This window comes from Uloborus diversus, chromosome 4, assembly GCF_026930045.1.
Source record: "Uloborus diversus isolate 005 chromosome 4, Udiv.v.3.1, whole genome shotgun sequence".
Classification (NCBI taxonomy): Eukaryota; Metazoa; Arthropoda; class Arachnida; order Araneae; family Uloboridae; genus Uloborus; species Uloborus diversus.
This window is the reverse complement of record NC_072734.1, coordinates 178,550,388-178,622,476: the sequence shown is the minus strand read 5'-3', so window position 1 is coordinate 178,622,476 and position 72,089 is coordinate 178,550,388. Positions and strand designations below refer to the sequence as shown.

The window sequence follows — 72,089 nt, the reverse complement described above, 5'->3', positions numbered from 1 at the left end:
TGTAAACGATTTAGTAGATAAACAATGCGTTAAAAATACAGATGACAACATTTTTAACTGATGCATGCTTCATAGTGGTGCTCATTGTGTACAAGCCATTACTTTCACATTAACCCACTTAGCTGCTTATTTGAAACAAGTTTTAACATAATTCAGATATTGGCAAAATTCAGAATTCCTGATTAATTCATAGAAAAGCGCAATCACATTCGTTACCCCCCCCCCCCCCACTTCAACAAGTGAAGCAGCGAAAATGGACTCGCGATACAAATGCTTATCCAGCGATATCAAGGAAATTGTTACACGCGGAATAATTCCTCTTTCCATTCAACAATCGCTGGTGGAGTTAATGAGAATTCCAAGACGACGCTTTTCCGGCGATGGGGGGGGGGGGAGAGCTTTTTGGTGGTTTGCGCGGGCTCTCTCGAGTGCTCGGAAACCCCTTCTGATTCTGAACTGCTCTTGAAGGACGGTTTCGTTCTATGTGATTAATGAGCTAAACTGAGGAACTGAACGATAAACGTATGTATCATATTTGTGGTGAGGAAGTTTTGAGTGCACAAAACATTCTGCTTTTTTGATGAGATAAATGCTGCTTGGGAAGCAGCTACATGATCGTAAATCATCTTTGGTTTTAGTTTTCAAACCTCACGAAAGGAAAGAAATTGATTTGAATTTATTTTTTCTTGTCTTTTAGGGAAAGAGCGTCTTGATGCTTTCATGGAAATTGTTTTTTTTAGATAATGCATCCCTTCTTGTAGTGATATGAGGGCTTCAAATGTTTTCTTAAAATTTATTTTTAAAAATATTTGAGAAAAGTAAAACAATTTGCTTTCAATCACAAATGATGAAAAGAGGCAAAAACCAATTCCCATTGTTGTATTTTAACATTTATACATACTTTTATAATTTTTTGAACAAATGTTCTTCTTTTTTTATTTGGAATGGATACTTGCAAAAACCCAAAAGTGTTCAGTCAAGTTGAAAAAATACCTTTGTGCATAATAATAAACAACAATGTCAAATAGCACAAATTGCAGATTGCAGCAAACAAGTGTTGTGGCGTTACAAAGCGTTTACACTTTTCAATGCGAAACAAATGCGCTAATGGATGAAAAGTCGTCCGACAAAAGCCAAAAGCCTTTTGTTAAACCTCTTTTCATCCTCAAGCTCATTTTTTTCCATTGAAAAACGCATACCATGCAACACCGAAACACGAGTCTTCAGCAATCTGCAATTTGTGCTGTTTAGTGACGTTATTATTTTTCATTAGCCTACTTTCAAAGTAAAAGTCAGAAAAAGAAGAAAAAAGCATGAAAGAAGGCTTAATGCATCTTAAAAATATCGCGAAAAACAAAAAAAAGTCAAAAATAAATAAAATAATTAAATAAATATCGAAAAATTAAAAATTGGAAAGTAGGGTATTGAGATGGGGAAAAATGTCCGTCGGTCCGTCGGTCTGTCTGTCTGTCTGTCCCCCCCCCCTAATAACTTTTGAATGAATAGTCCGATTCGAAAAAACTTTTTTTTGTTCGAAAGAGTCTGACTCCGCAGCTATGGTTTTGACTGAAATAATTATTGTTGATCTGACTTGTTTTTATTTTCACGTTAAAGTTTTAATTTAGGTATTCAGTTTTCGGCGAATAAACTCGATGTCATTTATGTTTCTACATAAAGATGCGCAGACGATTTTTTTTTCTTTTTTTTTTCTTTTTTTTTTTTTTTGACAATGAAAAGTATTTCTTTAAGTTGACATTTAATTGTTTTTATTTATTAAGGTAAGTGCATTAATTCATTTAAAAAATTGTTTTTGGCAACAGGGGAAAAAGAAACGTTTTTTTTTTGATATGATGTATTTATTTTAATGAGCTTATTAATTTTAATTATTTTATTTTCGTTTTGAAAGCTGTTAAAGTTTTTTTTAATGGAAAAAAGTGTATTAGCTGCTTTGTTTAAAAGTTGCTGCTATTTTATTTGTTCGATTTTTTCTTTTTTTACGCATCTAATTTTTTTTTAGATGAGTGAGGAATATTTTACTCCTAGAAATCAGCTTAAAGTATTTTAAAAATATGTTTGAAAACAATTGCGATTTTAGCTATTTTTGAGAATATTGATCAGGTACTAGAAAGTAGTATGGGAATACGGGAAAGTAGGCTCGTCTAGTTCTAGACAGAACTTCTTGTTTTATCTTCAGTCAGTTAAAAGCACGTGGGAGACAACACGAATTCATGTTTTTCTGACTGCTTGTTGTAAAATCTTTTACAAAATTTTTCCAACGATGCATCTACCATTGAACGAGAAGTGCATATAAGCAGCATTTGGGTTTATTATTCAATTCCAATTAGATGGTATCAGTAAATCATTATCCGAGAAAGTTAATCATGAACTCAATTAGCTCATGACAGCTTAAAAAAGGGCTAGGTTAATAACTGGAAAATATCTGTTCGGAAGTTTCTTTTGAGGTTTTACGTTAGCAACCTCTGGAAATTTTGTTTTAAAAATGAAAGGAAAGGAGAGAAACCGAAAGAAGCAGCGCCACTACTGATCTATCGTACAAAAATTAGATCAATTTTTCTCTTAATGAGATCAATAGCTGAGAAAAAAGGATTAGCAAACACTTCATGTCATGAGAGTTTAAGGAATCTCCAAAGACTTGATTTGTAACAGGTGATTTCTAAGAAGTAAAATGAGATTGAATTGAGTGTAAAAGTATCAATTACCTCTTAATACTTCAGTTTTACCTATTTTTGTGAAATGTTATTATAAGAATCAAATAAAATGAGAGAAACACAAACAAACACCGCCATCATTGGTTTATTGGACAAAACAGAACAAAAGTCTCTAAATGAGATAAATAGCTGAAACAAAAATTAGCGATAATTAATAGAAATATAATTAATCCCCTTTCATATGAGACAGTGAGAAGTGGCAAAATTAAAATTTTGGAGATAACCAGTACACATGGTAGGTGAACCTCTCCTCTGTCTTGGGGCAAAAGATGGTTCTAGTAGCCCTGGTAATTGCTGCTATACATCATTATTTAGAAGAAAAAAATCAATGAAAGCATACCTAGGAGCTAATCTTTAAACGCGTTTTACTCAAAACTTGAAAATGTCCATATACATCCCTTTGCTGCTCACGCCTCATATGTTGTAATTGGTAAAATTATAACAAATTGAGAGAAATTGTTACAGAAAAGGGATTATTACAATGCCTTTTAACTTAGTATAAAACCAAGTATTACTTCTTTCTTTTAGTATTTTTATAGTATCTTATACCTTCTAAAAGTGCTAATTTTTCTTTATAATTTTTATTCACCATAAATCCTACATAAAGCGGTTAAAATGATTAAAAAACGTGCCAAAATCCTAATGATAATATTTTTAAACGAAAAGGGATTAACATCGTAGTTAACCCCTTTTCATCCATTTCAACCAAACGCTATAACGTACATAAACAAAAATATACTAACTTACAAAACATTTCCTAAACCTCAATTCCAGAGAGTACGCACCTAAATCCATTACATCAAAAAAGTTAAGAAAATAGTGACCGCCTGAAATTTTTGCTTCTCAAAAAAATACACTAATAGAAAGATGTTTTCTCCTCCGTTTAATGGGCCCGGGATTAAAGGTTACTAATGCCTTCTTGGCCCCAGACATTCGTTTGCCAGATGTGCCCCTAAGGCAACAACTTTTGGCAAGAGTTTCTGAGATAGAGCACAAATACAGCAAAAGGAGTAAACATTGGAAATGGATAAATAAGGGATGTATTTTTACTGGAAAGTTGCAAACGTTTATTGGATGAAACGGTTAAGGAATTTATTGCATAGATTATTTAGTATAACTACACCATAATTATGAGAATTACAAAATAAATATGCATTCTATGATATTTATTTTCTTATTACAATTCTCCATGCACCAATAATGACACCCCCCCCCCCACCAAAAAAACAATCACATCTTGCAAAAGAGCTTATTCTCTATACGCGAAGTCAAATCACGATCCGTAATTAAAAAATATAGTTTTCCTTAATATCATATGCAGAACAATATAAAATGAAACATGACAAGAAGTTTCATCTAAAACTAAGCACACCAGCTTTTCCTTACATCACCATCGACTTCCTCACATTAGATAAAATATCTCTCTATTCGCTAAAGGTGGAAAATACTTCAAATAAATCTTTTTAAGCATTTAGGTATAATGGGTTTCTGATATATTTTGCTTGGAACCATGGCATTTTTTTCTTGCAAAATGCTATTTCAGCATGGAAAATATACGTTTTCTCATTTAATATTTTCGCAAAATGCTCAAATTTGAATGATTTTGCATTGTAAACATGCGAAAACTTTTTATATCTCTCATATTTTCATGTACTAAAAATTCAGATGCTTTTTAACATCTATGAGTAAATCTGAGTTACTTAGATAGATAGAGTCGGATAATTTTTCACTTATAAAAAAAAGTGATAGAATTAGGATTCGCTCGAACGCTCAGCAATTGGCTGTCCAAGCTAAAAGTTTGAATTGAGACACGTTTTTTACCAGAAGTGATTCATACCTGTCTACGTCACTATTTGACGATTTACTTTTGTTCATCGAAATAAAATTATTTACAGTTGCAGATTTACTGTTATTGACAATTAATCTAATACCTTAATTAATTAAATAATACACTTAATTTAATATCTTTAATAATATCAAATGACTTCAAAATCGCCCGTCAAGGTTTGATGGGTGAAAATTGCTTTTACATTTGAGCGAAGCTGTTGCCTGTTTGGTGATAGTTGAAATTTTAACCCTAACTCTAGTGGATCAACCGTTAACTCCAGTAGATAGCGTAATATAGTTGACCATTTTTTCATTTCTTCACTCTCCTAAAATTACAGTCCTACGAGTAAAACAGTTGAGTTACCGGATCCAGTTCAGCTTTGTCAAAATAAAGCATGATGTCGTGAGCGTTACTCGATCAATGAATTGGCTTGAGGATGTGTGTAGTTTTTTTTTTAATTGTGAGAATTTTTATGGTTCTGCATCAATGCTTTTTGGGTGATTGAAATTAACAAAAAAAAAGAGCTCCAACTAGTAAATAAACACCCAAACTAGTGGACAATCACAGCATTGTCGAGTCGTTTTATTTCTGGAGATCATTACACGTGGAGCCGCTATACAAATTTGTGATGTCATTCGCAGAAGCGTTAAACGATGAAAGAGCACCGATTTAAGTTTTTTTTTTAAAATATTAAACTTAAAGGAATTATTTAAAAAAATGGTCAGGTTCTGTGTTTTTAAGCATGCACTTTCCGAAAAAACTTTAAAATTTTGGAAACGACCCCATTATTTTGATTATATTGTAAGCAGTTAAAGATTAACAAGCACGATCGTCTTTTATTCCCAGATACCAACTCAAATAGCACATGGTGTGGCACCCACATCAAGGTCTTTGTTTATTATTTATACTGCATTATAACACTTATGGGGATTTTTCGACAATTGGGAATCTGGCGCGGTCGTCTCATTTTTGGCGGAAATAATTTAATTTCGGTAACCCTGCTGATTTAAAGTAACCCTATGTTAATAGCTGTTTCCGGTCTCTTTGTTTAGATTTGTGAAGAAAAATACCTCACGCGTAGGCGCTGGAGCCAAAAAGTGACGCCAATGAAGAAAGATCCCCAGATTCCCAATTATCGAAACATCCCAACACTTATTTACCGTTCGTTATATTGTTCATATTTAACTTCTAATCCGAGTTGAGTTCTATTTGAATCACTCAGAAACTACAAACGGCCTTTTGTTTTGCTCTAACAATGCTTCTATTTTAAAATTCATGGAGCGGAAAAAGACCCTGCAACGGCATTTGCTTTCTATCATCGCTGTAGAATTGAATGTCATTATTATCATTCATTCAAGTGAAAAGCATGATTTGAATTTTAATGATTGAAATAAGGGAGTACTGTTTTAATATATCGTAACGCAAATTTAGCTCTTAAACTGTAACTTAATTTTTTTTTTTTAATGCTTACTTCGTATATTGTTCGTCATGTATAATTAATTCAGTATTTTTTATGACACAAAAATGTTAAGCTTCATCCTTAGCCTTTTGAAATTTGTCTATATCTTCGGTTGTGCCAGATTATCGATCAGGAAGTAAAAATACAGAAATCTGAAGTAATCCGGGAAAGATCATTAATGGCATCCCCTGCATGTCAAGCACTGCCAAAAAATGTTATGATATTATAAATAAGTTACTGGATTTTAAGTGATGTAACAATGAATTAATGCAGTCTCGCACGCTATCGCACGATTTTCATTGTTGGTGACGTCAGAGCTTTACTCGATCCGTGTAGAGCCGCTATATAGATAGCCGCACATCAGCTTAAGTTTAGCCAATTTGGATCGGATTATTCATTGTTGCGCTGCTAGAGTTACCGCAGCAAATTTTCGGATTTCGCCAAATTTGCCGAAAATAATACTTTATTTAACAAATAATTCACGTGCCTCTAATAATTGCTCGCAGTGAGGAATCACCAAACGCGATAACTTGCCAGAAAAGACAACCACTCAAACAAGCGCTCCGATCCAAAATGGCTGAACTTAAGATAATGCGTCGGCTCGTATATATAGGGGGCCTTAGATCAGTGTAAAGCCCCTATATATAAGAGTCGGCGCATCAGCTTAAGATCAGCCATTTTGAATCGGAGCGCGTGTTTGAGTGGTTGTCTTTTCTGGTGAGTTAACGCGTTTGGTGATTGTTCACTGCCAGCGATTATTAGCTGCACGTTAATTGTTCATTAAATAAAATATTATTTACGGCAAAATTGGCGAAAAACGAAACTTTGCTGTGGTAACCCTAGCTCCGCAACAACGAAAAATTCGATCCGAAATTGCTAAACTTAAGCTGATGAGTCGGCCTATCTATATAACGGCTCTAGATCAGTGATATTCGCTATTATATATATTAGTATTATAAAGTACTTACCACAGTAAAATTTTACTTTCTGTGTATGTGGAGCTTTTAAAATATTGCGCAGCATTAGAGATTTAAAACAAAGAGCAAATAATTAATTCTGAAAATTACTTTTCGAAACTATCATGATCTCACACACTAGTATGAAAAATTGTTCCCACATTGTGATATAGTACTTAGACGAAGAAGATTAACTCATACTAGTATTCAAAATTAACATTTATTTACATTCCTTGGTTAATGAATCATTAATATTCTCATAAATGTTTCACCTGTTTCAACTCTTTTCGCTTCTCGTTCAAAACTAAGGTTAAAGAATTCATTAATGCAAGCTCACAAACTTCAAGCTATCCATTCATAACATTGAGGTAGGACAGGGTTTATCACAAAAGCCCATCTTTCGCCAAATCTTCCATTACTGAATAATTTATCGCTTCATTAGTTGGCGAAATATTTGCCTCCGCGCAGCCAATACATCATGCCAACTCTGGGTATGTATACAAGGCGCCTGCAAAGCAGGTTTCGATGTCTATCCTTATAAATAAGTTTGAGAGGTGTTTATTTTATGGCAGGAAGCATAACGATTTTTCAAGATTAAAGAAAAGAAGCGACGAGATAGATTGACGAGCTCTTTTCACTCTTAAGTATAAGATACGACGTCTGGAATGATTACAGTGAAAAATTGCTCATGAATTTGGAAGTTGTATGGGAGCTGCGTATTCCTTACCATTATTTATTTAAAACTTTTTTAAGAATGCAGAAATCTATTGAAAAGATAATTTGCATCGTTCTGCAGATAAATTTTTAACTTTTTCGTCACCATGCTTTTACTACTGCAGAGCATAAAATATTACTTTCTTACGAATGCTGTGAAATTAGAAATAGATATCTGATAAAAAAAATTAATTGCGAAGTTAGTTCATCTGAATTTTTTAAACATTTTAAATTAAATTTAAGTAAGAATTAAATAAATACCTTTGTGTAGAATTGTAACTGGTAATGAACAACGTTTTGACGCACAACATTAGCAGGTTACTGCGTACAGGTGTTTCGAGGTTTCAGGGAACAACGCAAATAGTGAGCTTTTGGATAAAAAGACGGTATAACTTTGATATACACCCCCAAAAATTAAGCGCCAAATCTGGCATTCCCTACGAACTTTTTAGGGTTGCTGTTCCTTATTTTGGTGTTGCCAATTTAGGTTTTTTCAGCTTTTAGGTTTTTGCTGTTGCCAAATTTAGTATTTTCATGTATTTTGTACTATTTTTTGAGTTTTTTTTAAAGTTTTGTGGCAACAATTTTTGTGGCAACAAAGTTTTGTGTCAACAAAAACAAAAAAAGTCGCCAAATTTCCGATTTGGGGGGGTATATCAAAGTAGTTCCAAAAAGACATCCGATAAAAGCAACAAGACTGCACAGTTCTTGTTGTTGTTGTCTTGTCTAATGACGTGCAGAGTGCGAAAGGTTTAGATGTCTCCAAAAGTCTTGATAACAATATCTGCTAATTCTGGAGCCCGATGGCTGTACATGATTTCAATTGGTGGTGCTCCAAGTTGAAGGAGGGAGTGAAGAATGGCCTGACAATTAAAAACATGATCCGGGGTGAGTTGTAAATGGGGACAGTGCTTGCAGATGAAATAGGATTTATTATTAGTTGGTAATATCTTCATGTCCTTGAAATGTCCAGTGCGTAGCCTAGCTATTGTAAAAGAAAGGTGTCTTTTGCAGTGAAGGTCGGGGATTGTTGCCTTGCTGAAAAGTTGATCGTAGATCCTTCGTCTGACAACAGCATTCACGTCTGTGAAGGTGGCTTTTAGAGGTTGATCTTGGTCAGGTGCTTCCTTTGCTAGGGCATCTGCACACTCATTTCCCTCGATTGGACTGGAGATCACAAGTTATGTTGAGTGAGTGGAGAAGAAAATTAATTTCTTGCGTCAGTCTTGTCACACCGTTACGTATGGCTTCGAGTGCTGATTTTGAGTCGGAAAAGATCACAATTTCTTCCATTTGGTCTTTAGGAGTAGGGTTTCCTTTCTCAGTACGGGTGCCTGTAACCCACACTGAGCGCGTCTTCAGGTGGGAGATAGGGGAGTACCTCCACAGGATCACCTTGTGGGTGGTAGGAGGGAAATAAAATACCTCCCGCGGTCCAAACAGGCAGAAGTCCAACCTCTTCGGAGGCAATGGCACCCCCTTTCTGATGAATAGTGCAAAACATAGTGCAATCGACTGAACAGTAGACACTTTAAATAGCAAAAATAGGAAATTAACAAAGTAAACAAAAAGAAAAAACTGGTTTCCCAGTTTCATTTCGTTTGTTTTGCTAATTTCCTATTTTTGTTATTTATTATTGTTGCTTTCACCGGACGCCTTTTCATTCAAAAGCTCACTATTAGCATTGAAAAAAAGGTTCCCTGATACTTTGATACACGTGTATGCAGTAATCTGCTGATTTTGCGCGGTAAAATGTTGTTCATTATCAGCTAAATTTAAGTTGTTTACAACCCAAGACGTTTGTAGTCTGTATTTTTGTAGATTACACGATACAGCAAGAAAATAAAAACTATAATAAATAACAATTAGAAGCGGAGGGAAGGTTAAAATGTTATTTTCTATTTTCGAAAAAAAAAAATGTACTTTTCAACGTGATTTTAAGAAATGAAAAGCGAGAATCATTTAGCGATTCAGTATCAAAAATCATATCGCTGATTGAGAATGAACACTACCTTTATAACAAATAATGCAACATACTGCATCTAAACACAGTGCTCTTTCTTACGGCAGATTCCACCTATAAAAGGCACTTAAAAGTGCCCGTTTTAAACTGAACTGGGTTGGCAGTAGGTGAAATTATATAATTTAGGAAGTTTTTTTTTTTTTTTTTTTTTTTTTGCCATTTTTCTTTTGCATGCTTCAAAAGCATGCAGTCTATTGAAATTTAGAATTTACAGTGGTGGTAAAAAAAAAAAAAAATTGCATCACCCGTGTCGCAAAGGAGAGGAATATCATCCCGGCTGCATTCAACACACACTCAAGCATCCCGTATCCCAGATGATTTGGGGATATATTTCTGATCAAGGAGTTGGTGGGCTTCACTTTGTGCAAGGAACAGTAAACGCTCAGGTATATATTGGCGTTTTGGAGGAGAAATCGCTTCCTATACCGGGATCACTTTATTTCAGTTCCAAACGTCATTTTCCATGATGATTCTGTTCCGTGCCATAGGGAAAAACTGGTGAGTAACAATTAAAAAGCCTTTATCCTGCCACTGGACTTAGATTGACACATGAGGTTAAGTAATTTTTTTAAATAAACTCACACGCAGGTTCAGAAATGGAAAAATGAGCATGGGGTCAGTAGTTTGCCTTGGCCCGGAAACAGCTCCGATCTCCGTAAACAATTATCGGTTTCCCGCTGTTAAATGTTTATTGCATAAGTTTTGCAGAATTTCACATACGTTCATCGTTAATCGGTTGAAAAAAAAATCTCACACAATCCCATTGTTGTGAAAATGCGAGGGTGATGCAATTATTTTTACCAGCACTGTACATAGAAATGCAATCTATGGTTGTGAGAAATAAACCTAAATGACAGTTTAACGTTTTGCCAATGACTATTTTTGGACAGCAATTTGAACATTTTTATCGTTCTGGACATACGGAAATCACTGTTCTACGTTTCGTTTTGAGTTTGGACGCGTACCCACTCTATTCTATAACGTTTACTGATTTCTACTACCAAAAAAATCTGTTTTTTAGTAATTGTTTCCATCTTTATCTATTTTATTATCGTTTATGTACACTGTTAAAAAAATCCTGAAATTTTACGGTAAAAGATACTGGCATCCATGTTGCCAGTATCTTTTACCATATATCCTTATTTTACAGCAAAATTTTACGGTAGAATAAACGGTAGTTTAAAAACAGAAAATGCAAGCAACAGGTTCGATCTCTGGCAGGCGTGGCTTCGCTGACCCTATACTGCCGTGCTAATTACAGATGTGGTATCTGCAGTAGAGCTCAAAATGAGAAAACGACAATTTAAGTGTTACTACTCGTTTCTTTGATTTGTGACTTAATTAAATGCTCAACTTGCGGTAGTTGTTTCGTAAATATATTATCTAAAAACCGTTAGAGAGTATTTTTGTAAAAATCTCAATTTAAAATAAATAAAAGTAGTTACGACAAATTTTCTTTTCAAAACCTCATCATATACTAAGCTATTTTCACCGTAAGTGACAATTACTATGCATTTTTAGGGGTATCTGAACAGATACGACAAAAATAGCTTAATAAAACGTGTTCAATGTATCATTAAATAATACTGAAAACATCTGCTTTCTTTGGACTTAGCTCTTTCGCTTTTTATTTTGTTAATACAAATCTAACAGAATATACCTTCCGAAAGATACCATTTTCAAAACTCCGGACAGTTAAAACTGTAATCCATAACAATTTTCTGTTTTTTTATATTCGAAGAATGTGTTTTTTATAATGTTTTATTTTCTAGATTCATTTTTGGAAGATAATTTAGACAGCAGACGATACTTAAATAAAAATATATAAAAATATTACTGGCCGTAGATTTAAACCTGTTTTTTTTTTTTTTTTTTTTTTTTTTTTTTGCATGAAAAAATTAGATATGAATATTTTACATGCATTTCATTTTTAGAATTTGCATTTTTAATAAATATTTAAATAGAAAAGCTGAATATTTAATTTAACAATTATGCAAAGTTGTATTGGTTTTAATTATCAACCTGTATCAACTATTCAACGGTAAACTAATTTTAATATTCTGTGTTACAATAAACTGCTGCATTATTAAATATGCTGCTTTACTAAGGTATAAAAGTCTATCTACAAATTACTAAGGAAAAAAGTGGTAACTGCGCAGATACCACTTTAAAGGCTTAGTATTTGTCACTTACGTTCAAATTGCCTTAGCAAACTCCGCAAACTGTGCAGTTACGACTTTTTTCTTAAAGCTGTTTCTAATATTTCACGTTCACAAATCGCCTAAAAAATTGATATTTAGGTAAAATAAATTACTAACGACCACCTAGTGACAATAACTCAATTTTGATAAAATGTGCAGATACCACATCTGTGCTTAGCACGGCAGTATACCAGTTGGTCACATCGAGCGAGGGGAAATACGGTGGTATGTACTTCGCACTGTAAGTCACGTGGTGTATCGATTGGCGCTGCAATCGTATATTTTTCTCGGTAAAGTTTACAAAATTTTTCTCTACTGTAAACACTCCATTTTACTGTAATATTTACCATAAACGTTTTCTGAATTTTAAAAATATGCGTTTCAAAAATTCCTGTTTCAAAATCTATACTTGAATATGTAATCAAGTTCTGATAATCAGCATAGATCTGGACCGCTACCATATCGAATTACAGGGAACGCGACATAAAATCGAAGTAAAAAATTCAAGTATATATGCAACTGAAGACAGAGATTAAGTGGTGATCTAACCGTGTACATCCGTACAATAGATTGTGTACATAACCTACCATATACTTCCAAGCTTTGTTCGTTGACATGATCATTACTCCGTCACATTAGAGAACCATGATCAATAAAAACGTTGTTTCTTGTAAAACTGGATGAAAACAATGTTTTCCCAATCATTATCCTGTGCAAAAACTGCTTAAGGTTTTCATGACCGGCGTCAGTATGAAGAAACAACATTTCCGGGCTTATTGGCCGTGGTCTGAAGGTCCTTAAGACCACGGCCAATAAGCCCGGAAATTTTATTTATTCATAATATTCTGTGTAGTTTTGCAAGTTGCACCTCAGCATACATTTTGCAGCTTTGATCAATGCTTAGTTCATGTCTACAAATAAACTTCTAGCGTTGATGTTTGCTTTGATGCAAATTGTTTTGATATCTCCGGTGTCCATCGTTTCGTGAAGATTTGTTCAATTTAGAAGCAACAATCTGTATTTTTAGAGCGAGTTCAAATCTACCGAATGCATTGTTTAGTTAGAATGAGAACTTTAAATGAAACTTAGACGAACTTAGTATGTGAAGTGCCCTTAGAGCAAGAACTCGGAAGTGGAAACCATCACTATATAGTATGTGTCTTCGGTAGTTTTTATTTCCTTTTACAAAAAAGGATGTATTGTATTCGCGAAAAAATTTTCACTCAAAAATCGGCCTTAATTTCCATTTTACTCACCCCCGAATGAATGTTGAGATTTTTTTCGACTCGACCACACGTGGATAAGTGCCTAAGAACGTATAGACATGCGAAATATCCATTTTGACGATTCCCGAGTCAATTACAGCGAGTTTTCCCGTGACGTCTGTATGTACGGGATGTGGGTATCTGCGTATGTGCGAATGTATGTCGCATAACTCAAGAACGGTATGTCCTAGAAAGTTGAAATTTGGTTCGTAGACTCCTAGTGGGGTTGGAGTTGAGCACCTCCCCTTTTGGTTGCATTCGCGTGTTTCTAAAGGGGTCTTTTGCCCCTTTTTTGGGGTAGGGAATCATTGTTAATTTCGTTGTTAACTCAAGTGGTGTTATAGTTTGGTGGACACTTGGCGATATATCGCCAGTATTTTGGTTGCCAAGCTTTGTCGCCGATTCGGAGACAAATTTGGCGATTTTTTTTAATTTAATTTTTTTTTTAAATCTGGCTTCAATTTGGCCGCTGTTGGTGCTATTTAGAGAGTAAACTATTGAATCACATTAAAAATGCCAATAATGGTTAAATGACACTAAATTGGAGCAAAAAGGAAGTCATGTGAACATCAGCTCGTTAAAATACATTTTGGAAAACTAGCGACTATTTACAATTAATGAACACACACTGAAATTCAATGCCCTAAATATCTATCTACGCAAAGTTAAGTTTTTTCTCAGAATTAATGGAATTTGATGCGCTAGAAGCTACGATGATCTTTGCCGAAACATGTGATTAGATCGCTTACAAAATAAGAAAGAATGTTGGAAGTTTCCAAGATGAAACCGTATTTGATTTGATTGTTCATCTAGAAGTCGGTTGAATCTGTACTTACCTCCACTCTGACTGTAGTTTGCTTTTTTCCAATCTTTCATTCACATTACTTCCAGAGTTGGTTTTTTCCAATAATTCTTTCGGGGTTTTTGCCTTTCACTTTGAAAAGTACATTTCCAATGGTTCTGTTTTTGAAACATTTTGGATTTGTTATTGAATTTCGGCGAAACAATTGATGAGACGTATAGGTGTGAGATTAAAACATATTTCTTTTTATTTCATTTCGTCCTGTATTTTTTCCATTATTTTTTTCCTTCTACTGTTGTATAACTATTTTTGACAAGTGACTTGAGGGTCCTGAGAGCGATGTCAGTCGATCGATGATCACCCGTGTTCGCTAGTGGGAACTGATGCATGTCTTGGCCTCAAAGTCTAGCAAGTGTCGAGTTCAAACAATTGGAGTAAAAGGAAGTCATAAGATGCACACATCAGCTCGTTTATTAACAGGACGCTACTCACTGACAACTCAATAGCCCAACTGCAAATAATAGCTGCAAAGTTATTTTAGAGTGAAAATGGATAATGGTATAAATGGTGCTAAAAACTGATTGTGTGACTTGACTCAGAATATGAACTACGTTCTGATACTATTTTCAGACAACAGCTAAACACAAAGTGAAAAAACTGTTAAGCCAGAAGCCAATCTGAACAGTCCACATAGTGATTCCAAAAAAAGACCTGTTTCTCAAACTCTTATTTCGAGATTGACAGACAAAGACCCCTTGGTCCTCTTTTTTTTTCAGTTTATACTTCGGGGAGCTTGAAGTTTTGAGAATTTGACGGTTGCAAAGTTGTTTTTTCTCACTTTTCTCATTCCGAGATCATGGGGGGGGGGGGGGTCTTGAGGCTTTAAACATGAGACAGGCCTTAAAACCTAAAAATCCACTACTGTTTGGGTATTTGCGTTTTGCTCTAGGGATAGAATGGACAATATGCTTACCGATCTGTGCTTAACTTTGAGAAGTGAGTATATATGCTTTTTGATATTCAAATCTCATGCGAAGCACCTTCAGAGAGTTTTTTGATTTTTCCTTTTTAAAAGTCATGAGTTGCGCAAATTGGAGAGTCGATGCATGTCGTTTTCCTAATCGAACTAAAGCGAAACAAATTAGTTTGGCTCTTTTTGAGCACAATAGGTACTGTGAAATGAATTCTTTTGTTTTTGAAAACTGACGTTGATTTTTAAAGTACAGTAAAACCTGTGAAGTTGACCACCCTTGTAAGTTGACCACCTGTCTAAGCTGACCGCTGTTTTCAGGCACAGAATTAGCCCTTAATCATATAAATCAACCTTTGTAAGTTGACCACCTGCTTAAGTTAACCACCTGCTTAAGTTGACCACTAAAGTAGTGCACCGCAGGTGGTCAACTTACACAGGTTTCACTGTATAACTAATTAAACACTATCATGTATCAGAAAATTGCAAAAATAAATGTGTCCTCGAAGAATATATAAAAATTGTTAAAACACAACTGTTTGTATTTAATTATCCAATCATTTTATTTAAAATAAAAAAAAATATATTTCAGAAGTGGAACGATGTGTGTATTTAATTTTTATCAGAATTTACTCCAGTCGCAAAGTGAAGTTTTTTTTTTTTTTTTGCATACATATAAAGCCTTAACCAACAACTGTATGATGAAGTTCAAAGCATGTTTTTTTTTTCCGCTCCTTGGCCATAAAAACGCTGTCTAAAAAGAGGAATAGTTACTAGTTGGATAAACTAGGGGCATCCGGTTGCATTTTTATTGCCCTAGACATCGGTTTATTTCGCTTCCGTGGTGATGGAGAATTTAGGGTAATTACTTTTAATGGCGAATTAACAAGCTAGTGATGATAGGAATGAGTCATGTTAAAACATGGGGAGAAAGTTAGTAGCTTTTAAGGGAACGTGGAGAAATTCTCTTTTCCATTCATTGATGCATATTCCTTTATGTTTCGGCAGTTATGTTTATTTTTCAAAGGAAATGTTATTATTTGCCATTTGATTGATTATTCTAAAATATCTTGCAATGAAACTTTCTGAAGAGTTATAAAGTTGAGAAGTATAGAATCATAAAACATTCGCTTATAAAAGAACGTTAACGCATCAATTCGGAAGGATTAAAACTTCTCTATGTATTAAAAAAACCGTAGAGCCAAAAAAAAAAAAATGTTTGCTTCGGGCTTGCGTGACCCTATATAGTACCTAAAAACTTGAAATATTGTGCAAAAATTACTACGAGCCCAGAAGGGATTGCACCTGTTTTTTTTTTCTTTTTGTAAAATGTTTTAGCTAAATAGCTCCAATTTGCCAATTAAAAAGGAGGCCAATTAAAAGGGTGGAAAATTTCCCGTCTCCCTTAACATACTAAAATTGGCTCTCTGTTTAACGACGCTCTATTTAACGACTTTCTCTATTTAACGACTTTCTCTATTTAACGACGGCTTTTCACGGTCCCAGATGGTTCACTATAGTGTTAAAAGCATTCTACTTAAGGACGCTTTCTACTTAAGTACGATTTTTTGTGGTCCCTTGAAAGTCGTTAAACAGAGAGCCAACTGTATGTCATTCGAAATAGCTGTTTTTCTGCGTCAGATTAAAATTCAATTTTCTTAACTAATTTGAACAGCAAATATAAGAGGGGTTTCAAATTTTGCGAAAGTCCTAGGCTCAAACCTATTCATGTCCGGAGTAAAATATTACTAGAGGCCACGATTTTGAAAGCCACATTTGCAACGTGCAAAATGGCCGTTTTTCTATGTTAAGGAGGCCATTAAGCTGTGGAATTTGGTAGAGTTAGTTTGGATCTTGAAGGAGGGAAGAGTTAAAAAAATTACTATGCATATTTTTTTCAAGTTCTTCTTGTCTTAGGATTGGAGTGGGTTTTTATTTATTTTTAAAATAATTTTATGCTCTTTACTAATGTTCTATTTTCTATGGAAAGGAGAACGCGGTTTTAATTTTGTTAAAATTGTAACCTGTATTTTAGTTTGATTCTTCTTAAAAGGCGTTTTAAATCGTCGCGAAGCAATCTTCGGGGGTTGTTGAACGGCATCGAGCAGGAGACGAAGGCACCTAGAGATGAAAATAAAAATCCCGCATAGATGCAGACATTTTGTATTTTTTTAACAAAAAGCGTCATCTGTTTCTCAACAAAATCATGTCACCATGTTCCTTTACACACTTTCCATAGTTTTTTGGCATTTTACAAGTTCTCTCCTCATGAGCAGAGTTCTCAGATCTTATGAAGGATTTTAACTAGTTCCTGGAGTAATATCTAAGTAAAATGCACATAGAAATGCACAATGTAATATGATTTTAGGATTGTGTAATCATTCTTAGCAGGGTTCTCAGCTCTCATGAATGATTTTATCTGGTTCAAGGCGTTTTTAATAAACAGCTTGCTAAATGCACAAATAATTAGGATTATGTAATATCATTTTAGGATTGTGTAATATCATTCAGAGCAGTGTTCTGAAATCTTATGAACATTTTAAACTAGTTCAAGGAGTTTAAGAAATAGCTAGTAAAATACACACGTAATTAAATTGTATAACATCATTCTGAGCAACGTTCTCAGACCTCATGAATGCTTTTAACTGGTTCGAGGAGTTTAGTAAAATACACATTTCTTTAGGATTGTGTAACATCATTTAGGAATGTGTAATATCATTCTGATCATAGTTTTCAGATCTTATGAATTCAAGATCTTATGAATCAATTTAAATTTTTTAACTAGTTCAAGGAGTTCAATGTATAGCTAGAAAAATACATATATAATTAGGATTGTGCGATATGATTATAGGATTGCGTAATATCATTCTGAATAACATTCTCAGATCTCATGTATGACTTTCACTTTTTCAAGGAGTTTGATACATAGCTAGTAAACGACCCACATAATTAGGATTGTGTTATATCATTTTTTAGGTAAGAGTTTCCTATATACCCAGTCAAATATATTTTGTATTTTCTTTCAGTTACGGCTTCCGAAGACGAAGAACGCTTAGTTCGAGACCTCTTCCGTGATTACAACAAACTGATCAGACCTGTTGAAGTTATGAATAAGACAGTTGAAGTTCAGTTCGGTCTTTCTTTTATCCAACTTATCAACGTGGTAAGTTTTCTCTTTTCCTTTATTTTTTAATTAACTTTGTAAGAGAAATATTTTACCAGTTAGGGATGGGTGAATTTACACGTATTTTGCGTGTCAGCTGCCTTGATTTGCCGAAATTGCATAGTACATATAAAGGATCACGGGGAAGAATAATCAAAGTCGATTTTGAAGTCAATTAAGTATTTCAAAAATAGGTATAAATTATCTTCTTAATACTTTTCATGCTGTGATATATCATTTATTTCACATTGAAAATAATAAAGAACATTTAACAAAAATGAAACATAAAAAAATATTTTAAAAACAAAATGGTGTCAGGACTTTGAACGTTTTTGCCAGTTATTCTGTTTTATCAATTGATGAGTCTTCTGCAAACTCTATACCATCTTCTTGTTCAAGCAACTCAAGTGCAGGAACCAGAGATTTGTTAAACATTTGAGAGTCGGAATTGGTTAGGAACTGTTTTAAACGTAGTAAGTCCTTCGTTTTTGCAGCTATAGATCTATAGATCCAAAAATGAAGGATTTATTACATTCTTCGCTGATGGATTACGGATGAATGAATCAGCTGATGTGAATGGCACGAATTGGACATTGATCTTTCTTTCCCACTGTCGGGTGGACTATTAAAATGTTCTCGAAACAATAATAAAACATAATACAAGTGTTTGAAATGATTAATAAAAGATTAAATATATTTTTTTAAAGAGAAAAAAAAACTCGCCTTAGCGACGAAAATCCATGGTTGGGAAAACTCTACCAATCTCAATTTCCCAATCCCTATATGTTTGTGTTGTCAATCCCAAAACTAAAAATCCTTTCACAGATAATATTAAGCAAAATGTAAAGAGTCAACTACAAAAAAAAAAAAAAAAAAAAAAAAATCAAGTAATTTAATCAATTAAATGATTCACAGCTGTTTAAAGTTTACGTCCGGGATACCAGTCACCAGGTATGGGGGGGGGGAGCTGCCCTGTTAATCTTTGCAGAAATCTGGCTATGCTCGTTACATCGTATCTCGTTTTTTTTTTTTTTTTTTTTTTTTTTTTTTCTCTTGATTTTTTTTTTTTTTTTTTCTATTAGCATTTTCTGGTATGTTTTAAAATAAAGTTTATTTGAGGGTTCGAAAAATATGCAATTATTTGTTATGTAACGTGGCGGAAGAGATTAAAATTTAAATGAAAAGAACGCTTAGAAAAGGAAATGGCGATTGTTGTTACATTTATAAATTTCGTGTTTCTTTCCTTAGCTTTTTTTTTTTTTTTTTGAATTACACTGTGTTTCAATTAAAGAAAAGGTTCTTTTTAACATTTTTCATTTAAAAATAAATAGAGCTTGTATCACGTCAAAAGCAGTCGAAATAATTAAAAAAAAAATAATACGAATTTTCAATTGAATTCTGATTCAACTTCTTGAGTAACTTAATGGTTTTGAAAGTACATCTGATTTAAATATTCTGGAAAATGTTATGAATATTTCATGATGTTCTAATGAGTTATGAGCATTTAAATGAGGTATTAGCAACAAAAAACGATTTTTTAAAAATCTTCAGAAAAGTTCTTCATGTTCTGTAACTGTTTGAGAAATATTCATATTTTTCTGGAACTTTTTAATGTTTTTTCTTTAGTTTTCTGTTAACTGCTTAGTGCTTCATGCTTATTGTTAAAAATCAAAGTAATATTGAACAGCGTTTTCATAATATGTTTTATGAATATGTTTTTCAAATTATAATTTTATTTTTTTTAAATATTTTGGATTTGTTTCCTACTTTCAGTAATGAATATTTAATTTTTATGAATATTAAATAACTATATCTAATAATAGACCTATACCAAGAGGGAGCGGAGGTTCTTAGGTAAAAAATATGAAATATTATTTTGTTAAAATACCACAATGTGTGTGTGTGTATGGTTTATATATTTTCCTCCACTAATTAATACTAATCTCTTTAACTAAACTTAATTTAGTCGCACACACAAATACACCCATATTTTAGAGTTTTTAACGAGGTTAAGTATTGCAGATTCTCATAAATAGTTTTTTTTTTCAATAAACGAAGTAGTAAATAATTTTTCAACTCTTAGTAGAGTTTCATTTAGATATTTTAAGCGACTTGATTATTTTTAAATTGTTTAATTAGATGAAAGAGAAAATTGCTTTCATTTTCTAATGAATTTCACCATAGAAACAAAATCTTGGGATTGCTATTCTTGGAGTAGATATTCAGCAAAAGGTGTCACGTGACTAGCTAAACCAATCAAAAAGACAACAGAAATCGCTGTCGCACCAGTCCGACTTCAAAATAGCGTAGAGAAATCACGTTTAGCTCAAAAAGAATTTTGTTCATGGGCACACAAAAATAAATTATTTCTCAATGAACCAAATATAAAGTTACCTTGCTCTTCTTCTGCCATGATTCTTTGCCACAGGCCTTCCCTTGCTTGAAGTTTATTTTTTACACCTTTTAGATTTCTGTTATTTCTACTACTTGCTGACTGCAAAAAAAAAAAAAAAAAAAATTCTGTTTTATTACAGTTTAAAATAGTAGTTGATAGTTAGAAACAGTAGTAGTTTTGCTGTGCAAAAGTGTTGAATACAGAGCAAGTTGGATGAAGTGGAATCTATTCCTAACCAGTCAAACAAAAGTAGCTTAACAAATAAGGAAATTTGTACAGAAAAGTAAAAGGAAATATTCCTTGTAACCCCAAAACGCGTGCAGGCAGTTCTATGCAATTTTGTGTGATTTAACGTTGTAATACTTTTCTTGAAAAGAAGTTTACTGCAGCATTTTCAAATAAAGAACTGATTTATTACAAGTATTTTACTCAAATTAAAAAAAGATTGAAAATTTTCATTTGCCGCTAATTCATGTTTCATATCGCAGAAAATTATTTATTGCTTATACTGAAAATTTCAAGGATTGTGATCAGAATCTTTTTGAACGTTTCCTACTCACCCGCCCACATTGACTTTGCTGTGCAGAAAAATTCGTTTTTTTTCTTTTACTTTTATTCATATACTGTATGGTAAATTTAAAAAAAAGTCATGCATAATTCGATGTTGTTATATTTATACAATTGTAACTTCAGTCAAAAACTAGGTTCTTAAGCTGTGAAAGACTCCAAATAGAAAATTGTCGAAATTAACCATTTCCGAAACAATGCAGGACATGAGGAAATTAAGTTTGGACGACAGTTACTAAGCAAAAGCAAAAATGTCTCCGTTTGGTGTCACTACGCGCAACAGAAAGAACACTACACATAATTTCCATCGGTGTCATGTGGCTCTATATAACCGTTTCTATTTTCATAACACTCAAAGGAAGGCACTAAAACTGTACAGATTGTTCTTGCTTGCATATACATTGTTAAAACCAAAGGTGCCTGATGAGTGAACTTTTTCACCCTAGGGTGCAAAGACGGAGCCTCGGGGTGCAATGGTGGCTAGGAAATATGGTTCCGATGCCTTTTGACACCTAAATGGATTAAAGACGTCAATAAAGATGCCAACATCTCACGCAAGTGCTAATAGCAGAATCGTTTCCACCGTAAGGGTGTCTCGCTTGTGCATGCGCTCCGGCATAAGTTCAACCACTTTAATTTCGGAAACTCAATTCAATGTGAAAAACGTACCTAGACTTCGCATATCATAAATCAAAACAATAAGTAGAACACAATTGTATTCAAAAGCGCACACAACATGGAAGGAGGAGACAGGATCCGCAATAAGATGCAGTTAAGCTGCCTTTCTTCTGTACTAGTTTTCCATCTTTCACCTCGTTTCACATTATGTTGAGGGTGCTAGTTTTTCTTTCTAACTAAGGGGGCAATTTTGGTTCCCTATAGGTTGACACTGGTGCTATAAGCGTGCCACCACTCACCCCTGAAAGGTGCCATATACAGCCTGTAGTTTTAGCAGAACACTTTACGGTGACTACTTTCGTCATTCACCAATCGTTCCACCAACCTTTAAATTTTCAATACGCTGGTCAATTTGAGCAATGAAAAAGTGGGTGCCTTAATTAGATAATTTTGAAATGATCAGAATGTAAACGTAACTCCGACTCTGCATTGCTTAAAATTACCCTAATATTCAGCGTATGCATTCAGACAACCGTGTCTGAAATTCTAGCTTTGCTGGTTGAGCGGACAAGGGGATAGGGTTTCATAAAATTATTAAGGAAGATTTATTTTGAACCACCCTGCATATTTTTCTTTTCCATGTGGTGAGATAATTATTTATTATGAAGAATAAGGATAATAGAAAATAAACTTCAGCGGAGAAAAACTACGCATGTTAGAATTTAGTTTTCTAATGACATAAAACTTTATTCCAGTTAACATGGAGGAATCCAGCTCTTACTGATAATTGATTAAACTCCGCAGTTTCCAACTAACAAGGGCTATCCTGTTTCCTTAGCAACGGTTTGCTCTGGAATTAGCTTTATTGAATACAGGAGCTTCGAGATCTTTTATGTCAACTGTCTCATGCGGACACAAACTATCGGAACTAAGAAATATATTTTGAAGACACGCAGCGGGATTTTTCAAAAACTTTTCTAAATTATATAATACACAGAAAATATGAATTAACTTTCAAACGAAAAAGGTCATCATGCAGCTATTTCAAGGCTACAGTGGTGCTTCTTCATCAAAGAAAATGTCAATAAACAATACTGGTTCACGACTTTTTTGTGGTGTGTTGGGCACTTTTGTCCTGATGAAGAGGCTGCATTGCAGTCTTGAAATACACTGTATGACCAAACGCATTGGGACATTTTTAAAAAGTCACATTTTTACGAATTTCTCGAGAAATATGAGACCAATTGCTCTGTATTTTTTCTTCGCATAAAATGAACACTCCAGCTGTCATTTTCCAATAAAAAATAAGTCTACTATTCATTTAGAAGACCATCAACAAAGTTAGAAAACAAAAATTGGTTTTTAATCATCTTTCATTGTAAATAGCTGGGAATAAACTATAAATTTCAGAAATAAGTTAACGAGCTATGTAGATTTTTAAAAAAAAATTTTGTGAAATTATCTCTTTAACCCACAGAGATATAAGTATTTCTTTCAAAAATACAAATTTTATTTGAAGGTTTTAGGCTCATGACACACAGAGTTTTCCGCCAAATGTTACAAAATTGTCAGAACATTTGACAGCATACAAGAGAAACATAATAAAATTTGAACTCAAAATATTGAAAATTTTGTGATGTATAAACGTTGAAAGCAATTAAATTTTCACTGCGTATGCGCAAAAAATAGCAATTTATAACCGTCATAATTCAAAACGCAAGTAGATCCTGCAACTCATATTAAAATTCCAGCTCGATATCTTTAAATTTAAAAAAGTTATCAGTAATCTAATGAGCTAAATTTCAATAACTCTTGGATAGTCGACGAATCGTAAGGGATCGTACACAAACCAGCATCACCTTCTTGTTATCGTGCAGAGTGATTCATGATAAAAACGGATAATTTGCGAACGATCCCTCACTATTTGTTTCCTATCCAAGTTTATTGAAATTCGGCTCATTAGTTTGCTGATACCTTTTTTAATTTTAAAGATATCCAGCTGGAATTTTATTATGAGTTGCAGGATCTTATTTGGGCTTTTGATTATGAAGGTTATATATTGCTATCTTCTGCGCATGCGCAGTGCAAAATTAATTGCTTTAAACGTTCATATTTATTAAAATTACTGTTATTCATTAAATTGACTTTTATTCAGGGACATGGAAAGCATGGTATAGAGAAAACTACATTTAAATTAATTAATTCTCAGATTTTTTTTGTTACAACCTTAATTTAGCTTGTAGTATTCATTGAATTTCGTTTCAGTTCAACTTGACTGCATTTTGAGGTCTCTACTTTTCTATCTCTAAAATTTGGGTAAAAGTTGAGTCGAACTTTGGGCGAAAAACAGAATGCCATTGATTAGCTGCATTAACTACGTAAACAAATAATAAGGTTTTTTTTTTTTTTACGTAATTGCGATAAAGGTTAAAAAATTCGTGCTATTACAAGTAAAACCGTTTCAGAAAGTGAAGTAGTTTTACTATAGCTACCATAGGATAACCCTAGATAAATTACACATTTAAGCCTATGTCCTAAACTTCATTCACATTCAAAATATAAATGCGTGATAATTATTACTTTAAAAAAAAAATTAATTTTGAGATCTTAATACAAATTATGTTTTTTGTTATCGCGAAATGCGTTAGGACCATGTTCGTTGGGTTTCTTGTTTGTACTAATGGCTGTTATCGCAACCATAATTTGAGTTTCAAGTCATGTGCTAGAAGTTGTTTTCGCGTAAAAAATATTGTGTTAAGTCGAGGAAGATTGTTTATAAATATTTCGATTCCGAAGCACATGGACGCCTGCGTTATAAGCATAGAAAAATAAAATAAAATGACGGGACGTCATTTAACGGTCAAGTGAAACAAAAAAGGACAAAAAAAAAGCAAAATCACAATTATCAATTCGTGATTTTGCTCAAAAAACCTCTATCCGTCATTTTTTTATTTTTTACTTTATCTCTCTCTACCAATGATAACGAGTTTTTAGTATCAGTCTATTTCATGCAAAGTAAAGTGCATGTTGTTCGTTTTGTTTTTTACAAAAAGGAACAGTTACCAAATTTAGCGAAACAGAAACAAAAATACCTATGAAAACTAAGGAAAAATATAATAATAATATTTTGGTCTTTCTACTGAAGAATGTACAAAAAAAGTACTTTGAACCAGAAGTGAAAAGGAAAAAACTTCATTATTTTCTTCATCATTATGGAACACGTTTTATGTTGATTTTCATCAATATCGGTCCAGTTATTCTGCTTTGGTAATAAAGCTCGCATGCTAATTAAAAAAAGAAACTAACTTTTGCTTTGTTTCCTTCCAGAATGAAAAGAATCAAATCATGACGTCTAATGTCTGGCTGCAATTGGTGAGTAGAACTTTCCTCATTTTCTTCCCTTCCTTGAAACCCGTTCTAATTCTTGTTCTGGTTCAATTAAAGCCATAAAATCCGGTCTAGCAATCTGAGATAACTACGTTTGGAAAAGGTTCCGCTTCTTTTAACTCAATCCGCTCATTAATTGTGCCCTCTGGAACCTAAGCCTGTTTTTTGTTGCCCGTGCTCATTTTTTTTTTCTCCTTCCTTTGTAGATTTAATTTTGCTTGACCGAATACTGCCATAAGTCACTCGATGGCAAAATGGAATCACTTGAAGAGTTTTTTCCCGTCCACATTTGATTCTGCGACAATGTCGGCACAGAGAAAAAAAAAAGTCGAATTTCCTTTCATTTAAATTTCAACGATTCGATAAAAAGGGAGTTGTTCGCTAATGCATAAAAGATTTGAGATTTGATTTCGATAAATGTTTGAATCGATGCGAGTACTTGAATGGGAATCTTTTATGTCCTAAAAAGAGAAGTGGATTTACATACCTTTTCATTGCCTGTAATAGTTTTGCATTAGAAAACGATTTACCACATGCCATATTTTTATTCCCCCGTAATAGTGTATGCTTAGTTGTAAAATGTGGTTCAATTCCAAAAGAGATTATTCCTGCGTTTCTTTCGGAATTTTTCTTCTTTATCGCAAGGATGCTGGAGGATTTGCTAACAAAAGAACTCTGTTTTGACAAAATGGAGGCAGTTCTTCCTGATTCTCATACAGCAAATGTTTTTTTTTTTTTACTGAAAAATATCTTTTTCAATAAAAAGGAATTGCTTTGGGATCTTTTAAAACATGCTCATATATTTACAATTCTAATTAGGAAATTTTGGTTATGTTCTCAATTCATTTGCTTTTTGAACTATGCTAGAAGCAAAACGTGAAACTTAATATGTTCTTTCGTTCCTCATTTCTTTCTGCTTTTGACATCATTATGGGTTTAATCATTATGGGTAATGTAAGTCTAACGTTCCAAAGATAAGTAATCCTTGTTCCTTTTTTGGACACGATTTGAACAAGAAACAGATTTTAAACATTTTCCCGGACTGCTTATGGATAGCACAAATTGCTATTGGCAAGGTCCGTATGCAAGGGGCTGGTATTTAGGGTTCAAACCCCATCCGAAGTTCTTCATTCAAGGAAATGCTTTCCATTATTTGCTTATTTTATTTTTTTATTTATTTTTTGTGGCAAAAATAATATTGTTGCTATTATTATTTCAATTTTCTTTGTGAAATGAAATTGGTGTAACTGAAAAATAGTACAAACTCATTGTGTGTTTATGGTAGTGTATGGTAATTATTGAGAAATTCATTTATTATGTAACAATATGGTGTTTTGTTAGAACACCCCCTCCTTCCATTTAGATAATCTATTGTAACAAAAATCAACAGAATACTAATGAAACCAAATTTGATAGACCTTATAAGTGTTTCAAAGAGTGTGTTCGGTAAAACCCCATCCGAAACTAAAGTCTGGTGACGGCTCTGTTTTTGACTACGGAAAACCTTCTGTAAAACTAATTAAAACATACTCTCAGCACTGAAAAATATCGCCTCCAAAAGCCTTGATGAATAAAATATAGCATAACATTAAGTATGCGTAACTTATTTAATATATTTTATGTCTAATAATTAAAAGTAAGCAAACGTGTGGACCAAGGATACATTTTATATCCTAATATATTGCAAACAAAACATTGATGCATTGAAACTCTTATGCTGACGCTGTCAGAAAATGTATCTTTCAAGATCAAGTATCTTCGGATTAAAGGGTAATTCTGCAAACTCATGACAACAATTGACTTATTTGATGAAACTCGGACTGCTATTGAGCATACTTGTACAAGAAGTGATTCGAGGTCTCAATAAATGGTGCTCTTCCGTTTTCAAAAAAAAAAAAAAAACATACATGATATGTATAAGATTAAATTATTTTTTTAAATTGTTTTTTAACTCTAGAGACTATTTCTATATATTTGGCTGGAATTAAAAAGTATGAAATAATTGAAGTACATCATTTCTTGATTACAACACACAAAAATTGACATTTGGATGCCTCAATTGCCAAATCAATTAACCTCATTTTAAAAAAATCCTCATTTCTGCTTTAATTGGTGCTTAATCAATGCTTATAATGTGAATTTATATTAAACTTTTGGTTCAGTACATTTCTGATCCTGCGATGGCAGAAAATGAAACACGAGGGCCCATTCACTCCTATGGATAACACTATCTTCTTCATCACTTTCCTCGACTTTTTGGTTTTGTAGAGTTAATCGATTTGGCATCCGTTTATCGTAATATCTTTATGTTTATGTTAATTCTAAAGCAGCCAATAATATTAAGATTACAAATATGAGAGGAGAAATAGGCTGTATTGTCTAACCACGGATTGTATGGAAACGCAAACATCCGGTTTACACGCGGATAGGGAAGCATCTATTAGTTTTCAGGGATGTCAGATTTTGCAGATGTATGTTAGCCTCTAAATTAAGCAGAGTCTCATTCAAATGAGCGGAATACGCGCATAAAATTTTTATTTTCCCCCACATTCGGATGGAGGCGCCTTAACTGGATGTTTGCCAATTCCATACAATCCGTGGTCAAACAGTACAGGGTAACGGCACCAGTGACAGACAAGGGTCCAGTAACAGACAGTCGTAGATTTAAATAAGAATTTTAGGCGGGTAAAACAGATGTTTTGCTTTGGCACTTGAATATGATGCAACCATCTAGTGTCATCAGAGTGGATTTTATGAGCCAGTTGGTATTTTCAAGGCAGTGGTGGAAGGTTATCAACAGCCACCACGAGGTCAGTGGGTGCTTCATGTTCATTAAAATTCAACAAGGCTTTAGCTCTCAAAATAAAGAACTTTTGCATTTTTTGAAGAGAAAAGGGGAATTTTTTTTCTTTACTCATTCTTTCCTCATCATATCCGTTACTGGATATCATCAGCTCTTTTGAAAGAAACAAGTTCACCAGGTTTTCGTATGATGGTTTCTTTTATTACGACATACCGCTCAATTCAGGTACCTGCATTGGCTTGGGTCTCTTTTGAAACATTTCATGTAACTCAAACTGAAATTTGAATTAGGGTAACGGCACCAGTAACAGACAATTGTCCAGTATCAGACAGTCGTAAGTTGGGATGTAAAAAGTAAGAATTTTAGGCGGGTAAAACCAATGTTGCTGCGACTCATGACTACGGTGTGAAACCATCTAGTGTCATCAGAGTGAATTTTATGAACCAGTTGGTATTTACAAGGCAGTGGTGGAAGGTTATACGAACAGCCACCACGAAGTCAGCCGGTGTTTCATATTCATTTGAATTTAATAAGGTTTTAGATCTAAAAAAAAAGTACTTTTGCACATTCTGAAGAGAAAAGAGGTACTCTGTCCATTAGTCATCCTTTCCTCATCCTATCTGTTAGTGGGTATCATCAGAATTGTCGGTGTCTGTACTGGGGGTGGGACCTTTTTTCGAAATTGAACAAATAAAAATAGAATTAACCAATTCAGAGAATCCAGAAGCCGCCAAACGTTGGATGAGGTGTAATTGCATTAGAGAAAATAGTTTAAAAATTCTAAATGCATTAAAAGGCTCAGAAAATTGAGTTAACCTGACAGCGATGTGTCAAGCATGTTTGTTACTGCCCCTCTACTGCTCTGTACGATTAGTTTTTTCTATATCGCCTATTTTTCTTCTCTATAGGTTCTAAAGACTATCGATATATTTTTGCTCTTTATATATTTTTTCTATATTTCTTCTAATAGTGTTAATTAAAAAATAACAATAAATCGACAAGCTTATAACTGTTCAGATCTATAACTATAGAATATAACTTTAAATTTATATTATCAAAAATATATTGATTCTCACAAAAGTAGAAGCACTCGCATAACACATTAAATGCATAAATGGATACATACCTTATGGGTAGTAAAGCCGCGAGTTTCACTCACGATGTTCCTGTCAAATGTAATTTAAAGCGTTTTAAAACTCCCAATCTCTGATGTTGTTCCGAAATTTAAGAGGCGAAATGTATAAGATTTCAAAATCAATCATCCGCGTCAGTCTAACCGTTAATGAATCCACTTTTAGAATCCATTAGCTAATAGGAAGCTCGGCAATGAAGCATGAAAACCCGTCTAAATCATACGTTCTCTTGGTTGTAAACTTTTCCATCATAAACAGGGATCTTATTGAATTTGTTCCAATATTTGACTATTTTAGGGCTCACTTGAATTTTAAAGCTCATAATGTTTGGAAAAACTTGGAAATTATGAATGCGTGTAGGACTAGTACCTTGAAAATCACTTTTTATTTTTCTTAAGTTTCTTATCAGTTATGGTTTTTGTAATTATGTTTATATTTTTACTTCCTTCCGAAAAAAATTTCACCCAAAAATCGGCCTTGATTTCCATTTTTCTCACCCCAAGTGAATGTTGAGTTTTTTTTTTTCTTTTTCAACCCGACCACGCGTGGATATGTGCCTAGGAACGTACAGACAACCGAAATATCCATTTTGACGACCCCCGAGTTAATTACAACGAGTTTTCTCGTGACGTCTGTATGTACGTATGTATGAGCGTATGTATGTCGCATAACTCAAGAACGGAATGTCCTAGAAAGTTGAAATTTGGTACTTAGACTCCTAGTGGGGTCTAGTTGTGCACCTTTCTTTTTGGTTGCATTCGTATGCTCCAAAAGGGGTCTTTCCCCCCTTTTTGGGGGAAATCTTTGTTAGTGAACTCAATTGGTGTTATGATTTGGCGGACGCTTGGCGATATTTCGCCAGTCTTTTGGTCGCCAAGTTTTTTGCCAACTTGGGGTCAAATTTGACAATTTTTATTTATTTTTTAAATCTGGATTCAATTTGGCCACTGTTGGTGATATTTAGACAGTAAATAACTGAATCATATTAAAACTGCCAATAATGAGAAAATCACATTAAATTGGAGTAAAAGGAAGTCATGTGATGCACACATCAGCTCGTTCGTATATTATTCTGTTACATTTATTTCCAAACAAGTGTTCTATGGACTTTTTAGAAACATTCAAAATGTGAAAATGTAGCATTTTTAAAATTAACGATTCTTTACAACGTGTTAGTTTTCCTTTCCTACACAGCAAATTCAAAGTAAGCATTGAAAACATGTTTGGAACATTTTAATTCAGAAAAAGTGTTCCCGTTGTCTGAATGGGCACTAAAATGTGTTCTGAATACGTTCCGATAATAAGAATGAGCTTTCAAATGTGCTCCGAATCTGTTTCGAATGTGTCCCGCTCAGGATAGTTGTTAAATTTAAGCTTGTATACACAATTGAATAAAGACTGTTTGTAGATTTGAGAACAGATTGAAAAATGAAGTTTCTCTTACTTGGGGAAATCATTCCTCAATAGTTTTGTTTAACTACTAATAGTAAGAATCTCTCCATGTGATAGAACAAGAAATTTTGTTGCAAAGAATGTTTTTTGGATAGATGTCAGAAATGCCGTTAAAATAGATGGTCCTTCTCTGGCCCGAAGACCGGAATGGCCTACGATAACCACCATAAGATTACTGTACTATGAGATAATATTACTGTAGAATAAAGAGCAAAAACTACAGGTATAATCACAGAGGAGTCCCATTAATGTCGTAAAAATTGTCCCCAAAAAATTGCTAAAAAGTGGTTTAAACAAAAGTTAAAGTGTTAGTGATTAAAATATAATCTCAAATGCATTCCAAAAAGTGTGCTGGACCGAATAACTATTCTAAAAATTTTCAGTAAGTTATAGTTACAATAAGTTATAGTTCAGTAAGTTTACCCTGTAGCCAAGGCTAAGGCAGAAAATACATGAAATACACCACCAGCTCAGTCATTCAAGACTGAGCTGGCAGTGTATATTCTAAATATTGTTCTCAGAAACGTCTCGAAACTTGTTACAAAAAGTGAGATGAACCAAATAAGCATTCTGAAAAGTGTTATCGGAAATGTTTTGAAAATTGTTACAAAAAGTGCGCTTTAAAGTATTCTAAAACCGAGTAAGAGTGTCGGTGTTCAAAAGTGCCTGTAGATATGCAGTACCCTTTTTTTCCCTCTTATTTCTTCTTATTCCTCTTTTGCAATATAAATGTTCTATAATTTTTGGTGACATACAAAATACAATCTTTGAATTAATCTCAAGCATTAATTCCAAGGATCAGAATCGATATTGAAATCTCTACCCGGAAGCACTAAATTTTCCAGATAATTAAAGAATCATTTTCCTGCTCAAAATATAAACATTTACTATCATGAAAAGTTAGTCTATCGAATGTCAAAAGCAGTGCTATCCCAACAGCTAGAATTGATCCAGTGAAATTAAAATATTTAAAAATCTTAAAATATATCTTAGCTGCTATGCAAAAGATTATATATTAATTGGAAGTTTCAAACCGCGGGACATAATTAAAAAGTGTTTTACTTTTCCTTAAAATTAGACGATCCGAAAAATTGAAAGAGAATTTGGATGGACGGTTACATCTAAAGTTGAAATGATGATTAGTAGAGTGAGTTATGTTGCAAGGAAATCTAAGAATTAGATTAAAACTTCCCATTTTTGGAGGAATAGTAATTAATTATATTTAATCTTATTTAAGTAATTAAATTTTAAGTTTCATTGAAAATATTGATAAATAATGGTAATTTAGTCGTACTCATCTTTCAGTTGACGTTTTCTTTCCGTATTTTGACGTAACTGGCAAAAACTTTCTCTTTTCTTTTGAACACTTTGTTTTTGTATTCGCAACTCCAGCGCTCGAATACGTTACCTTGCGGTGATTTACAACACTGCCGAAAAAACTAAAACATTGCCACATTGCGTTCCATGTGTGTGTGTTGACGTAAACACAGGCAGTTTGTTCTGAGTATTTATTAAAGCAATCGATGTGTCTTAGATGGCTTTCAGCTACAGAAATTTTTTCGTCCCTTAATAGTATTTTCAAACTTCTCTAAATAATGTTAGTTTTCCTTATTTCCTTCTAAAAAGTGAGTCGATTGAGAAATGGTGAAAGCGTGTAAACACAAACTCTGGATTAACAAATTTGGATAACGTTATACCAGGTAAAAAATTTTATTGTTTTGTGTGAATTTGTAAGAATATGGGTTTTTTTTTTAAATTTTAAAATAATTTAACTAACCATATTTTACAACAGCATTTAGTTGGAATAGGCAGTATCCAAAATATTTTCTTGAATACGTTATCGTAGAACGAAATGAAAAATGTTTAACCGAGAAAGAATTTATTTTATTGCTTTTATTCTCAGCTGAAAGATTTCGCCAAATGTGTTTAGGGTTGTAGTTTTAGTATTGTGCGAACTAAGTATCCTTGGCGAGATTCCGCCCATGTTAGTTAAACCATTTTTATTTTTTATCATGAGTGGAATAAAATGGTAGAAAGATTAACAGAATCCGATAGTTACAAAAGAAATAATGGTAGATCTCAATTGAAAAGAAAACTACCACCATATATCCGTGAGAATTTTGTTGATGATTTGCATAGCATGACATAATTAAATCATAACTCAGAAATTAGAAACATTCGAAACGGAAAATTTTTAAATTACCGATTCGGGAATTTGAGAAAAATAACTCGGCTACAAATGCAAAACAATTAGCGCTAGCCAAGCAAGGCAAAGAAGTATCATCTTCTTTTGATAATAATTCGTAAAGTCATAGAGTTAAATTTTCTAGCATTAATTGTTATTCTTGTCAGGCCACAATTATTATTTAGTTTTATCAAGAATTGATAAATATCGAATTCAACATCGTGGAAATGGCTGCTTTGAACTACGAACTGCGTAATTTACATTAATTTCTAACGTTTAGTAATGCTTCTTGAATTCTCATTTATTTCTACGTGGGCCAGAATATCAACAAGACTTTGAAAATTAATTTAAAAAGAATAAAGCGAAAAAATCATGCATACGAACAAAACTTACTAGGCTTATTAGTATTTTCTTCGTTACCACGTGCGTTTGTTTTACCTTTTTCGTCCGCCATTAGAAAATGGCTACAGTGCCCCCTATAGTTCGTTGGAGTTGCGAATTGTACTCCTTTTTTCCGAAAATGAATTTAAAAGAAGATTTTTTTTTTCTACTTTTTGTACTTTTTTAATGAAGAATCGATATTTTCTTATAATTTATTACAAATTATAAGAAAATACATGGTTAGAGTGATTTACGTAGCAATGAAACATAAACATTAGATTAAGAATTCTGGGGGTATAATAAAAATATACAATATAATTTAAGTAATTAGTTTAGTTTAATTCAAAATATCGATAAAAATGGCAATATAGTAATATTTACCTTATATTTAGAAATTTTATTTATTTATTTTCTTCATTTATTTATTTATTCATTTTTATTTTTATTTATTTATTTATTTATTTTATTTTATTTTTGTTCTTTCGTTGACGTAATTTCCAAAAACTATTTGATTTTCAATAAACTATTTAGTTTTGTACTTTTTTTTTTGTTAAAAAATTAAAAAACACTTTTTTTTGTACCTCTTAATAAATAATTTCTATTTTACTCTATGTTATTAAAAATTAGATAGTTTCTTTTTTTTTATTTTAACTATATTTAGAATAGCAGCGCACTTGGTTACACTAAAAGGTTCTATACTAAAAAGAAAGTCTATGTTTCAAGTCTAATAACCCTCTAATAACTTTCATTTTAGGTCCAAACAGTTGTAAAAAGTTTCATATGAATAAAACAACGCCAACCCGTGCCGACTTGCGCCCGAAAGTATAAACTATCTCTGTGTACTAAACCGAATTAAAAAGAACTGTTTTTTGGCAGTTCGAAACTTCATTTTGATAAAACGTTGCAACTATAGCCCCACATGTACCACCAAAATATTTATCAAAATTAAAAAATATGTTGGTGTCCATCAGGAGACCTAACGCAGGTCTTGCAGAAATATGCTACTCATTCATGGCAGTTCAAAAAAGTCGTAACTTAAAATCGCTAATTTCTGAGACACGACGTTTATGAAAGGAGTGAGCGATTAACGTTAAACAGTCACGCTAAGATTGCTTGGGATCTGTCATTTTTCTTCTACTATCGATTTACCGTTTTCTGAACGACCGTTTTTTCTCCCTAAAAACTAATCAGCTGCTGATTTATAACCGTCAATTTTAAAAAATAGTACAGCTACACTTCTCTGAACTAGCCGTTTTAGCATAATTTGATTTTTAAATGCTTTATGTAGGGGAGAGTGTTGTACCTTCGGACACTGCTAATTTCTAGGAATCTATTTTCAGCAGCCATGGTTTTGTAATCTCTGATAGTAAACTTCATCACTAAATGGTGTCATAGTAAAAATCAGCATCAAATGAGCAAAATTGACGATTTTGTAAGAGAAAGAAAATTTCATGACCCCAAAGTATATACTTTCTTCATTTTTATTTCATTTTCTGTTTTTGTATTTATAAATTAAATCAAATGAATTTTATTTTGTTATAAAAGAGAAGTACTTTAAATACTTTGTTTATGAGAAAAAAATGATAGTGCATCTAGATTGACCATGATTGTAGTTTTTCTTAAACCACGCGCAGATTGTACCTTGAGACAGACAAACATTTTGTTTCTTAAGGACACGTTCCAAGGTACAACATATGCATAATTCCTAATAATTAAGATATGTTTAGGAATCTGGAACAATGTTCTTATCTTATGTAGTCTTTTAAACACATTTAATGTTAGATAATAATTCATATTTCATTATTCATAATTTATAATTATTATTAATAATTTAATTCACTACCATGAAAAAAAAAATTTTTCTTTCGTTTATTGGAGCAAAATTGGTTCAAGTATATGGCTGTTTCCTGAATCATAAAGACTTTCTCATAGTACAACAGGATGTGTCCCAAGGTACAATAGGGTGTTGTAAATTGGGACAGCTTGGAACTTTTATTTTAGATGGCTGGCAATATTTTAATTTCAAACTGTCTGAATGTCAAAAATTATATAGCATAGAAGTATGTTGGGACATTTTAATGTTACTTTTAGATTTTTAATTTGATTTAAATACCTGACGTTAAAAATTAAAATATGAAAAGTGTCCCATGGTACAACACTATCCCCTACTGATGGTTAAAAGAAATAAAATTTTGCATCCAAAAAGAATAAGAGGGACAAATCTGTAAGGAAGTTTTCTGAATTCCACTTTAACGCGCGCGTTACGGACATTAATTGCCAAAATACATCAATGGCCTGCTTAAGACGTACACGGGGTAATTTTTTTCATTTTTTGTGGATAGTTGACATACTCATTTTTGTGGCAATAAAAATAATTTCGATTTTGTAGGGGGGGGGGGTTAAGAAAGAGGAGGGGTTCGAGCATAGACCGTTTGTGGAATTCAGACGCATCTTTAAATTATTATCACTTCACTCCTCACCATGACAGTGGAAGTGGCTCCGGGCGAAGTGGCCCTGGTGAATTCCAGGAAAAAGGAGAAAGACACTTGAATTTTAAAAACTTATATTATGTCACTTGCCATACACCATTCTCTTCAGAAATAAATGAATTTCTTGAATCTTAACCTGTTTTTCCCCAATAGTTTGATGACTTTCAGAAAATCAAGTGCAAAATAAAGTTTTCTCTTTGTGTTTTTACACAGCAAAAAATCTCTTTTTTTCTTACATACTGTAATTTCAATGTACTTGTTATTAGCATATAATATTTAGATTAACTTTTATCTTTTGAATGAGTAGTTAAACTTTTCGGTAAGTAATTTAAAATTTCTCTTTTTTCAACCGTGAAATAGATTCATTACTAAGGTGACAGTTTGATGTCTTTCCGTTACTAAAATACTACATCTCAGTTAGTTCTCTAAGAACCTATTGGGTATAGAAACTTATGTTTTTTATGCAAAGCAGAATTATGTTCCTTGCCAAGGAGGCTCAGTTGGAATTTTGATATAAATTTAATTTACATGGTTTTTAATGGTAATGGAAGGACAAAGGACAATTATCTATAAGCTGATACAGGGTAAAATTTCAGAATGCTAGTGGAAAACAAACTATCGTTTAAAGTTCGTAGTCGCATTTAAAACATATATAACTAATATTTGCACAGAAATTGTGTGTGCTTTCATTTAAAAAATAAACTTTTATTTATTTTTTTTAAAAATGTTTTGGGATTTTATTTATTCTGTTGTATGTGATAAAAATTATTAAAACTAAACTTTAAAGTCCCTAACCATGTGAAAATAATTTTGGTATGACTTGTTTTTGAGATGACAAGTCAATTTGAGCAGAAACAATTGCTTAGAAACTTGATATTTATATTGGAACAATGCAATATTAAACTGCTTTCAGATTTGTTAACACAAGTCACAGGAAAGGACTGTTGAGAGCATTAGTTCAACCGTTAAACATACTGCGAAGAGATCAGTGAATTCAAAGGTCAATTTTCAAAACGATGGATCCATTCTCATAATGACACACAAAATATGCACAATTTGGTCCCTGTAACAAGTTATGTTATTGAATAAAGTCAGTGTTTTAACAAATAGAAAGAGAATTCACTTCAGACTGACAGTCAACAGACTGACAGGGAAAGAAATTAACAAAGGGCATTGTTGGACAGGTACTTCATATAGAAGATGAAGGAGTAAAAATATATTGTTTGAGAATGCATAATAACGTGGGAATGATCTTTGTATTCCCTGACAAAGAAGACAAATAATCTATGGATTCTGATAATATTTTTGAGTATTTCAAGAACTCAGAATTGCAACAGATGGCTCAGGTATGTCATTGTTTCAGACTGCTGTATTAGCTGAATATATGTTTGTAAGTTAAAATATACCAAGTTAAATTGTTTTCGCCTTCTTGTCCTTCCGTTACTGTCCTTCCGTTACCCTTAACAAATACATAATAATTTATATGGTTAAAATAATTATTTTTTAAAATTAGAGGTGAAATGTAATGATTGAATACTCCTGTATGTGCTCTATTTTTTTTAGAATTTTCCCTTTTTAGTTTAACTGAACTTTTGGGGAGAACATGATCGCCTAAAAATCATTTCGCAAAAATGTCCTTCCGTTACCCTTTTTTTAAATTTCATTTTTAAAAAAAGTTACTGGCAAAAAATTCCTGGCTTTGGCTTTTTTAAGAACTTTCTATGATGTGTATAAAAGTCTATGTATCAGTTTTTGAAAAAATATATATTTCGATATGATCACAGACAGGAATACATCGATTTCTTTGTTCAAACTGTCCTTCCATTACCGCTGGAATTCACCCACTAATATATTTTCAAATAAAGGAAGAAAAAATGCAATTTTTTGCGATTTTCAATGGCTTAATTTGGCGTGCGGGGCCGTCATAAATTATTTTCTTACTAGCTGTGTGCCCGGCATTGCACGGGCTACTTCAAAAATGAAAGAGATGTCCAATTGATGTTTTTGTATTACTCTGACATCAGTTTCTAAAGCGCTAAGGAGTAAATAAATAAGCGTAATGCAAGGTTTGCAAAACACCAGTAGAGCATATTTTTGTCAAAAATCTCTAACGTTAATCATAGTTATCAATGATACAAGTTATGAGTATTTTCAATTAGCACAAAAGATGAAAATATCTGCATCACAACTATAATCTGTGCTCACGTTAAAATGAATTACATCTGATAGACTATATCTGAACTATTTATGTACAATTACAATCAGCTTTTTACATAGAATGACACATACTCTTTGGTTGATTACGTGAAATTAAAGCACCAATACTAAATAACTACCAATAAGCATTAACTCTGTTTCACAAAGGAATCCAATCAATCTTAATTTAACATGTTCTTTTAACGATATAAACTGTATTTTAAAAATAGAAACAGAAAGGAAAAAGAGAGTTATTACAATTCGAAAACTCACCCATGTGACGGGAAAAAGTCCAACAAAATAAACATAATTAGTCGCACATCCTAAGTGTACTAAAATATGAGGCCGGTGAATGATAAACTTACACTACAATCAATAAACATAGCTAAAGAAACAACTTTCATATGCTGAAAAGAGTTAAGAACGTTAAATGTAAAAAATAAAAAAGGACAGATGATAAAATAAAGGCTATGTCCAAATAAAGCAACCAATTTTAAACTAATTTAAAATGAAATTCTAGATGGAAACGTTGTTTTAAGATTTGGACAGCAGCGAAAAAAATATCTTTTAAAACAATTATTAGAATTTTACTTGCTCACCCATATGCAAAATGGCAACAGGAAAGAAATAAAAATTCCTGAATAACGTTATGATAATTAACGTTTTAATAAATATCTCCGCTAATTAAAGTCGCACAATTACGAGATTGGTCCTACTGTTTTTTCTTTGGAAAATTTCGAATTGATCGGTATCTCGTTTGACTCTCGATTCGCAGCGGTTCTCGAGAAGATCGATCTTCAGACAGACAGACAGACGGACGCAAACAGATTTTAATGTTATTGTGGATACCTTCAGATTTCACTCTGAAGAGTACCTATTCGAATAGTTCCAAAACAAGTGTTATCAAGAACTATCAATGACTAAATAGGATAAAATGGCACGATGACTAAAAAAGAGAAAAACCGAGCTTGAAAACGCAATGGTAATGCATTTTAAAACGCTCAAAATGCTTGCATGGCTCAGCACAAAGGACAACAGCGTGCATCGAGAAAGACTAAAAAGGTGTATCATAAACAGACATTCAATAAAAACTTAGAAATCGATTTTACACAAATATGAAAAAGTTATCAATTGTTTTTTTTTATACAACTTCCCACGCTGCATTCTTATATTTATGTAAATGCAAACAGAAGAACTACCATCATTTAAATTTTCCTAATGACTTTTAAAAATGTTGCATAAACTGCATTTAAAATGTCTAATTGCCTTCATAGTTCGAAGTAAAATCGATTTGTTATTAATTTACAAACCTTAGTGTATGAAACAAAAAGTAAAATAAAACGGAATGTCAGAATATGATGCATAAAAATAACGAAATGACTAAAATAAACATACAAATGCTCGAGTAGCTTCCAGCACTTGAGTATAAACATTAAAGGTTGTGTATTAAATAGAAGCATTAAGCCGAAGAGCATAATTAAGAATGTTTACCATCTTCTTTGCTTATAATTAAACTCTTGCAAAGTTGAAGGACTTAGAGGTGGACAGCTTTGCATGCGGTTGAAAGAGGATTAGGACACTTTATCAAGTAGAAATTGCTAGTGCCTGATTAAAATTTTAGCTTTGAAGAAAGGAATTATTAATTGCTTTAAATCGAATTTGAATTTGGCCTGAGTTTGTATTTAGACCGCAGAAGAAAACTTACTATTATTTATATAAGTAGTTTTAACTAAACATATAAAAACTAATTCATAAATCAAAAAAAAGTGTTTCTTTAAAAATATTTTACCGCGACTTTTTTTTTTTGCGCTTTTTTTTTTTTTTCGGTATATGAAAATTTTAAACAAGTTGGGACTTAATTGACGAATGACGAAAGTGATATTGAACCAGTCCACCACAAGTAAGTTCGCATGTCGTCAGACTTCGAATGATAATGGTTATGCGTTTTGAAAAGTTTTGTATGTGTAAAAAAAGAAAATATGCGAGTAAAATTTTTAGAAATGTTTGCATGTGTATTTTATAAATAATGTTAAAATGTATGGCGATATATTCCGAGTAGCGGCGGTGAATTATATTCATTTAAAAAATCAATTCCTAGTTATTTGTTATTTCCTAAGTTTTTGGATTATTTTCGGCGTGACATTTTTTATGCGGTCTCGATCCACCGCATTTTTTTTTTTTTAATATACTGCGAAAACAATTTTTAATGGCTACTCGTAAAGTTTTGGGCATTTTTTTTTCTCTCTCTCTCTCTCTCTCACTTTTTTTTTTTTTTTTTTTTTTTGAGCAATTTTTTCAATCTTAGTCACAGTACAAAATCAGGTTTGCGTGTATAATGCTCGCTAAAAAGTAGTACTTTTCAACTGCAAGCAAGTTAATTTTAGCCAGGCTACGTCAATGAATCGAATTTATTTGAAAGTTTTACCTCGTTATGTTTGTAAGTTTCAGTATACATTTTGAGCAAAGGAATACATTCAATTATTTTGTAAGTAATTCTTTTGCGTAATTGCTTTTTCTAACTGATATTTTTTAGTTTTTCAAAGTGTTACTTCGCCTTATTGCACTAATTTGTTATACTTATTCTCAAATTTACTGAAATTGAAGCAATCTATTTTTTTTAGAAACATGCAATGTAAATCTTAAGAGAAAAAACGTAAGCAAAATACACCTGGAAGACAATACAGCGAAACCTGTGTAAATTGACCACTTGCGGTGCACTACTTTAGCGGTCAACTTAAACAGGTGGTCAACTTACAAAGGTTGATTTATATGATAAGGGCTAATTCCGTGCCTGAAAATAGCAGTCAACTTACACAGGTGGTCAACTTACAAGGGTGGTCAACTTCACAGGTTTTACTGTATATACTAGAAAATATATGTTTGCACGGTCTTTACAATGACACTAGAAGCTAAATTATTTAAACTAGAATTTTCCATAAGTTGGACGAGTGTCTTTTTAAATTCACATTTTTTTTTGTACAATTTAATTTACCGTTGTTTTTTTTACAATAGTAAAACCACATATTCATGTTAATTTTATTCTTTATAGGTTTGGAATGATTACCAACTTCGGTGGGATGAAGCTGATTATGGTGGGATAAACGTATTAAGGTTACCACCAGACAAAGTCTGGAAACCAGATATCGTCCTTTTTAACAAGTAAGTTTTTGATTTTGCTATTAAAACTATCGCTACTTTGAATTTTGTATAAATAATGCTTTATGAAGATCTTTATTTTATCAAGCAGTGATTCAAGTATATCTAAGTGTAGTTCTAATTCAGAGTAATGTTTGAAGATTTAAAAATCATTGCAATTCCACCTTGACGTTTGAAGCCCTTGAGCGTCGATTTTACAAAATTGTTTGCATTAACAGTGGTATATGAGGAATTTTAAAATAAAGGCATTCGTAATTATGTAAAAAAAGCTCGGTGTTCTTTATGAAATTGAACATCTGTTCTGGGTTCATTCATTGACGAGGGTTATGAAGAAAATTTTGTTTCTTAAGGTATTCGGAAGCTAATTTATGCGGTAAAAAATTAATAATTAAGTGCATCACAAGTTTGCAACCTGTACTCCGTTCCTTAGCTGCATATTAAGCTTCAATGAAAAAAAAATAACAATATAATTTCGAATTTCATTTTCTAACGAGATTAAAATTTAGTTGTTTTCTTTTCTGCTCTCTCATTTACCCATTATGTTTTCGATGCCGCTACTGAAAATAGAGCTAATTTATAAATTTTTTGTGATTTAAACTCAAAAAAGGGGGGGAAGGGGAGAGAAAGACAGTCACAGAACTGAACGACAAAAGCCATGATTTTATTGAATAACATGAGTTAAAATGTTAAAGGTGTACGGAAGCAACGAATGAAATTAAATTTTAGATAAATCAGATGATACAGTCTATGAACGCAACATTATCAACTTAATTATTATAAACTCATGTCTTAAAAAAAAAAACACATCGCTTCTGTCCTCAAGTTCCCTAAATGCCCCCTCCCCTTATCAGTAAATACATAATAACATAATCTTATGATGTTTAAGTTGAAAAGGTTGATTTCATAAACTGAATTATATGTAGTAACTAAAACTTAAACTCGATTTGTTCAGCGTTTAAATTTATTTTATTCAACTAATGCATAGTTTCTAACGGTCAGCCCCACGACTGCCATTTTGGTTTGAATTCAAATTAAAAAAAAATCAATGCTAAATTGAAGCGCATTAGTGAAATTTTTTTTTACATATTTAAAGTATAAGTTTCTTACAGTATATACAAAAATTTTCAAGTAAATACGACACCTAGAAGTGTTTAAAAGTTAAAGAAATAGGAAAAATAAAAAACACATCAGTATTTCTGGTGTGCTTGTACCACCAACCTTTAGGTCACCAACCGAACTCGCTAGCCGATTGTGCCCCGGATGCATCGCTGCAGGTGAATTGTTAACCGATTTTAAATAAAGACATCTTGGCGTATTCGCTTCGTTGTAACAGGCGGAATGCTTTTTTTTTTACACATCGTGCTTAGTCCCGTTTACTCAGACCCATAAGAGGCATAGCTTCAATAACTCGTTCTTAAAATACATAAAATACACCGCCAGCTCAGTCATTCCAGCCGAGGACTGCAGTTTCGTGCTTATTAGCACTCATCAGCCCGGCATAGGAAGTGACTGAGCTGGAGGTGGAAAACCAATTAAGAAAGCAAAGAGAGCCAAACAAACTGGTAGCTAATATAGAATTAGCACAGATCAGACGAGTGACCGAAGCATGGTTCAGTTCAACTCGAAGATTGAAGGCAAGGCATGATGCCGGGCTGATGAGTGCTAATAAGCACGAAATTGCAGTCCTCGGCTGGAATGACTGAGCTGGCGATGTATTTCATATATTTTAAGAACAGATTATTGAAGCTATGCCTCTCATGGGCCTGAGTAAACTGGACAAAGCCCAATGTAAAAAAAAAGCATTTCTCCTGCTACAACGAAGCGAATACGCCAAGCTTTGTTTATTCAAAATCGTTTAACAATTTACCACAATTCGTTACAATTTCTGCCTTAGCCCTGGCTATAGGGTGGTAACTTACTGAATATAACCCGTTCTTACTTTTCATTTATTGTAAAAGAGAATGAGTAAGGTTAATTTTGTACCCGAAATAATTTAAAACATTTTAAGAGTTATAGTTAAGTTATGAAATTGTGTTGGTTTTGTATTTTCTCTTGTTATAGTATTTTATTTTAATATGTTTGCATACCTATTAACATTTGAGCAAAATGAGCTTAGTACAATATTTACAAGAACCAATCCTTCTGACAAAATCTTGGCAAACCAATGCACAGCAATCTCATCCATTTTGGTTGATAGTTGTAGGAGGCTATTCAACAAGTTAAATGCATGCTAGAATGGCTATTTCATCCAACATAATTGGATTCTCAACCAGTCTTCCGTCATCCATTGCTTTTCATGATAACAGAAGCTCATCAGCTTGTCTCTGGCTACAGCTTCGTTGTTAATATGCCTACTCTGCAACATAGATTACCGTTTCAGTCACCATTACTGCACGTCCGAATAATGATAAAACTTATCTGAGCCAGTTATTGCCACGCCATTATTGCAGCGGCCTCACGATATTCCTATTAAGAATCGCATTAGCTTCATTTGCGTTTTAATTTGAAGTGTTGGTGGACAATACTAGTTAAATTTCGAAGATCAATTCACGTCGATTAATCTTTGTTGATGTAATTAAATAGTTTTACTATTATCATTTTAATTACGGTGCTTCAGTATCTTAGGAAATGTATTGTTTATGACTTAATGAATCTTATTTGATTTCAGAATTGAATAAACGTTAGTCCTTAGTGTTTAACCTTTTTAACTGAACTATGTCTATTGCACGCGAATTCTCAATTAATGAGCAACTGCTATTTAAGCAAGGAAACCTTTCGACATTTTTCAAAAAATGTTTTGACTGTGAGAAGAATCTTACATGGTAGTTTATTTGAAACTATTTATTAAAATTGCTTCAAAAGTAGATGTAAATAGGCCGAATTAACAAAAGTGAGACTCGCGCGCGTGAGTCTCACTACTTGCTTCATTCAGCTCCTTAACAACGTTCCTTCAATAGGGTTTTTACACTATTTCTTCAAGTACCATTATTTTCGTTTCTTAACATCTTATAAATTCAAGAAGCATAAAAATAACTACAAATATGAATAATAAAACCCTGCCTCGCAGAATTTCACCGGATTATGTATTGTATATACCCATTGACTGAATTGCAAGTCCGGTGTTGTTCAATTTTGATGTGTGTATAATATTGATCTAATGCATACTTTTTATTTCAAGATTTTTGGTCGGATATTTTTTTCTACGTGTTTTATGCAGAACCGGCTTTCTGCATTTGAATCGCCATCTTCCTAATATCGCATAGGAGGTGCAATAATTACCGATGCAAATCGTAAAAAGAAGAATTGTGCTTGCGTAAGACACTGACCCCGCGTTAATATTTTGAGTTTTTTACACACTTTACAGCATCTGCATTAAGCATCTAAGTTGCCTCAAATTTAATTTATGCTAAAAGATCTTCCAAAATATGCATAATAATTCCATAAATATTCTAGCTCTCGAGCCCTGTCCATAGTAGCTCTTTCGGACTGGCGCAAATAAGTTTTAAGTTGAGGAAGTATACATTTAAAATCCACTTATGTCCCTTAATTTTAAATTTTGAATAAAGTTTGAGAAACTGTTTGATTGTGTTATTCAAATATTTTGACTCTAAATTTATGACTAATCTAACTCTAAATTACTCTCTTACTCTAAATTTATGACTAATATAGAGTAAAGTTAGTTATTAGTCTAAAAAAAGTCATTCAATAGTAATGCTTGAAAAACCAACTGAAAACCTACAATTGCTTCATATCACAATTTATTCTTCACAGCATTAACCCCTTGACATAGAGTAATATCTTAAGGAAATAATAGTCTGTTAATGGCACCTGAAATTAATATCTCTGGAAGACAGCAACTTTTATTGTGATGCAGAAAATTATTGGTAGCAGGGAAACATCAAAATTTAGTGTTTCATTAAATGATTTACACCTGGAAAGCGTCAAAATTTAGTTTTACGCATTAAATGATTGACGCCTGAACCGCTGTTCCAAAGGAAGAAACTTCTTAAAAATAACATCGTTCTGTTTAATCATAGTCTTAGCAACAGCTACAATCTTTGTATTTTTAAACTAATAATAGGTTTCAAAAATATACCTTTATAAGTCCATAATAGTTTTAGCTCAAGCCTTGTCTGGCGTAGCTTTTCCGACTGGCGCAATAAAATTTCAGATTGAGGAAATATAAATTCATAATATCACCTACGTACTTAAATTTTGAACAGTGAAATTTATTTTTGAAAATTTTGACTGAAAAATTCAAACATTTTGTTTCTGAATATTATTACTCTTAGTTTTAAAAAAACATCCAATGGTAATGCATGAAGAACAAACTGAAAGCGTAGAATCGTTTCATATGACAATTTATTTTTCACAGCATTAACCCCTTGACATGGAGTAAAATCATGGAGAGATCTGCTAATAGAACCTGAAATTAATGACATCTGGGAGACAGCTACTTTTATTGTGATGCAGAAAATTACTGGCAGCTGGGAGACATCAAAATGTAGTGTTTAGTTAAATGATTTACACCTGGGATATGTTAAAATTACAGTGTTACGCATTAAATGACTGAAGCCTGAACCACTATTCCAATGGAGAAAACCCCTTAAAAATAACATCGTTCTGTATGAACATCGTCCTAGTAACAGCCACAAACTCATATATTGTTGATATCGGTTCTAAATAGTGTTACAATCTCGCAAAAAATCTATCAGAATTCAAGTCTTTGGTATTTTTCAACTAGTAATAAGTTTCCAAAAAATAATTACCCGAGATTAAAATATACGAATAGCTGTTACAAAAATGCAACTATTAAATCTTCTTTCTATCAATCAAGAGATCAAAATCTTTGCATTTCCATAAATAAAGTGTAGCGTTCTTCAACTGTAAGCTTTTATTTGTGCTCCAGGTGTCATTTAGGCAATGATCTACTTTAAATAGAGATTCCTTTAACCGGTAGGCAAAATATCTTGGATATATACGTAGGTTTTGCTTAAAGGTCAAAGCATTATAATGAATCAATCATTTGTTTTTATGTTGATAATGCAATACATCTCATACTTATAATATTTATGAATGACTAATTGCAAGTCGTTGCGATTACATTCGTAATAAGTGCAATGCTTTTATATTCTTCAATAAAATCTTTTTTTTCAAGCAAAATTTAGCTCCATGTCTTCATGTTCAATCACTTGTTCCATACTATCTACCTATTTCATTTTACCCTCCACATGATTTTATTAATTTTATACTTTTGATTAAAAAAAAAAAAACTTGAAACTAAGTTTGATCAAACAAAAATAGTGACAATCAATTAAAGCTTGTATCAGTTTTGAGTATATAACTTCAAAAAATCGATATGCGTTTATCAAAATTCAAAAATTAAAATGACATTCCATAATTTCCAAAGTTCACCTACATATTATAATCTACATATTACAGTACCACTTATGATAACAAAGCAATTAATACTCTACAAATTCTAATACGCAAGGAGTAACAATAAAAATTTCTCAAGAATTACTTACAGCGTGTGCGATTGCTTGACTAAAATTCATAGGGTAGTTTCGGAATATGTATGTATACTATAGGAAGTTAGATAAGGTTTGCTGAATGCGATCACAAACAATAGATTTCCAGTCATTACATCTCATTTTATCTCTCAACCCTATTCAGTTTTCCAAGAACTTTCTGACTGTACAATAATTAAATTCAACGCGACACCCTTGACATTTTAACTCTATTATGCAGTAAGGATTAAATATCATTACGCACACAAAAGCTCTCCATGCCGTTTTCGTTTTGTTCAAATGAACACCCGGCACAAGTGTTCGTGACCCGGGGGATGGTGATACTTCACCAGATTTCTTAATCACTGAGGAGCTGAAAATGGTAATCGAGCTGATCCGCTAGAAACCCACAAGCGCTTCTATTATAAACGGACGTATTACTTATTCCAAAACCCCACTTTCAACCCCCTCCCCCCACATCCCATCTCTCTCTTTACAAAAGGGTTCAAACGCTGCTGCATTTGCTGAAATGTGTGGAGAAGGCGCAAGTTGTATGCAGTTATTGATCTTTTTGAAGCTGCCTTACTAGTTCTCTCTCTCTCTTTCCGTCTCTCTCTCTTTTTCACTTGTTCTCATACATATATCCAGGTCAACATGCTCTGGCATTTCACTCCCCTCTTGAAAATTTTTCGCCCCTCCCTATACTTCACTCTTTTGGTATGCTTTTGTCGATTTGTTTTCCTGCTCTTGCAGATGAACGAACAAAGTGATAAATGTATCTACTGATCGGTTTGTGAGACACTTAGGCCTTAATTTTCTGCTAATATATCTAAAATATGTAGTGATGTTTTCTAATGTGTAATTGTGTGGAATAATAAGTTCGTGTATTCAGAAAGCCTGCTATGTCTAAATAAATATAAGTAAACAAAGTATGCGCGAATTTTTTTTCTTTTATTTTTTTATGATGTCATTAAAAGTTTTAATATATATTTTCTTCCATTTCATCGAAACATCAATAGTGACTTAGCGCCCCGAAACTAGATCTTATGGAAATGAAGGGTGGATTTTCAATTTATTGAAAGAAATTGAACTCTCAATTTTGCGTAATGCTAAAATACAAGTATGCACATATGCCTGTATCTCGTGAGACCTTACTCATCCTTAAAATATGAATAAACTATCAAAATTACCCGGCGTTGCCTGGGTCAGTAATAATTATGAGAAGCAATCGCTACTTTCATTCGTGTTCTGTTTTAACTGAAAGACCTCGAAGCACACAGCTTTGAAGTGATTAAAAATAGAGCTTCTTCCTTACCCATGAAAGTAAAATAGCAATAAATATAAATAAAATAGTAAAAGAACAAAATAGTATTCATTTAGAAACGAAAGCATGACATTTAAGAGCATACAAGTTTGAAGAACTTCCAAAACATGAAATTAAACTTCAATTATTTAAAAAAAAATCAGTTAATAATTTTTTTTCAACATAGCTCAAACAATCTCTGTATAGCTATTGAATTACAAATGTTTTTTAAAAAAATGTAGCCGCACAATATCCCCATTGCTTTACTTAAACAAACCGTAATTGTTTAATAAAATTATTGCCAAGTGTTTGTAACATCTCAAAAGAATTCAGGATAAATATGGTAAGTCTAATTTATGTCTAAGTATTTCTTCGGGGAAGTTATTTGTGCACAAAATTCGTCAAAATCGTAATAAAAACGTAAGTTCTTAGACTTGCATCAATTCCCGCTTATCTGCTTTAATATTCTCAGAACTAATCCCTAAAAAAGTCTTGTATTTTTGTCCATTTTCTTATGCTGCCGCTCAAAGTTCCATGGATTTTAGTTGGCTTTTTTTCTCTCCCACCCCCCCCTCCGCCCTACTTAATAACCCCAATTGCCGCCTCTAGAAGTGATTGAAATGTCTCTAAATAATCTTTCAATTCATTTATTTCAATGTTTTTAAATAAATTACAGAAAAAAATGTAAGCAATATTCTTTGCTTCAGGTAAAAAACACAAGTTGATATGTTTCAATGTGAAATCTTTTTCAACAAGAATTGTGTATATTTTAGAACTTTTCTTGGAAATAAAAAGGTATGTAGGGTGAGTTTAAACCCTTAAACAAAACTTTAAGGGGGGTTACAGGGGATATTAAGAAGCAAGAACCATATGGGAACATATGATCTCAAACGCAATGCTGACGCACTGGATGTCCACAAAGCAAGAAACTGAAGAATGCAAAACAGGTCACAAATTTATTACACAAGGATGATTTTACCCAAATTTTAGTATTTAAGAAATGTTTAGTGCAGTTATTGAGAATGACGGTCTGTAGAAGCTCTAATATACGCGTCGTAATAAAAGCGCAGCAATCAATGAAAGTTTGTCAAAATGGATCGTTATTACGGCAGTGAGTACTTTGTCATTTTATTCCATACTAGTGGTACCCGCACGACTTTGCCCGTAATAGAAAAATTAAAAGGTCTTTTGGTTCGCCTGTATATTTACAAATAATGTATGGTGAATTTTCTCGCCAACTGGCTTGTACCCATGTTATGGTTCCACGTTATGATAATTTCGTATCTCGCCAATTGGCTTGTGCCCATGTTACGGTTCCACGTTATGATAATTTCGTAATTTACTCGTCCATCTTATGATAATTTTGTTCTTAAAATTGGAATAGAAAAAGGAACAAAATCGAATTTTCGAAAAATCGCTTCGAGGTGCACGCCCCCATGCTACAAACTAACTTTGTGCCAAATTTCATGAAAATCGGCCGAACGGTCTAGGCGCTATGCATGTCACAGAGATCTAGACATCCTTCGGACAGCCTTTCAGCTTTATTATTAGAAAAGATAAAGAAAGATGACGGTCTGTAGAAGCCCTAATACACGTGTCACAATAGAGGCGCAGCAATCGATGAAAACTTGTCAAAATGGCTCGTTATTACGGCAGTGAAAACTTTGTCATTTTATTCTATAAACCTTAAAAAAAAAAATCTGAAAGTTCTATACGTTTACCTGTGGTCCTTTTTGTGTACTTGGCGAAATATGTGTATCTATTTTCCATACAAGTTATTAATTCCTAAAAACATCGTCTTCAAAACTGTTACACCCCTGAGCAAAATGTTATATTTATCCATTTTAAATACAGGTACCTTAGGGTGGTTCAAAAAAACTTGTTTTCAGCTAAAGTCCATGACAACCCCTATTTTTTTAAGACTTACTAATAGTATTATGCTGTAAACTATTTAGCTTCTTACTCAAATTTTAAGAGTGTGCTCAGTGACCCCTTAATTTAACATTAGCAGTAGCATGGAAAATTTCACTAATTTAGAAACATGTAATTTCCCCAGCTGTTTTTTTTTTTTTTTGGTAAATAATTATTTTATTCCAATGTATATGCATATTACTCGTGTATATTATAATATGTAGCATTGTTTTCTCAGTTCAATGTATTTTTATTCCCCCCCCCCCATATTGATGAAATTTCTGGGAGGAGGTTGATCACCCTCTTTTGGTTGAAATAGGAAGCTAAAATACTTCCAATATAATCACAAGTCAAAAAATATTGAGGGGTGTCCTTTTATCTGGGTGAAAACTTTTTTACATGTATTTTTGAACCACCCTATGGTACCTGTAAAACAAAATGAAACTTAATGAAAAACGAAAATGATATAGTGCATGTTTTACACAAAGTCTGATTAAACGTTTATGTTATCTACAAAAAAAAATTATGAAGCGCCTTCATAGACATTAACAATAAAGATTTTATCATGTTTGAGAACGCTTAATCAATGTTCAAAGCCTTAAATTTCTTGATTTTGTCATCGTCCAAAGTACTATTGCTGTTTATTTTTTACTATTAAATTAATAGTTTGTTTTTTTCGCAGCAATACAATTTCTCAGTAATTCACAAACACTAGCAGTTCAATTTGCATTATACTTTTAACTATATAGGATTTTTAAAAAGTCATACAGTGGTGGACAAAATTATAGACTCAATTTTTTTTTCTTTTGTTTCAATTACAATATAACTCAATTTAAATTACTTTCATTGAAGTAAAGATGAATAGTTGAAGAAATAGTTCTAAAATTTGTACATCTTATCAATTAAATTAAAATTTTATAAAATTAGAAAATTTGTAAATTTAATATTTTATCATTATGTGAGACCTGGACAAAAGTATAAACTCAGAGGTAAAAAATCCAGGATTACGAGAAAGTTTCATTTCAAAATGTTAATTTAATGCCATAGAATGAATAAATGTTGCCATCAGTGATTGCTAAAAGTTTTGTTTTTGGAAATAATTGAGAAACATATAAATGCACCGCTGGACAAAATTATAAACTCACTTTTTTTTCATTTTTTCAATCATAATTTAACTCAGTTAAAAACTTTTTGTTCCAGTAAAGATAAATAACTGACTAAATACTCCTAAATTCAGTATAACTCAAACTTTATGAAATAAATAATTTAATTAAAAAAATCTCAACTTTAATATTTTTATAATACATGAAACCTGGACAAAAGTATCAACTCACAAAAGTAAGAAACTCTGAAGTTTGGTAGAATTTTATTCAAATACTTAATCATTTAATGTCCAAAAATGAACCAATGCTGAATTACAAAATTACAAATTTACAATACTGCATAAACACAATTATAAGCTAACAAAATTTTAATTTTTTTGAATTTAATTAAGTTAATTTGCAATTACTTCAGTAAAACAAAAGCATAGATTTAGGAAAATGTAACTTTGCTATTAACATGGATTAAATAGGAAAAAAAAATCAATATTTGAAATGTTTTAAAAATTAACACTGCATTAAATCTAGCCATTAGTGTAAACTACAAACTTTTAAAACGAGTTGGGCTCAAAGTTTTCTGAATTACCTTGGATATGCGAATAGGCAAGTAGATTTCACAAGCGTTTCCAACAGCTGCAGTGGCATATGGTTCCATGCTGAAAATATTGCCCTTTTTAATTCCTCTATGGTTTGGTACTGGTGCCGATCATGATAAACTTTGCGAACCGTAGTCCCCCAAAGATTTTCAATCGGATTAAGATCCGGACTACGAGCTGGCCATTTGGTAACTTTGATACCCCAGCGCTTGAACCATTCTTTTCTACTTTTCGCTGTGTGTACACTCGCGTTATCTTCCTAAAATAACCAGTTACCTCCAGGAATCAAATGAGCAAAAGGTAAGAGATGATCCTCCAGTATTAATTGGTAATCTTCAGCGTTCTATCTTCCATTAAGAAATGCCAATCCTAATTTACCATGCTGAGAGAGTTATTTATCTTTACTGGAACAAAAAAATTTTTAACTGAATTAAATTATGATTGAAAAAATGAAAAAAAAAAGAGTTTATAATTTTGTCCAGCGATGCATTTATATGTTTCTCATAAATTTCCAAAAACAAAACTTTTAGCAATCACTGATGGCAACATTTATTCATTCTATGGAGTTAAATTAACATTTTCGAACGAAACTTTCTCGTAATCCTGGATTTTTTACCTTTGAGTTTATACTTTTGTCCAGGTTTCACGTAATGATAAAATATTAAATTTGAAAATTTTCTAATTTTATGAATTTTTTAATTTAATTGATAAGATGTACTAATTTTACAACTATTTCTTCAACTATTCATCTTTACTTCAATGAAAATAATTTAAACTGAGTCATGTTGTAATTGAAGCAAAATAAAAAAAAATTGAGTCTATAATTTTGTCCACCACTGTATACGCGCTCTTCTAAACTTGAACAAAAACTTTAAGTTGACTGATTCAAGCATATTAAACATTTTTTTTTTTTTTTTTTTTGCATGAAATTCAGGAGAAAAAATAATTTATGTTTTATACCAACTTAGAATTTTAAAAATCATTATTCAAACTGAGTTTAGTTTTAGATTAAGTATAATTTTTCGACAAAAGTCCGTAACTCTCGCACTATAGCTGAAAAAACTTTAAGCTGAAAGCCATGAATCTAGAAAAGAGCAATGTTTAAAAAGGGAAATTCATTTTTTTTTATTCTCCTGGTCTTGTGTTAAGTGGTCATGCGCAAATATTTTGTGTCACAGGCTATAAAAATAAATTGGCGTTCGCCAACTTTTCAGTTTCCAAAAAATTCTTTTTTACGATGCTTTTTATTGCTATTTCCAAAATACCAGTTGACTTCCTAGTCATTTGGATGCAGCTGAAAAAAAATACCTTCCGTTATAAAAATATTTCTAACGCCGGGAATTTAAAAAAGAATTTGTTTAGAATATTGAAAAGAAAATTTTGAAGCGTTAAAATGACAAACTTCCTATGCACGAGTTTATTTACTTAGGAATAACTTTTTATTTGTTCTGAAACATTGAACTGGATTTTTCACGAATAAAAACTGCCTAAGTTTTCTTGTTAAAAAAATGTTTTTTTCTTCTTTCTTTACCCCACGTGACATAATTCACATAAAAAATCTGCTCGTCTTCACATACGTATATTTATATGATAGTGACCCTCAGCTAGCAAAAAAGAAAATTAATTTTATATTTTTACGAGTTCCAATCTCTAGATTCTATCGGGTTCGTAAATAATGTTTTTTTTTTAAATGAAAATGTGTTTTTTTTTTAAACAACACCTGTCCTACGAGGGTTGCAAAATTAAAAAAGATAACCAAGATCCTAAATTTTAGCCTTCACACTTTTATTACCTTTATTTTGAATTTAAAACATTTAAATTATTTAATAGTAAAAAAAGGGTTAATTGGCCCTAGAACTGCAAACCACAAAACAATATTTTAAATAATTAAATTGTGACAGTAAAAGGTTCAATAGTTTTTTTTTATATATATATAATGATGATGTCTAATAATAGTTATTAATAATTTGAACAAGACGGAAAGTAACATCGATAGCCTTTTATAGCTTACAGCAAATCGTACATCCAGTTCAATAAAAACGTAAATGCATTTTTACTTCCTTTTACAAAAAAGGAAGTGTACCGCATTCGCGAAAAATTGTCACTCAAAAATCGACCTTAATTTCCATTTTTCTCACCCCCGAATGAATGTTGAGTGTTTTTTTCGACGCGACCATACGTGCATATACACCCAAGAACGTATAGACGTCCAAAATATCCATTTTGACGATTCCCGAGTTAATTACAACGAGTTTTCTCGTGACGTCTGTATGTACGTATGTATGTGCGTTAGAGTGGGCCGAAAAAATGATATTTTCGAGAAATATTCTAACAGCAAAATAAAAGTTGCGTTTTAACGTGGTAAATAACAGTATCATATAATATAATTTCTCAATTTTTTTTTTTTTTTTTTGGACGGTGAAGATGTACGCAATTACATTCTTCATGAAAATTTAAAAGTAAGACATAATTTTAAGTATTTTTTCACCGCTATTGGGCGAAAAGTAAACTATCAAACCCCATTTTTGCTTTTGTTAAAAAAAAGGGGAGAGAGGGGGATTCAACACTTTTTGTTTTAGCACGAATGCTTTGGATGAATAAGCTATATAACATATAAGCAATCTTAGTAGGTTGCATAACGCATAAGGAATCTTTACGGATTGTGAAAAAAGTGATAAATGTATTGAGATGGAATAACCCGATTAATACAAATTAGTAAATTTAAAGTAATGAAGTGAAGTAAAGATACATTTTATCTTAAATTATTTGTTTTTGCCTCTGATAAGGAAAAATGTTGACAATGAATGTTTCTAAATATAAACTATGTGCGTTGCTGTATCTGAGGAACGTAAACAGAATCCAGGGAGAACTTCAATTCCTGATAATATCAGAGTATTTACACTTTAAACTTCCGTTCTGACAGGATGATAAATGATGCATCGGACAGAAATCCATCATTTTTCTCAGATAACTCATGCAAAATAAATCAATTTTTGGGCGCATCTGGTGTTTAAAAAGAATTGTTTTAAATCTTTTTGAACGCGGGCGCTGCAATTATAAAGCTATCAGTGATTCTTTTAACAGATACTTCCTCAGTTAATGTTCTCTAAAAGTAAACTTTCTTAGTATCGCGACGTTTTAAATAGGTTTTTTTTTTCTGGGGGAGGAGAGGCAAAAGAAGGATATATTGCATACAGTACTGACCAAAGTTTGTATTTTTCCCATTGCTGATTTAAGTTTGCCATGAAATTGTCTAAGAAATGGCCCTAAGAAGCCGCTTGTTTTTCAAATGTTCAAGTTTACTCAAACCTGTTTGTGTGCGGTCTTTTTTTTCCCCTTTATGCATGATTTTTTTTTTAATATTATTATATTTTTATTTATGTATTTATTTACTTATTTATTTATTTATTTATTTATTTATTTATTTTTGCGATCTTTTTCTGGGCTGTACATGAAAATTTCAAACAAATTGGGACTAAAATGCGTAAATTCTTTACAAAATAATTGCGAGGTTGCATCTTTGAGTTACGATAGGAGCATTCCGATGGGAGGTCACTGTGACCTTCCAAAAATTTCCTTATTCGGGAAAATTTGTCTGAGTGTTCGGCAAAATTATCATCACTTCGTTTATTTTGACATCGTTTGAGGTAGCAATTCCTAGTTACGTAGGTCAGTCAGAAAGTTAGTTGCACTACTTCGTAAATATGTTCCATCTAAGACTATTTAATGACGCTGTGTGCCAACACTTTGGACATTTACCTTTATCGTATAACGTAGCGGCTTCCCCTATCCAAGGTTAGTTTTTCTGATAATCATTCGCAAACATATCTCGACAGCTGCAAATAGCGTTCAAATTGGATATGTTTGCACTGTTCGTTTTTTGTGGGCAAAATGGTGCAACTGCACTGAAATTTATGGGCAGTTGCATAAAGTGTATGGTGAAAATGCAATGTTACGTTAAGCTATCGCGAAATGGTGTAACATGTATGAGAATGGACGTACAGATATTGATAGCGCGAAGGAAGACTAAGTTTAGGTAGGAAGTGTGGGATCCCCCTCCTTAAGCCGACTAGACCTTTCACCTCCTGACTTCCATGCTTTTGGTCCCTTGAAACAAGACTTTCAAAGCGACGATACCGTTCGGATGACAAAGTGAAAGTTGCAACCCAACAACGATTATCGGACATTGAACGGGATTTCTTTGCAGAATGCATCGAAAAACTTGTACAACGCTTAAACAAATGCTTAAGTAACGGAGGTGGTTACGTTAAAAAGCAGATTTTTAATGGAACTTTAAGATAACAATAAAGTTATTTTATAATTTCAATCCTTTTTTTGTTTCCTTGAGCAGTGCAACTTACTTTTTGACTGACCTTCAAATTTCTTTAGTGCTTGGGTTATTTTCTACTGGAGACTTTTTTTTACGCGATCTTTATCCACTGCTTTTTTTTTTTTTTACTGTGTTGCAAAAACTATTTTTTATAACTACTCGTGAAATTTCAATTTGTTTTTTATGGGATTTTTATGCGGTCCCTATTTAGCGCACAAAAACATGTTTGAGTATGCATGCTCATCGATTGCTAGGAATATAAGGTGACTTCTCGATTAGAAATTTATAACCATATTAGTGCAATATAAAATTTAGACATCAGTTTCAATTACATTATAGTAATTTATTGAATGCGATTTGGCAAAGATAAGCACTATTCCGGAAAAGGAAGGTAAAGTTATAATAGAAGATGGAAAGTTAAAGTACTTCTTGTGAATCATCTTGTGTTTATTGGCTGATTACAGACTTGAAAATCTAGCTTAGTAAAAACTTTACGTGAAACTAGATATTAAACAGCTTCACTTGGTTTTAAAGCCATTTGCTCCTATGACAAATTCAATTTAGTTCATATTTTATTTAAAGGCGTCTTCTCCACAATTGGAACATTGGTGCCGGTTGATGGTTGCTTCAATATACTCTTTGCGCACAAAATTTATACGTAATACTGATTCAAATAGCAAGTGGTAAGCTGAAAATTTCAGCCCAGTATGCAGAGTGAAGGGAAGTTTGATGCCACAAATAAAACTGAAATTTTGTTCACTATTTTTATCTTTATTCCTTTTCATTTGTTGTTTAGCTCTATTGTTGTTCTTCTTCCATTTCTTTCTTTCTTTTCAATTTTGATTGAATTATAAGCCATATTCTTAACATTAAAACGTTTTTAATAAATAAATGAGAGATTATGATGACAAATAGCTGATAATGTAGGTATTTCGGTGTATTATCGTCGCGACGAATCTTAGGTAGAAAGTTTAAACTTTTAACAATTGCTGTTTTAGTTTTGTGTGCGCTGGAAGTTTCTTTTCGTCTCTTGAGCCAGTCAAGCAAAAGAAAAAAAAACACATCAAGAAATTAAAGATTTTGGTTTAATTTATTTCATTTGTTTAGTTAATTACTTTTTAGATGAAAAAAAATATACTAATTATTTATTTGCTGATGCCCAGTGTTTTGTCTTTGAAACAAAATGAATTCCTAAAAATGCACCAGGAATGCTCAAAACCTCAGACAAAAAAAAAGTTAACAGCTGAAAATGTATATGTTCGAAGATAGCATATTTTACATACTGGTTATTGAGGGGAAAAGAGCAGAAATACATTGAATTTTTCTTTAAACGTGAAAAGGAACGGAATACATAGTTTCTTAAAAAAAAAAAAAATACATAGTTTCGTTATTTAAAATTAGTTAATTTGATTTGCCAAACACCCACCCACTTTTTTTGCACCTGTCAGCGTGCTAATAAATAACTTTATTCTTAGAACAAGCACGTTAATAAAATATTGGTTACATCTTCGTAAAAAGGATTTTTCATGCCCTGATGTCATGCGAGCAGACTAGTTTCTTGATAAACCGAAGTAAAAAAATTCAAACCAAATGCGGTTTTTTAAGCTAAAACTCTTAAAAATGCTCCATCGACTGTGTGTAACTTTTTTTTTTTTTTGCGTTTTAAGTTTCTGAAAATAAAATTGTGTTTAAATGAGCATTAACAAGTCAAACTACCCTATTTAAAAAAGCGCTTAAAACACGTTTTTCCCGAACTCCTAATACTTTACTGGGGAAAAAATTGTGAGTTTGAGAAATGTTACGTTTTTTTTTTTTTTTTTTTTTTTTGTAAAGAAATTGTCCGAAATGGTTTTTAAGGATTTTTTTCAAATAAACTGATTTTTATATGTAGTTGTACTTGTGAAGTTTAAGGGAACAATCAGTCAAGTTTGTTACCATGAAGTCCAAAAATCTATCTTAAAACGGTGTAGATTCTATAACTGTAGATAAAAAAACAAATTAATTGACTGTTTTTTGATTCCACTGCACTTATTAATTCCTTTTCTTGCTGAAAAGAGTTTGAAATCATTTGTTTATTTCATTTTCATGTGGGGACACAAAATGGATTCCGCGCATAGAGGGCAAATAACACCCAGGGCACCGGTGGGAAAAGAACCCAAGACCTCTGGCATATGAAGCAAAGCTTCTACCACAGTGCCACGGAGGCTCCAAATACCTAGTTCTTATATGAAACAACGGATTTTACAATTTATCTGTTATATATATACATTCTTAAAGAGAAGATTTATCTAATAACATTAAAAAATCCGAAAATGCTACTAAAAAAACCAACTTGTCGCTAGATAAAAATTAAGAAACTATTACCACTTTCAGCCTTAAGTGTCTAAAAAAGTTATAAGCTATGCTAATGCCTTAACTACAATTTTAATAATAATTAGTAAACTATCTGGGGCAATACTTGTAAACTGAACAGATTTAATGACTTTGCAACTGAATTCATCTCAAGTGAAATGACAAAGCCTAAGGGGCTAGACTTGCTATAATTAGTCCTGAAATCATAAGGTCTAATGCAACTTTTGGCCTTGGGACAGAACTGTTAAACAACTTAAGTGAGATTGATTATCTTCTAGTTTCTGAATCTTCTCTTACGAATTTGAGTTATGGGATTTTCACCGAATCTTGCTCTGACGTTGATTAAAATCCTACTCGCAGATTATTTATGTTTAGCAGCGGTCTCCTCCAGATATTTGGCGGAATTTGTCAACACCAAAAAGTCATAAATACGAAATGTGTTGTAGTAATTATAAAAGACTATAATCTTGTATGTTCTTGGCTATATCGTTAATCATTATAAAACACGTTAGTAACTGAATCGAGGAATTTTGTTATGAACGATGACGTTGTTTAAGAAATTTTATTGAATTATTTGTCTAAAGCTACTTTAGAGAAAGAGAGAAATGAATTAATTTGTTAATTACACATTTTCCTAAGTATCCCCGCCAAAAAATTTAATAAATGGAGTAAATGGCTATAATAAAATGGCATATCAAAGATATAGTACACAGAGTGGCCAAATTATTATAAATCATTAACATTGGCCAAATTATAAAATTTCTGTACTTTTTTGTTGTTACATAGTTTTTCTATTTAAACACATTTTAAAGTTTATTTAAAGTTTGTTCTAGCCACACTTTATATTCCATTTGTTTTTAATTTTAAATTTGACAGACGTCCCTGTCCGTCACCGTTAAAATTTCGAGTTACAAGCTTCTTTTTGTGAGTGTAATTTTTCGACAAAAATAACGATTTTATGCATATAATACTAAGTAATTCAAGTAGCCATATCATGCATTGAAAGCATGCCACACCGCATCCAAGCCGTGATAGCATCAAAGGGCGAAGGTACTAAATATTAAATAATTATTTTTTCACCTATTTATAATATCGATTAAAAGGTACTTTACTCAAAATATTAATTAACCATAATAAATGTAAACGTTAAAATGTGTTCAAGTAATAAAACTATGTAACAATAAAAACAAAGCTAATGAAAAAGAAATACAAAAAAAATTGTTTGAGTAGAATAATTTGACAATCCACTCTATGTGACGAAATTCTTCAGGAAAATTACAAATACAATTTTTAAGGATTTTTGTTTTTAGCGTAGTAATATTAAGTTTGTTTACGATATGCATTGCGTATGCAATATGTATGTCATGTAATAGTTCTAGCTATACGGAATTATTTTAAATTTTGTTGTTGCGATGTATGATCCTATAAGAATATTCGGTATAAAATTAGTATAAAGTATTTACTTATTTCAGAAACAGTAGTTATGCAACTACAAAATATATTACTTTTATTAATGAAATGCTCTCCTTTTGAAGAAAATGTTAAAAGCACTACAACATCAAAAAAATTGAAAATCGCTATAATAATATAAGACGACTTTAGAGGTTTCATTTCGTACCTTTACTTTGGATTTTCTTCATCAGTAAGCTACATTTTTGCATAAAAAATATGTTCCTTCTAACTACGTGTCGGCAATTCTTGTTTTGCTCTTTGTTTATTTTTAATGATTGTATAATGTTTTTCGTTTTTTAAACTAAATTCATGTTTATAGATTCATTGTTTTGTTAATTTCTTTCGTTCCGTATTTTTTAATTTCTTCATAAGTTGAAAAAAAAAAGAATAGACCACAAGATGAAACTAAAGGAAAACTCATATAAGGGAGAACAAAATGCAATTTTAATAAAGTTTCAATTTTTTTTTTTTTTTGGTTAAAAAAGTTGATGTTCTCTTCGTTGTTTTTCAGTGCCGATGGTAACTACGAAGTCCGTTACAAGTCCAACGTCCTCATTTACCCAGAAGGCCAGGTGATGTGGGTTCCGCCAGCCATCTATCAGAGCTCTTGCACCATCGACGTCACGTACTTCCCCTTTGATCAGCAGAAATGCGTCATGAAGTTCGGTTCCTGGACTTTCAACGGCGACCAAGTGTCCTTAAAGCTCTATAACGACAACTACTGGGTCGACCTGTCTGACTACTGGAAGTCGGGCACCTGGGACATCGTGGAAGTGCCCGCCTTCCTCAACATCAACAATCAGTCCAAAAGCGGCCAGCCCACGGAGACCGACATCTCGTTCTACATCACCATCCGACGCAAGACGCTCTTCTACACGGTGAATCTGATCCTGCCAACGGTGCTGATCTCTTTTCTTTGCATCTTGGTCTTCTACCTGCCCGCGGAAGCCGGCGAGAAAGTCACTCTGGGCATCTCGATCCTGCTCTCGCTGGTCGTCTTCCTGTTGCTCGTCTCGAAGATCCTGCCACCGACGTCGCTCGTGCTTCCGCTCATCGCCAAGTACCTGCTCTTTACCTTCCTGATGAACACAGTCTCCATCCTGGTGACGGTCATCATTCTCAACTGGAACTTCAGGGGTCCGCGCACGCACCGGATGCCCAACTGGATCCGAGTGGTCTTCCTCAAGTACCTGCCCATCATGCTCTTGATGAAGAGGCCCAAGAAGACGCGGCTCAGGTGGATGATGGAGATGCCGGGTCTCGGAGGGGTGCACCACCACTTCCACGGTGGTGGATCTCCCGAGACCTTGAAAGCGAGTGGTGGTGTGTGCCAGACGGTGAAGCACCACCCTGGGAAGATGGACTTTGTAGAAATGGCCGACATTCACCACCCGAACTGCACAGTCGCACGAGCCAACCCACAACAGGTTGGCGGGGTCGATCCCCAGATCAGAGACATTGAAGGGGCAGATACGTTGTATCTCACACCTGAAGCGTATAGAGCAACGGAGGCGATTGAGTTCATTGCAGAACATCTGCGAAGCGAAGATGAATATATTCAAGTGAGTATATACTACGAGTAAAACGTTTATCACCTTTTGATCATAACTAAAACTATCTTCTACTTTCCAATTTCGAAATTAGGAAAGACCTTTGTACATCGGTTTGCCTAGTTTTATTCCACAAAAGCAGATTAACTAACTCATTTAAAAGTGGGAACATAATATATAAGCATTGTTATTTAGCTTGAATTCAATCTAAATGCTGAAAACAATGTCAATAATACTAATAAATTCCATTCCTAATTACAAGGCATTACGGTATCTCGGGCCATTGCTCAAAAGTTAGGTATTAAACCGCAATGAGTGGGAGACATTTTTACATAGATTTAGAAAATGTAATAATACTGTCACGATGATTTAAATAATCACAGAGTACGTTTAACTAAACTAGTTATTTTTATTAGCTTGCCGCAACTCGCAACATGGAAGAACTAGAGAACTGCCCACAACTCGTGAGGTTCCCGCTTTTATATGAACGTAGAACATCCTAGAACATTCCGTTAGAAAGTGAAAGAAACTTACAGAACATTTTGAACACGGTGTAAATAAAATCAATGTAAAAGTCCAAACACTGGATTGTCACAACCGGGACCAGATCCTGGCTCCTACCTGCTCGAAGCCCCGTGCGCTGCCAACTGAGCCACTGTGATTAACGTTTGCGACGCAATATCAGGAAATAGCAATGGTTTATTCTAGTGATAATTTTAATGACAAAGCGAACATATTATACAATTTTAAATATTTTTATAATTTTTTTTTATTGTTGTAATTCTAAAACTGATTTTGAATGACAGCTGCCACTGCAATTGAACTTGCTTTACGATTACGTTTTCTATAAAATTTACATAAGGATGTAGTTATTACATACGGAGACACATAAGGAAACAATTGTATATTTTAATTTAGAGCTTAATACATTCAAAATTAAGTGGAGTGTTTCTACGTACCCAGGTCTCTCCTAATTACTTTTGAAAAACGCGTCACTAATCTTTTAACACTGTAAGCTTGTGTGATTTTCTGGCAACTCACTTTTAGTTGTGGGAAATTAAAAGAAAAAAAAATGCAGTAGAATCCAATTAAAATGGCTATTTTGAGTAAGGTAACCGGTTTATCCGGAATCGTCAAACACAAATCATTAGCACTAATAGTTCCACCGTTCAACCAACAGGCTCACGTTACCCGGACGATTGATCGCAATCTTAGTTTGCTTGCAATTCAGGTGACAATCATACTTATAACAAGATGAGTTCAATTTACTGTTAAGTTTTTGAGATGATTTTTATGAAAAAGCATAAATGGTAAAGCGCATGTCGTCAGTGGTTAGCGGCTGCTTTTTGTGATTCTAGTTGAGCAATAAAACGCTTTTGGTTATTGTACTATTATTTGAGCAAAAAAATTCGTCGGAATATTCTTTTGCAACTTCGAACTAAACTGTTGAATTTTAATTGTTTCGAAGTATTATTAAACACTTAAAGATGCGGTTAGTTTTGACACGACTTGTTGATCGACCGGTTAAGCTAGCGGATATCTAAGCCCAGACCACTGCGGACCCTCACATGAAAACATATCAACTTTGTAAACCCCATCAAAAAAAAAAAAAAATAAATAAAATAAAATAAATCTTATTTTCTACAATGTATACACGAACAGATTTTTCATTCATTTCTCTAGACATTTTTAAAGCCAGTGTGTACTTTCCACCACCTAAACCTATTTTGAGTCATGATAGACTCAAAAAATCAGTAATCCAACGTCATTAAGCACAAAAATTGCAAAAAAATTGCAATTTTTGCAATTTTTTTGCAATTTTTGTGCTTAATGACGTTGGATTACTGATTTTTTGAATCTTCAGCACAAAGGTATTTATTCGTTATCATGATAGACTGTTTAAAAAATAAACCTAGGAGTAAATGTTATTAAATTATATCCACTGCTTCAAAGTGTATTCGTTTGGAACTAAAATATAGCTATTCACCTTCGATTACAATAGTTTTTATTTATTTTGCCTTTTCAGCAGGCTTGAATCAAAAACCCCCTGGTATGAGCAACGGATCCCCAGGGGTCCGTGGATGTTCGGAATGTTAATAGCTTGTGTAGGACAGCTCCAGATTAACCAGTTATCTTATTCAAACATAGTTATTGTAATTAGGTTGTACTGCACATTTATTTATTTATTTATTTTTAAGGGAAGTTCTGAAAAATTTAATATTCTCTGAATTCAAGCTTTATTGTTGTACTATTTTATTTCACAAAATGTTATACAATTTCATGCTCGTTGTGTTATTGGATTAATTATAATTTTTAAAGGATATATTGTATGTCTAGTTCAGAAGTTGAAACACCTTTTGACCCGGCAACTCTACCAAACTCAAAACATTAGCTTCTTGGTTTGACTTTTAAACCTTGAGTCAGTTTAAAGAACATAAAACTTATACTTTCCTAGCAATGCGGGAAAAAATATATGTGCGAAAGTAAACCAAAATCTTAAAGTAAATTGATGAAATCCCATGTATTCAGTTGAAACTGAAGCAACCGAAAACCTAAAGTAGGAAATAATAAAAGAGTAAAAGAATCTAAAGCAAAATAGAACCAACCCCAAAAGAAACGTTCTCTAGAGAATAAAAGAAAGAAGAAAATAAAACAGTTCTAAGAAAGGTGTTGGGAAAAATTCCCTCAGGAGATTAACCCCTTCCTACTGCGAAATTGGGAAAAAACCGTAGAAGATGCAAGTCTTTTCCATCGCAAGAATAGAGGTCCGAATGTTTAACAGACTGACCCAAAGTTGGGGTTTGAGGGAATGATTGTCCTCCCGTTCTAAGAGTTCTCTTATTCTAGTGTTTTATTCTCTAACATCGAGAGATTCCAAGTCCTTTATTCGACTCTTTCCAGTTTTATATATCTCTAGAAGATTCAATTTTCCTCGGACGTATTCTTAGAAATAACGAAAAAAGTCTGTAAACGTGTAAGAAATGTACTGAGTAAAATATTCTTATATAGTTTGTCTAGCATTCCGTTTTTGGCAAAGAAAGTAACTGTACAATAAGTTAAGCTTAAATGTTTATACACCATATTTGTTTAAACAGTACGCATACTTAAAACTTTTGAATGTGACATTTTATGCATAATATTTTATGTATGTTTTTTTTTTTTTTTTTTTTTGAAATACCGAATTCAAATCGTTACTGATTATTACTATAGTATTGTTCAGATATTGTGTTCTTTAACCATTATCTTGTAAGTTTAGCTTTTCAGAGTCCCAATTGATTTCCCATACTCTATTTACTCAATAATTTTATTACTCAGATCAGGAAGTGATGAGCATTACAAGTTGGAATTACATATTGCATGCTAAACAAGTATTTTTAAAGGAGTATTTTTATTATTATTATTATTATTTTTGTTTTGTATTAGGTGAAGTGTTAAATTTCCAGGGGGCTTCTCGAAAAATTTGCTTTAAAAAGAATGTAAACCTCAACTTTACATTCAAAGAAAAGGAATGAATATTCCTTTGTCTAGGAATCGTAGCCCAAACAGAAGTTATGTTCATGAAATACACCGCCAGCTCAGTCATTTCCAGCCGAGGACTGCAGTTTCATGTTTATTAGCACTCATCAGCCTGGCTTAGGAAGTGGCTGAGCTGGAGGTGGAAAACCTCTTAAGGAAGCCAAGAGAGCCAAACAAACAGTTGGCTAATACAGAATTAGCACTGACAAAATGAGTCACCGAAGCGATGGTTCGGTTCAACTCAAACATTGAAGGCAAGGCAGGTATATTCAGTAAGTTACCGCCCTATAGCCAGGGGCTATATTTTCTAAATTTTTTGGAACAGTTTCTGTTCTTGCTGTAAGAAGCGCACTCTGTTCAAATCTATTAAGAATATCATTTTGGGATTCACAATCAAAATCAATTTCATAAAAAAAAAAAAAAAATGAATCGCGTCGAAATGCAAAAGAAAATAAGCATTGATTTAACAAAGCTACTTAAAGCAGAACTAAAACCAGTCTACTGGTTACGATATATGACTTGGGTTCGGAGGATATCAGGTTTGATGTCCAAGATGACGAAATTCCATGACTTGGTAATTGAGCAGCTACCGCAAGTACAGGAAAAAATAGAAACGTTGAAATCACACTTAACTTCACGCATAAATTGCAGAGATAACTGGCGGCATCATCTTTTGATGGTTGGTTGTTAGTGGTGTTGATTTAATATTGGTTAGAACTAAAAAAAAGAAAAATAAGATTCTGAAAAAAGTGCATCAGTGCCTGATCCAAGGTAAAACCCTCCAAGGTAGTGAAAAATTCAAGATTTTCTGTTATATGTGTCTGTGATGTCCTAAGTAAGACTGAGGTAAATAGAAATTCTTAACGCTGATCTTCAAAAACACTTTCTAAAGCTCAAAGTTTTACATAAAAAAGGTTCTGATAGGTTAAGCTGTGATCTTAGCAAAGTTTATTTCTTTTTAGGGAGATTAGTGAAAGAAGAACGTGTTATACGCGATTATTAGAATTTTCTTTTTTTTTTTCGCGAAAGTAGCACGAAAGAAATCTAAATCAACTTAGCCCCAATTACCGTTCCCTGTGCCCCAACCCCAAAACTTTAAAGTTTGACCATGGACAAATGGCTCATGACCTTGGAGCAGAAACATCATTCGAGGCAGTGAAAAGCAAAGGGATGTAAGTGGACATTTTCAAGTTTTGAGTAAAATGTGTTTAAAGATAACATCCTAGGTAGGCTTTCATTGAAAAGTTTTTCTAAATCATGCTGAATAGCAGCACCTACCAGGGCTACTAGTACCATATTTTGCCCCAATGCAGAGGAGAGGTTCACCTACCATGTGTACTGGTTACCTCGAAATTTTTAATTTTGCCACTTACATCTCTTTGCTTCTCATTGCCTCATTTGTACCATCTGTAATAGGTAGCATCAGCCAGAAAACGCCGAGTAGTAAATCCACCATCTCTCCATGGTCAAGCTATACCTTGTCTCTTTATTGTAATTATTCTAAATGTTTTTGTTTTCTTTGTTTTTTAGATAAGAGAAGACTGGAAATACGTTGCTATGGTGATAGACAGACTCCAGCTTTATATCTTCTTTGCCGTAACTACTGCTGGCACTATAGGTATACTGCTGGACGCGCCTCACATATTCCAGTACGTGGATCAGGACAAAATAATAGAGATCCACAAAGGAAAGGCAACTTGAAGTCCAGAGTGCAGAACTTTTTAGAATATTTTGCTGCCGAAAAAGTTTTATAAAGAGTCTTGCAAGTTTGGGTGCAGATAAGCTTGAAAAAAAGTGATGTTTTCAGCTAAAAGTTAGAGGAAGATCTTTTTATACAGACTCCAAACAGATTGTTGCAAGCTCCTTTTTTGGACCTGCCGCCATACAGGCAGACGGGTATATAATCAAGGGTATAAATATTAATACTCATATATATACGCCTATATTATACATAAACTTAGCAGAATAAAAGGTTTATGCGTGTGTATGCCTTTTCGAGGTAAAAACGACGCAAGTTAACTACCATAATTGAATCTTTTGGTTGCCAATTTTTGTTTTGTTGTGTCGTAGTTGAAATTGTTGTAGTGTCACTGAGGGTATTTTAAGAATGCATTGCTCTTGACGAACCTCAAGAGACTGTATTTTTTTCGTGTTGGTGCGGCGACATTGTTTCCCCAATAGTACATGGTAATTAACCTGGAAGATTGGTTTTCTTGTAAATAAAGCATATGGTTACGCTTGTAGATACTGCATAACTATATTGTTCCCAAGTTTTTATTACTTAATATTTGTAATTAGAGACATTCATTTTAACATAATCCACAAAAGTATGTGTGTGTGAATGTGAGCTTTATAAATAAAGAAATATATATACATATTATATATACATATAATATTGTGACGTCGAGCTCAGTTTGAAGGCTTTTAATTTCATTGCGCTGTTTCCAACGCCTCCATAATACGCATTATACAGTGCTGGTAAAAAAAATTGCATCACCCTCGCATTTTCACAACAATGGGATTATGTGAGAAGTTTTGGTCGACCGATTAACGATGAATATATGTGAAATTCTGCAAAACTAATGAAATAAACATTTAACAGCAGGAATCCGATAATTGTTGACATTGATCGGGGCTGTTTCCGGGACAAGGCAAACTGCTGACCCCATGCTCATTTTTCCATTTCTGAACCTGCGTGTGAGTTTAGAGAAAAAAAATACTTAACCCCACGTCAATTTAAGTCTAATGGGGGGGAGAATAAAGGTTTTTAAATTGTTACTTACCAGTTTTGCCCTATTTTCACGGAGCAGAATCATCCCGGAAACTGACGTTTGGAACTGAAGTAAAGTGATCCCGGATAGTATAGTAAGCGATTTCTCCTCCAAAATGCCAATATACACCTGAGCGTTTACTGTTACTTACAGAAAGGGAAGCCCACCAACTCCTTGATCAGAAATCCCAAATCATCTGGGAAACGGGATGCTTAGCTGTGTGTTGAATGCGTTGGGATGATATTCCTCTCTTTTGCGGCGCGGGTGATGCAATTTTTTTTACCACCACTGTAGTTCATGAAATACGAAATTTCCGCGTGTGCATACGTTGTGTTAATTACTCCATTAAGTTTAGTACTTGCATTTCGCATTGAAAGCGTAGGGTGAAAAAATGTATCCGATATGTTTTTAACGGTTAGTTAGTACATTTTAATCAAAGTGACGTAACGCTTAGGCGGATATGGAAGTTCTTTGAGTAACTGAAGTAATGAGCTTTTTAAACAACAATATCAATTGTAGAAATTTCACATAAATACAGACATAACAATTATACAGTGAAATACCGTTGCCATAACCTCAGTGGACGGCAAAATTTGTTCGCTGTAACGAAAGTTTTGTTGTATTGAAATTTAAGCAAAAGTAATGGAAGTTAAATCGGGACAGAAAATTTATTTCGTTAGAGCGAATATTTCGTTGCATTGGTTATGATGGGATCTCACTGTATTATTCGAATGAACTTTTATGAATGTAATTGGTTCATGAAAAAAGAAAAGGTAAATATCATTCAACGAACGAAAATGTAAACAAAAAAGAGTTGCACTTTCTGACGCAAATAAAACTCGTCAAAAAAATTATGTTACGTTAACAAAAGATATTTTATGTTCACGCATTCATTCCCTTCACGTAATATAATTTTCTTTTTTATCTAAATGAACTCACTAATATATTTAGGACAGTACTCGACTGAAAATTAAATGAAATTTACGTAATTTTAACAATGAGCATTTCCTTGATTAAATTAGCAATTTTTTTTCTTGAAATAGAGTTTTAAATGCAAATATGTTGTTTTAACAATTTATCTTCCACTGAAATTCCGTCTGCTACTGAAAAATTTCAGCCGTGTAGAATTGATTTAAAAAATTTACCATGTCGCAAACTATTTTTTAAATCTTTATTTCGTCTGCATTTTCCATAGCTTGTGTTCTTAGGCTTCTTTGATAGATACTGCATGTCTAAAATCATTTTTCTCTTCTAATGTAGAAATACTTAGTTGTTTAGCTCATAGTTTCATCAATTTAAATTAATTTACCATCCATTAGGACTTTTAAAAACAGCTTTAGTCGTTTTAAAGCAATTTTCCATTCATTTTATCTAATCTCGCACAATTGACTTTTACATGATCGGTATCAAAGCGTTACTACATGTCAAGAGTTTAAATTGAATTGCAATTCAACACGAAACACGCAGACAGAAAGCAAATTTTGTGAACGGTATTTCGTAAATAACTGCAAAACATTTAATAAGTAATATTGTTCTTTGATTATGTTTTCCTTATAAAGAAACTCACTAATTTCGTTATTATTTATCCATTCTATCTATGGATATTATTTCAATAATAAAAGGTCTGAAAAACTTTCAAACACATTATGTAAATCAGAGTTGCGCATTATTAGAAAAGCTTTAATTACCTAATTAATTTCGTGTATATCTCATCCACAAAAATTAATCTATTCATATGTACTTTAATCTTTTTTTTTCTTCAAAACCGTCCGTGCTGGTTTAAAGTATTAAATATCGTCAAATGATTTTTCGGAAAAAAAAATACTCTTTGGCTTTTTTTTTATTTGCATTTTTTGTGTTACTTTTTTTTAAAATTTGGTTTGTTTATTCATTTTCTCTGAGATAAAACTCTAAACCATGTGAGTATGATAAACATAAAATTTCTTTAATCGGTTCTCTTTAAAGTTGCTTTGGAAGTTATTTCAAAACAACAAAATTAAATTAAATATTTGAATTAAGATTTTGAGTCAAAACGTTTCAAAGGTTGCATCGATTGTTATCGAGTTTTTACTTTCTATAAACTGCTCATCATATCAGCCGACAAAAATTTTACACATTGCTATTTAAAACAAAATATGTATATATTCTTTTGAACATATTTTTATTTCCCTTTTTACGTATTAAGTGTGAATTTAGTTATGAGAAAAGTATCTCGAGAATAATTATGAAACTTTTTGTCATTATAACTACAATGATGTATAACATTTTCTTTACAAAAAGTTCCAATCGCTCTATTACAATGAAGGAGAAGGGCTGCATCCAAAAACAATATATCAATTTCCATTTTAAAATCGCTGGTACGGAGTTTTATGAAGTCTTTTCCTTATTTTATGATGTTCTTTGTTTCTATTTTTTTGCCTCCAAAATCAAGTTCTCTATTTGCAATTGAGGTAGTGAGAAGCAAAGGAGTGTAAGTGGACATTTTCGAGTTTTGAGTAAAACGCGTTCAAAGATAACATCCTAGGGAGACTTTCATTGAATTTTTTTTCTAAATCATGCTGTACAGCAGCATCTTCCAGAGCTACTTGTACCATCTCTTGCCCCAAGGCAGAGGAGAGGTTCATCCAACATTTGTAGTGGTTGTGTCCAAGTTTTAACTTTACCACTTACATCCCTTTGCTTCTCACTGCCTCACTGGAAAATGTAGCGAAGCGTTTAGTCGAAATGATAATTTTAGAAAAGGCGTAAGCTTTATTTAAATTAATGGCACTTACGCCCTTTCTGAAATCATTAATTCAATTTGTAGCTTGTTTTCTCTGTAAACGGCTTTGGATATGTAATATACAGTATCAAAATTTCTTTATCTATGACATATTTATGCAAAGTTTTGGTATTGGTTTTCAATTTAAATGATCAATAAAAAAATTGAATCAAAATTGAGTTCATGCTGTCAATTGCGTATTTTGTAAGATAAAATGTCGTTTATGCCAGCCCTTTCAAAGCAATTTATTAGAAGTCATTCAATTCCACCACTTAAGCATTTTTGTCCAAAGTCACTACTCAACACAATACTTTTTAAAAAAAGACTATTTAAGAAAATTCTCATTAACGCGTCGAGTATTTTAAAAGTAAATATAAATCAATTCTACAAAAACATTCTATGTGTCTAACAACGCGATAAAAGAACTTAAAAAATAAATGAGAAAGAAAAATCATTGACGATTTAATCGAGCAAATCATTAAAAAAGTATTATCGGCATTCAAATCAATCCTCAGTGAACTGAAACAGTATCATGTTTGGAAAAAGCTGACAGTGTATAGGAGTTTTTTCTTCTTTTTTTCGCATAATCAATTATGGTGCTAACTTAATCAGAGGCGAAAAATATTTTTCCCTCCAAGTTTTTGAGTTAAAATACGAAACATATGACATATGATGCAAATACATAAACTATTAAAACTATGTGGATAAGCACATGAGAAAATAAACTACACCCTTTTGCGAATTAATGGAATCAAGTTAAGAATTTTTAATTTTCGAATTTTTTAGGATGTTCAATCTTTGTTTATAACAGCTGTTTAGCCCACCAGTAGATTAGGCGCTATAACCTCACCTTTTTTTGTCATAAATATTGAGTTTTGTTTAAGTGTTAGAAATTTTAACATATTTTTGCTGTTTTTTCTCAATCCGGTCACTTTATCTTTTTGTAAGCCATGGATATTTCTCTACGAAAGATTTAGGCCATTGTGACATTGAGTGAAAATTTGATTGCACAACAAAAGAAAAATGATTTGGGCTTTGCTAAAAACATAGTTTAGAGATCAAGAATTCAAAGAAAAGTGCAAAACTGTAGTTGACTCTATGCCCAGTTGAATGAAAATGGTGCTGAACAAAAAAAAGGGGGGGGGGACAGACTATGTGGTGATTTTGATTTTATAATTAAGTGATGTAGATAAAGGCAAGTTTGTAAAAAAATTGTCTTGATTTCATTACTTCGCACAATGGTGTAACTTCCTTCTTTTAAAATTGACACGGTGCGGAACCAAGAAAAATACAACTAAAAACTAAACACTGAAGAAAATTATTGCTTTGAGCGGACTGACTGGAATCTTTTATGTGAAATCAAGTGCTGAAATATTGTATTCAGTTTTCGAAAGAACTTAGCATTACTGAGCTGTTTTATACTTAACTTCATCTGTTGAATGAAATTCGAGCTGAGTTATATCAAATAGTGCATGCAGTTGACTTAGCAATATCTTACATTAATGCTGCGCTTAGCTTCTTGTGAAATAACAGTGTTGTTATAATGTGTATTTGAATGAAAGGTGTTACATAGGGTGAATTTTCATCGAATGTTGAACACAAAATTCAAAATGTGTCTTAAATGAAACATTTTATTGATACTGCCTTCAAAAACTGTAAGCCAATTTTATAGTCATGTACAGTCAAATGTCTGTATTACAAGCACTTGTGTTTGGGGTCCTATTCCAAATGAAAATCGGTAGTATTTCGCTTCGAGTTGACGTCATTGACCGTCCTTCAAACCATTTCGTTTGCGGAATTTCTATGCGGAGACGGTTTTAGGGAGGAGTTATGACATTTATTTGAAGCGGAATGATTCTGTGCGCGTTCTGTAATAAGTTTCTATTTTTTTTTTTCGTTGGAGGTTTACAAAATATATGTAGTTTATTGCAAGTGAGAAATAAGAAACAATGGGGTAGAAGTCAATTTATATGTTCAGCAAAGTGTATTTTGTTTGTTGCGAAATTTTTCATAACTATTTGTCTTTAAGGTTAACTTATCCAAATATTCTCCCCCACTCAGATCG

The 72,089-nt window shown here is 32.7% G+C and overlaps 1 protein-coding gene across 1 annotated transcript; it reads left to right on the top strand.

The window, feature by feature from the left end:
• Nucleotides 1–17,972: 17,972 nt before the first annotated feature.
• LOC129221598 (acetylcholine receptor subunit beta-like 1) lies at nt 17,973–66,193 on the top strand. The gene is made up of 5 exons (XM_054856117.1): nt 17,973–18,110; nt 25,018–25,062; nt 40,766–40,875; nt 59,938–60,988; nt 66,023–66,193. Exons 1-5 carry the CDS (start codon nt 18,054–18,056, stop codon nt 66,191–66,193), a joined length of 1,434 nt encoding a protein of 477 aa, XP_054712092.1. The 5' UTR covers nt 17,973–18,053.
• The last annotated feature ends 5,896 nt before the right edge of the window (nt 66,194–72,089 follow it).

Coding starts and splice junctions, on each gene's coding strand:
- LOC129221598 (XM_054856117.1), top strand. CDS start 18,054: ATGAATAAGACAGTTGAAGTTCAGTTCGGTCTTTCTTTTATCCAACTT. Junction 18,111..25,017: donor TTATCCAACTTATCAACGTG/GTAAGTTTTCTC, acceptor GTTTCCTTCCAG/AATGAAAAGAATCAAATCAT. Junction 40,876..59,937: donor GATATCGTCCTTTTTAACAA/GTAAGTTTTTGA, acceptor GTTGTTTTTCAG/TGCCGATGGTAACTACGAAG.